Raw genomic sequence first — 72,089 nt, 5'->3', positions numbered from 1 at the left:
CACCTAGAAGTCTTTGTCCACAATTGCAAAATCCGGCGAGTCCTGATAGATGGCAGAGCAGGTCTCAATATCTGCACCTTAAGAGTGGTCATTGGCCTCGGATATTCAGAAAATGACATAGATGCTTCCAAAAGGATAACAATCAAAGCCTATGATGATGTTGAACGCCCATCCAAAGGGATAATTGTCTTGCCCATCAGAGTTGGTCCAGTGATGGAAAACACTTTCCTACAAGTCCTAGACCTTGATCTCCCTTATAATATGATCCTTGGCCGCCCATGGATCCATGCCATGAAAGCAGTTCCATCCACTTATCATTAATGTCTCAAATATCCTTACAACGGAACTGAGATAACCATTCCAGGAGATCCTAATCCGTTCCAATTCTGTGCTACCCTAAAAGATACTCCTCAGCGGCAAATACTAGTCAATACAAAAGCCAAATCAGACAGTTATGTGGATCCCAATGCATTGTTGGATGCTGTCAAAGGAAAACTGAAGATACAAGACCAAGGGTGTGGAGAATATTCAATGGACCAAACATTTCTCATTGGGAATTTGCCGATGTCTCCAAAGTCATATGGAAAACCGCATTTATTGCAAAAGGAACCCAAGGTCGTTATTCAATATCAGCCTCCCACTACATTTGCAAGATGGGGAGAACTTGACAAAGAAACTATAAATGATGATGCCATAGATTGGCTCTATAAGGATCCAACTGAAACTCCACCTGTCAAGTTGCCAGTGGAATTATATGGCAAAGGATTTACTATGCTGCAGAAGAAAGGATATGATGGCTGCAGTGGCTTAGGCTTGAAAAACAATGGAAGGCTAGAACCCATTATACCTGAGAGGCGACCCCCAACTTTAGGGTTAGGCTTTGTACCATTACGAATTGGATCCACATCTACCAAAAGGTCCACGTGTCGAAAAGGGCATGATTCTGATGATGAAATAACACCTGAGGTTACCCAACCCGAGACTGATTCTAATGACTAGGAGTGGAGTTCTTTTTCTTCCAGCTCCTATGCCCTCAACAATATCTTCATTGACCCTGATCACTTGCCTATGGAGGATAAACATGAAATAACTCCTCTTCCTAAAATCTGTCCTCATGCTTGGATCGAGTCATTTTGGGATCCCAGCTCCGAATCTGACACAAGCAGTTCGGATAGTGACACCATAGACATTCATATTTTTACCATATCAGCCCATTCTATCCTTACAATCGATCATGACATGCCCCTTATATATCCCCAACTTATCCAATATGACCAACAAGAATCGCTCACGTTGGACTGTTTTCAGAATGACGAAGCAATTGCAGAGTTCCTGGGACTACGGGAAGGTATACCACAAGGCGACCATAAGGCAGGCTTTGCTATTGATCTGGATTCAACGGCATATTTTGGGGAGTCAACTCCCTCTTCCAGTCATGAAAAAGAAAAAGAAAAGGAAAAAAATCAAAAGAATAGATCTTTGAGTGAAAACCGTAAGGCGCTCTCTGATCGTACAAAAGTAAAAATAAAAGACGTACCTGCGGGTGAAAACCTTTCTGAGGCACCCAAAGGTGGAAGAGTGGACATACCCCTATCAACTCAGGACAAATCCACATTGTTGGTAGAGCTGACTGAGGAAATCAATTTGGGTACACCTGATAACCCTAAGGTCATTCACTTTGCAGCCTCCTTGTCAAAACAAGAGAAGATTGATTTCATTAATTTCTTTCTGGAGAAGAAGATCAGCTTTGCGTGGTCTTATGCAGATATGCCTGGCCTCGATCTAGAATTAGTCCTTCATCATTTACCACTGAAACCAGGTGCTAAACCTGTTAAACAAAAACTTAGAAAAATGCATCCTCAAGTGGCTCTTTTGGTCAAAATGGAATTAAAAAAATTGCTAGATGTGGGCTTCATTAGACCCATTGATTACGCAGACTGGATTTCAAATCTAGTACCAGTTAGCAAAGTAACTGGGGGCATCCGCATCTGCACAGATTTTAGGGACCTGAATAAAGCATGCCCTAAGGATGATTTTCCGCTGCCAAACATAGACATTATAGTGGACATGACGGCTGGTTATGAGATGCTTTCGCTAATGGATGGTTTCTCCGGCTACAACCAAATCCGTATTGCACCTGAGGATCAGCATAAGACAGCATTCACCTATGCTTGGGGCACTTATTGCTGGAATGTGATGCCCTTCGGTCTCAAAAATGCCGGTGCGACATATCAAAGAGCAATGACGACAATCTTCCATGATTTCATGCATACCTTGATGGAGGATTATGTTGATGACTTGTTGTGCAAATCTGTCACCAGAGATAGTCATCTAGCCATTTTGGGCCCAATCTTTGACAGAATGGAGACCTACAAACTCAGGCTTAATCCAAAAAAGTGTGTCTTTGGTGTTACGGCTGGAAAATTGCTCGGATACATTGTTTCTCACCGAGGCTTTGAGGTCGATCCCGCCAAAGTCAAAGCAATCATGGATATGCCTCCACCTTCCAACCTCCGGCAATTAAGAAGTCTGCAAGGAAAGCTCCAGTCAATTCATCGCTTTATAGCTCAGTTGGCCGACAAATGTCATCCATTTCAGCATCTATTGCACAAAGGTGTCACTTTTAAATGGACTGAGCAATGCCAATCAGCCTTTCAAGCTCTTAAAGACTATTTGCTGTCGCCACCTATCCTAATGCCTCCTATTGAAGGAAAGCCATTTCTACTGTATATCTCTGCAACTGAAACAGCATTGGGAGTTCTTTTGGCTCAACAAGATGGAAATGGCAAAGAAAGAGCTATTTACTATATCAGCCGGACACTAGTCGGCTATGAGCTAAATTATTCCACTATTGAAAGGGCATGCTTAGCAGTGGTATTTGCAACACAAAAGCTTCGACATTATATGCTAAGCCATCAAACATTGCTGATTGCCAAAATTGATCCTTTAAAATATTTGCTCAGTCGAGCAGCTTTGACAGGTCGCCTAGCAAAATGGGTCATGATTCTCAGTGAATTTGACATTGAGTATATGGAGCGAAAAGCAATAAAAGGGCAAGTCATAGCAGACCAACTGGCAGATGCTCCTATTTCAGACGATCATCCCATGTTAATTGATTTCCCAGATGAATCAGTTTTTTGCTCTCACATCGTCCAATGAATGGAAGTTGTACTTTGATGGGTCCCACACCAAGTTCGGATCCGGCGCAGGCATTTTGTTTGTCACCCCTCAAGGTGATGCTATTCCAAAGTCATACAGAATCACTTTCCAATGTACCAATAACATTGCAGAATACGAAGCATTGGTTACAGGACTTCGAGTGGCAGTTCACTGGAACATCAAGCATTTGCAAGTCTATGGAGATTCTCAATTAGTCATCCGACAAGTCAATGATGACTATGAGACAAAGGATGAAAAGCTTATTCCTTATAAGCACATGGTAGACTTCTTCAAGACTAAATTCACAGCTATCCATTTCAGTCAAGTGCCAAGAATACAAAATAAGTCGGCAGATGCGATGGCTACAATTGCTGCTATGATAAATATGCCTCATAATATGGACAAGTGTGAATTCCTGGTCGAACAATTGCTAGTCCCCTCTTTTGACATTCCGACTGCTGATGTGATGTGCATTCTTGTTGGTCCCAATTCCCCTTGGTACAATGATATATATCAGTATTTGAAATCCCAGACTTTACCACCTAACCTTTCCGCTAACCAACGCCGAGCCTTTATTCGACAAACATCCAAATATGTCATCATCGCCGACACCCTTTACCGTCGTTCTTTTGACCATACCCTCCTCAGGTGTTTGGATTCTGACGAAGCACAAATGGCTTTACACAAGGTTCACGATGGTATATGTGGGGGCCATTTCAATGGTCTTAGCCTAGCCAAAAAGTTGATTCGTGCTGGGTATTACTGGCCCACTTTGGAAAAAGATGTTCATGAATTTGTTAAAAAGTGCTACAAGTGCCAGATTCATGGAGATTATATTCATGCACTGGCTCAAGAGCTTCATTCTGTCATATCTCCATGGCCCTTTTCTCAGTGGGGTTTGGATCTTATCGGCAAGATTCAGCCAACATCTGCAAATGGACACAAGTTTATTATTACAGCTACAGAATATTTTACAAAATGGATTGAAGCCATCCCCATGACATATATCACGGGTGTCCAAATTTCAAAATTCTTGCTAAATTATATCATATGCAGATATGGGGTTCCCCTTGCCATAGTCACAGATAATGGTCGACCCTTCAAGAATAAAGATGTTAAAGAGCTTTGTGAAAAATTTCATATTCAACACCGTTTTTCTACCCCATACTATCCACAGGGTAACGGTCAAGCTGAAGCATCAAATAAAACCATTATCAAGATCCTGAAGAAAGTTGTCAATGATGCTGGCCGAGATTGGCACGTACAGTTAAATCCAGCACTGTGGGCCTATCGCACTTCTATCCGCACACCTACTGCTGCAACACCTTATTCCTTGGTGTATGGTGCGGAAGCCATCTTACCTTTGGAAGTCGAGATTCCATCCTTGAGAGTTTCCTTGCAACACCTGATTGATGATGAGACACACAGAGTCTCTCGGCTGCATCAGCTTGAGATGTTAGATGAAAAACGTCAGACAGCTCTGACACATTTGCAAGCATACCAAAACCGTCTCCGTCGCTCTTATAATAAGAAGGTCAAAGGGCGACACTTCGAAGTGGGAGACCTGGTTTTAAAGGCAAATCCCAAGAATACACAGTCTACTGACATCATCAAGGGCAAGTTTGAACCCAATTGGGTTGGGCCTTTCATAGTAACTGCAGCCTATGGCTCGGGGGCATATCAGCTTGCGACTCTCGAAGGTGAACCTTTGTCTGATCCTATCAATAGTATGCATCTTCGCAAATACTGGGCATAGTTTTCTGTCAGATATTTCTTCAAATATGATCCTAAAAAAATACAAAAAAATGAAAAAAGAAAAAAATACAAAAAAATGAAAAAAGCAAAAAATACAAAAAAATGAAAAAAGCAAAAAATACAAAAAAATGAAGAAAGCAAAAAAAAGCAAAAAAATAAATGATTCGCCCTCTTGTGAAAACCTGGCAAACAGGCGCTTTGGGCAAGTACCATGGTGAAAACCTGGCAATCAGGCGCCATGAGTAATGAGATTATTGCTCCGTCATTTATCATGATTTCTTGCCATGCTTTCTCTCGGCCAGTTATCATGCTTATCGTTCACTCAACCCAATGTTTTATTCCAAGCCTGTTATTGGTCAACATCACTGTCTTGCTTATTCCAGTATCTTGTACATATGTTTTGGTCCTGGTGTATGTGTTTTTCAAGTGCAAAATGGGTGCTTTTTCCCTCGTCATGATCAATCACTAGAGCATAAAAAAAAAAAATCTTAAAAAGTCCTGAAAAAATTCCAAAAAAATCTTAAAAAGTCCTGAAAAAATTCCAAAAAAATCTTAAAAAGTCCTGAAAAAATTCCAAAAAAATCTTAAAATGTCCTAAAAAAAATTCATAAAAATTGAATAATGTCCTGAAAAAATCTTTAAAAAATTGAAAAATGTCATCAACAAAATTCATAAAAATCATATAAAGTCCTGAAAAAATTGAAAACACAAAAAAATTGTAAAACTTCAAAAACAAAACAAACATTCTGCAATAAATTATTCCCTTTGTGCATCGACAGCTCACTGAGCATTCCTCCAACAATTTGCAATCAAACATTGTGCTTTAACTGAAATCACGCATTAACAGATGAACTTTTTCAACTCAAACCAAGCATTCAAACTGATCCAAATTGTCTTATCAATCGAATATCAGCATCAAAATCATTTGTCTTTGTCACATTATCATGGGTCTTATACAGGGTGTGGTATACTCGAAACCAGACTGTGTCCTGTCTTAGATGGGGTACCACATTTCCTGAAACCAGACAGCATGATCGTCCTATCAGCACGTTCAACTTTTGACAATAAAGATCAAGATGTTTGTTTGATTTGCTTGAATTTGTGAGTCTTATCTTCTTATTGATTTATCTTTGGCTTCGATCATGTTCCTATGTTTCTCGATGAGGTCACTGAGTGATTTAGAGTGACCGGGATGGCTCATGGTCTCTTTCTTTGATTGTGATTGTCGTTTGTTTATGCTGTGTCTGTCTTTCGCAAATCGGGTTGCATTTCAGCTCTGGCCTTCAATGCCATGATGCTACGCATTCGTTTTGCTACATAAAAATAAAGGTTCTCACCTACAAAGTGCATTACTGAAAGCAAATTTTCATCATCTCTAATTGTCCTCTGTCTTATTTCTTCTTACTAACACTTCTTCCGTCCGGTCGGATAGTCAGTTCGGTCTAGTGCTCCGATATCCAAAACCATATTGTGTCCTGCATACATTTGGTTAGTACATTTGCATTCCATTACATATTACATCACGCATTTTATACATTTCATATTATAAATGCATCAAAAATACATAAAAATACATCCATACATGTCCATACACAATGCATAAGTCATCCATTCATGAAAAATAACATAAGTCATCACATATTGCATCCCATCATATCGATGCATATCATATCACATATCATAATAATGTCAGAGTACAAAATCGGACTGTTTGTCCTAAGTATGGCCCGCAGGCTGACTACATAATGTCAAGCTACATAATGTCCACTGTCTGTCATACGGAGCACGTGCCTCTGTCACTGGGTGCTCCCTCTGTCCTCCTCATCCCTGCCATGTCTCGCAGATGATGTACCTGGTCCTGGTCCTGGCTGTGGTGGTCTCATCGGTCCACTCCCTCCTATGCTGCTCAATGATCTCCGAGAGCGTGACCTGCTCTCTGTCCTCGATCGTGCCCGATATGAAGGTGCTCTCCGCTCCGGTGGAACTGCACCCTCATATAGTGTCCTCCAGTACAGTCTCTCCTCGCCGGCCTCTACCAGCATTTGTGCCATCTCCCGTGCACTGGCATCCCTAATCGACCCAATGAACTCAGTGACTCTCTGTCCCTCTCGCTGTGCCTGAGCTATGGCTGTATCCCGAGCCTCTGTGAGTCTGGCTATCTCCGCTCTGAACTGCTCATGCTGTCTCTCCAATGTTGCAATATAATCCTGCTGGCTCGCTATGGTAGCCCTGTACATGTCTATCTCCTCTGTCCTAGCTATCTCTGGCTCTATGGGAATATCCTGCAAAGTCTCCTGATCCGCTGCATCTGGTTCCTCATCATCCTCCCCACCATCATCTCCCTCATCCTTCTCATCACCTCCATCAACTCCATCCTCATCTCCATCACCCTCATCCTCATCATCCTCATCCTCATCATCTCCCTCCTCTCCTGTGAGTGGGAAGTCCTCCTGTCTCCTCGGTACTGGAATATCCGGATCAGTCAAAGGCACTGGCCGTTGCTGTGCGAACCATGTCTCATACTCCTCTGTAGTCCCAGCATCTACCACATCTGACATCCAATCCCACTGTCTCTGCTGTAACTGTGCAAAGTCGGCATATGCTATACGTGGCTGAATCATACTACCCCACTGACTCGTCTCTCGGTGAGATCGGGCAAAGCATGCAGTCCTCCAAGGAATGTCCTGTGTCTCTCCAAATTGTCGTCTGACCCTCTTTGGCAGGTACAACTCAATCACTCTCTGACGGTTTACTTGTCGCCCAATCAGGTACCTCTCCTATCTGCAGTATGGTAACTCCTCATGATCATCTGACCATCCGGGGCAATCTCGATATGGCCTCCATATAAACTCTCTCAGTCTGTCTAGCTCATGTCGCCAGTATAATATGTATCCAAAAGGACCCTGTCTCAGTGCTCCACCATAGCTGTACACATATGGTCGGTGTGGTACAACCTGTCTATCTGTGATCGGTTGACATATGGCAATATGCTCAAATGCCCATACCTGAAGCAATGTGACTCCACAACTCAGTGTCTGCACTCCTTGATATGCTATCTGATGTAGCTGGAAATATAACATCGCCAACACACATGGTCCCCATGCGTACACTGTCCCCTCTGTCACCATCTGCACTAATACTCTTCCCCAACCAATAGGGAATCCATGTCCTCGTCTATCACTTGCCAGAAGACATGCTATCACCACTGCTATCACCACACATCGCTGCTCATACTCGGCTGCCATCGTCTCCCAGCGAATCTCCCTCTCGACAATGTCTAGATCCTCCGCGTCACACTCAAACAGTCTGCATAACGCGTCTCTCCTTGTCACTGGGTCGTACTCTATCATCTCCCCATGTATCGGAATGCGGAGGATGCGCCATACATCCTCTAATGTCACTGTCGCCTCACCAGTCGCCAAATGGAATGAGGAAGTCTCTGAATGCCATCGCTCTGCCAATGCGGTAAGCAATCCTGTGTTTGCCCTAATCTCAGGCATATATGTGATGTAATACAATCCCAGTCCAGCTAATGTGTCTCTTTCTGTACTCCTGAGTCTATGTCGAAGCATGAAACAGTCCGGTCGATTCTCCCGTGCGATCAATGGATATTGTCGACTCTGTATCACAATCAGGGCATCATTTTGTCAGTTTTCAGGTTTGTTCCTACGGGTTGAATGTCCTCATTTTCATGTCCAAATCGGGGTGTTTTTCATCTACATTGGCCTATCCTACCCTTCCCCCCCCCTGTCAGGTCATTTGCATGCCATTTCCAATCAATAGTGAGTCATTTTTCAACTCTTGCGCTTGTGTAAGATAAATTGCGCTTGTGTCAGGTGAATTGCGCTTGTGTCTTCCTACACAAGCGCAAAACTCCTTACACAAGCGCAGGTTTAGATGACACAAGCGCAGATGTCCATTTTGGTATCTTCTGTGGGCCCCGCAATGTCCCGTAAGCCATCAAAATTCATGAAATCAAAAACATGGGTTTTCGAGATACATACCGCTGCTCCTGTGTCCTCCGATCATCTGAATGTGCGTACACATTCTCCAAGGTGATCCGCCATTGGAATGTTCACCATCTATGTGCACGTGTCCTTGTCCAGAGCAACAAATCCTCCTCTTTAGCTAGTGCAAATGAGTCATTTTCACCCTCTTGGTCTCATTTATAGCTCTTTGTCATTGCATAGATGGACGTGTGTCCTCTCCATCTTATGTTGGTCGCGGTCTTGTGCACCTTACATTGCTTGTCTGTCATGCATCCGATCTCCGCTTGTCAGTCCGTTCGATCCTGTCATTTTTATCGATCAATTGGCCTCTTTTCTGCATGTTTCCGGCCAATTCCTCGAGGGGACATGCATATGTCATTGTTATTGTCTGGGGCATTTTCATATGTCATTATTATTGTCTGGGGCATTTCGTTATTGTTCTTTGAAACAACGCTTAAAATCGCATTGTCTCAAAGAGGGGCAAAATGTAGACACCCAAAAATGGTCAACGCTTGCAAGGTCATACTTTAACATTTGCGCATTGCCTCATTTTAGGTTTTTGCATCACATTAACATTTCTCCTATGTCACGCACTTGGTCTTTATCATTTGCGAACATCGAGTCATTCTTCTATATTCTTCAATCATCTCATCCTTGAGTTTGGTCTTGTCGACAACAATATTCAGTCATGATTTTGATCGATTTTACCCTGTCGCATCAATGTGCGTATTCATTTGTCATCATTTTGGACATCGTCAATCCTAATTAGGGTTTTGTCCTCCTATCAATCTTATCATTTTGGACATCGTCAATCCTAATTAGGGTTTTGTCCTGTTTTCAATCTTATCATTTGGCGATCGGTTTATCAATCTTGTCGATTTATCATCAATCCTTCAATCTTGTCATTTTGGGATCGATTTGTCATCGATCATGGTCATGTCTAATCTTGTCATCTTGCAATCTATTTTGTCAATTTTGTCATTTTTCAACCGATTTGTCATCGATCGTTATTTGTCTCAATTGTGTCAATTTGGATCAATTTGTCATTGTTCCTCGTCAATTGGCGCATCTATCAATCAAATCATTTTGTCGCATTGGTCATTTATCAAATCAAAACATGATCAAGTCAATTATAGACCTAATTATCATCCTCACATTTCTAATTCATCTTCTAGGGTTTCATGATTCAATCATTTAACCTAATTTGTCATTTCTTCCTTTAGGATTAAATAAATTACTTATTTATCCTAAGTTTCCTTATTACAATTAAATCTTCATTTAATTGTCTAATTATTCCTCTTTGTGAATTGATTAATAAATGAAAAATTATTAATTAATTCACTAAATCCTAATTTCTAATTTCTTTCAATTTCTAATTTCCTATTTTCATTATTTTCTAATTTCCTAATTTCTTAATTCTTAAATTCAATTTTCTCCTATTTCTTTCCTAAATTTATGGCAATGACATAGAAATTTGTCATAAAATGTCATAAATTGTCATAAAATTCTTGACATAGAAATGTGTCATAGAATTTGTCATGAATTTGTCATAAAATGTCATAAATTCTTGACATAGAAATTTGTCATGAATTGTCATAAGCCTTGCATAGCAATTTGTCATGGATATGTCATAATTTTGCTATTATTGATTTGAATTTCTATTCAAATCTCTTTCATACTAATTTGCTCATTTATCCAATTCTTCTATAAATTGGATGTTTTCTTCAATCAAATCCTTCATGAATCTCGAATTTTTACCGAACCTTCGTTTCTAGTACTCTTGAGCCTTTTTTCTTTCAATTGTGTGAGCACTCGTAGGTGAGATCCACAAACCCATTGAAGAGGAAAGAACAACAATGGAGCCGCATGGAAGAAGCATATGGTTTGCATGATATTTTCTTTTAAATGTTTTGTTTCCATACCTCTATTGAATGTGCTTTGGAATTAGGTTCATTTCATGAGTATTCCTTTGATTATGTTATCATGTCTTGTGTTTTTAATTGATCTACTTATGTTTTGATGAATCCTAATTTCTATGCTACACATATATATACATATATATACATATATATATATATACATATATATATATATACAAGTAAATATGTGTATGGGCACATATACAAGTACATATATATACACAGATACCTCCATATACATATAAATATAGATTGGTAACTCACTGAATCCCTCAAGTGGTCAACTATATCAAGGCAAAAACCAAATATTCTTACAAAGGCCACACAACCACAACAATACATTGAAAAAATGCAAAAGATAGAACTACCTCGCCCCTTCGACAACACATTTTTATTGCAGCCTTTTGGCCCTAAACCAATATGTGGATAGAGAACCAAGATATACCTTTCCCAAACTAGACCATGGAAGACAAACTGGGACACACAATGAAAATAAACACAATGAAATCTCTTGAATTAATCAAGTGGCAGAGATCTTGAGACATAGAATGAAAACACAGACAATGAAAACCCTAAATTAATCGACACACTAATTGAAACACGCAATGAAAATGATATCTATGTGAATATATATATTTGTATGTATATATAGGCATAGAGATATATATATATAACTCTCTCTCTCTCTATTGTTGGCATTATAACAGACAAGGAGAGATTGTTGGCATTTCAATAAGGATATTGAGAAGGTTGTTGATGATTATGGATATAACTGATTAAGGATGTTTTACTGTCTTAATATTATTATTTTGTCATTGATGTCAAGAAATTGATGTTCTAATTCAGTATGATGTTGCCATATCTTGAGAAGTATGATTTGATGAGTATAAATATGTCGGTAAAAGACACAGAAAGAATATGATGAATAAGGGGAGAAATAAGTTATTCAATGGGCAATTATTACCGAGTTAGACAATGATGAGATCATGATGTTTAGATTGTTTTGATATCTTACATATGTTATTGATTGTAAGGTTAATACTATACTATGTTACCGAGCAAAGAACCTAGTCAGTAAACCTTAAGGAACCTAGTCGGTAAATCCTAAGGTTATCGCTATCGGTTAATGAAGGCGGAATGTCTACTGAGTGAAGTTCAGTATTTACCGAGTTGTAACCGAGTAATAACAGAATGCATTAAATGATTACATGCATTATTTCATGAAGCAAGCTGATGAGCTGGCTATGATTAAATGATTGGTATGCCGTAAATGAAGTTTGTTAAAGAATCTATGGCAAAGGAAAATTGGCAGGAAGATCTACAACTTAGATTGAACCACAATACCCTAGCACAAGTTCCAAGAAATGTATGCAAGTTCCAAGGTGGGGTAAAACATTTTCAGATCGGAGGATACATTGAACCTAGACAAAGTTTCAAGATCTGATGTCTATGAATGATCATGGGAAATGTGATCAAGGAGATTAAGCGGTTAGCTATTGTTTATAAATAATGAACTGTTGATAAACAATGTATGCGGGCAAGTGTATGCACAAGGATGCTACATAGTGATTACCGAGCACTGAAGCTTGAAGACTTGTTTTGAATAATAGAGTATAGAGCCCAGTAGATGGACAAGATTAGTTCTATGTCTATATTGTATTGAGCAAATAAGAATCTGCTTTAGCATTTTAGATGTGAAGTTGTAGATAGATTTTTCTTACTGTTATTTTGTAAAGTGATAGAAAATCTCTTAACCGAGTGGACTTAACAGTCTTATTTGTAAAACCATCTAGTAAGGTAACATTCTGATTGAGTGTTTGAAATCCTTTAACTAGGTCACTTCTAAGGAGGTGAAGATCCTAACAGATCTGAGGGAAATCCCTTAGCCGGGTCACATCTAGCAATGTGTTTGTAATCTTTAACAAGATTTTCTTTTAACCGGGCATACTCTAGAAGAGTATATTTCTTAGTGGGTTTGAAATCCCATTGTGGTTTTTCCCTATTTGGGTTTCCATGTTAAATCTGGTGTTATGAGTGTTATGATGTTTATATGCTTTTGAGTTTACATGTTTAGCAGTTTTGATTATAGTACTGAAGTATATGTTACCAAGGTTGAATCTGATGTTTTTATGGAAGATTAAGTTTGTATGATTCACCCCCCCCTCTCTCATCTTATTGGCTTGGCATCTGTACTAATCTTTAAGTATCAGAACTATCAATTGGTATCAAAGCTTTGGACTCCAAAAAAAAAAGTTTAAAAGTACTTGAGGCAAAAGATCCAAAGATGTATAAGAGGGATGCACTGAAGCTGAACAAGTCAAGTTTCTCTACATGGCAGAAAAGGATGAAGTTGCACCTATCAGGAGTTGGAGAATATGTTGTATATTATCTGGAGAATGATTTCATCACACCGAAAACCTATCCATTGACAATGGAAGAGATAAAGGCAAAGCAAGAACATATCCAAGCATTGATTGAAATAACATCTGCATTGACTTATTCAGAGTTTAATGATCTAGAAGGCTACAATGATGCAAAGGCTATGTGGGACAAGCTCATATCTGTGTATGGAATAGATGAACATGTTCAAAGAGAAAAAGTGGATAGTCTAAGAGGACAACTTGAATCTATGAGGATGAATGAAGGTGAGAACATAACCCAGTACAGTACAAGACTAAAGGAGATTGTCAATCAAATCAAAGGAGCAAGTGGAACTATTGAAGAAAAGGATATAACAAGTAAGTTGTTAGGAACCCTTCTACCAACTTATGCAATCCGAGTCTCTGCAATCAATGAATTAAGGTCTATACCCAATATGCCAGTTTCTTTAGATGCTACTATTGGTAAGCTACATGCACTTGAGTTGAGTAACTTTGATAACAATGGGTCTTTAGTAAATAAAGTTGAATCTGCATTTAGTTCTTTTCATCTTAATGAATCAAATGATTACAATGAAAGAAAGTATAAGTACTCTAGAGGAGATCATAGTGGAGCAAGTGAAAGATTTCACAAGAATATAGAGGAAGTACACAAACAGTATGAGGAAATCAGAAAGCAAGAAGAGTTTGAAGCACTATTAGCCAGAAGGTTACTGAGAGGTAAAGGTAAGTATAAAGAAAAACTTCCTTTGAAATGTTTCAATTGTGATAAGATAGGACATATGGCTTCCAATTGTCTCGACAAAGATTCTACTGAAAAGAGAGATTACCGAGATGACAGACAAAAGATAATCATTAAAGAGGACATCGAGACTTTAGAAGAAGAGATAAAAAGACATGCTTAATAGCCGATGAGGAATCCAATGATGATAAATCAGATGAAACTGATACAGAGGAAGTAGTTTATGTGGCTATCAAAGATGGATCAGATGAAGAAAGGTATGAAGAAAAAGCCCTAATATCTCACATAAATACTAATGAATCTTGGATCATAGATAGTGGATGCTCACATAACATGACAGGTGATAAACACAAGTTTGTTATGTTAGAAGACTATGATGGAGGCTATGCAAGATTTAGTAATCATGCCCCATGTTCGGTAAAAGGTAAAGGATCCATAACACTTCTTGACAATGCAAAGTGCAATGATGTTTATTGAGTTGAAGGTTTGCAATACAATTTGTTGAGTGTAGCATAGCTAAACAATACAGGATATCGAATAGAATTTCAGAAAGGAATTGTCAAAGTTTATGACAAGCATGGAAAGTTAGTTGCTACCGGGACACAAACAAAAGGTAATACATTTCACCTTGATTCAACTCGGAACAAATGTCTATATGCAAAGATAGATGATACCTGGTTATGGCATAAAAGGTTTTGTCATGTAAATTTTGATAATCTAATCAAAATAAGCAAGAAGCACCAAGTAAGAGGTCTACCGAGTTTGGAAAAACTTGAGAATGCTATGTGCCAAGGATGCCATATGGGTAAAATAACAAGATCGAGCTTTACAAGTAAGTCTTACACTTCTAAGAGAATTTTAGATCTTGTGCACACTGATCTTTGTGGTCCTATGATAGTTCAAAGTTATTATGGTGATAAATATTTCATATTATTTATGGATGATTACTCAAGGATGATGTCAGTAATGTTTGTAAAAGAAAAATCAGAAGCTTTTCAAATGTTTAAATGGTACAAGGCAAGAGTTGAAAATGAAACAGGAAGACAACTAAAATGTCTTAGATTAGATAGAGGAGGAGAGTTCACATTTGATGAGTTCAACTTATTCTGCAATGATCATGGTATTAAAAGACAAGTCTCTACACTAAGAACTCCACAACAAAATGGAATTGCTGAGAGAAGAAATAGATCTATTGTGGATTGTGCCAAAACCCTGATGATTGAAAAGAAAGCGCCACAAACATTTTGGAGAGAATAACAAGCACAACAATTTACACCCTGAACCGAGTATAACTGAAGAAAGGAACTTTGAAGACACCATATGAAATCTGGTATGACAAGAAACCTAATATAAGTTATTTCAAAATCTTTGGAAGTAGATGCTATGTACACAAGGATGATAGAAATAGAAAATTTGATAAGAAAAGTGAAGAAGGAACATTTCTTGGTTATTCTTCCAGAAGTAAAGCATTTAAATGTCTGATCAAATCATCTAATAAAATAGTAGAAAGTGTAAATGTGAAAATTGATGAATTTGTAGAAAGAAATTATGAAGGAAACTCCAAAGAACCAGAAGATTATGATGAATTTGTCTATGTTCAACTGACAAGTCTTACCGAGAAAACTGTAGAAGGAAATGAAGAGAATATTCAGTTACCGAGTGATGAAGAAGATCATACAGAGCCTACCGAACCTGTATTAGCCAAGTATGTCAGAAGACATCATGCATCAAGTCAAATAATAGGAGATAAGGATGATCTAGTGATGACAAGGAACAAACTAAGATAGAACACATGTCTAATATCTGAATTTGAACCGAGAATAGTGAAAGAGGGATTCAAAAGTGAAGATTGGATAAATGCTATGACATAAGAGATTGATCAAATCAAGAAGAATGACACATGGACACTGATCCCAAGACTGAAGGACAAAAATGTCATCGGTATAAAGTGGATTTTTAGAAACAAGTTGAATGAAAAAGGAGAGGTCATTCAAAATAAGGCTAGACTAGTTTGCAAAAGGAGGAATTGATTATGGTGAAACTTTTACACCTGTGGATAGACTAGGAGTAAGAACATTGTTGGCATATGCTGCTTACAAGAATTTCAAGGTATATCAAATGGATGTCAAATCTGCATTTCTTAATGGTATATTAGAAGAAGAAGTTTTTATTGAACAACCTGAAGGATTTGTTGAGAACAAGAATGAAGATCAGGTATGTAAATTGAACAAAGCTTTATATGGTTTGAAACAAGCACCTAGAGCATGGTATGAAAGATTGCACTCTTATTTAATCAAGATTGGTTTTATAAGAACAAGTGAAAACAGTAACATGTACATGAAGAATGATGAAAATAGAATACTGATCTTAGCCATATTTGTTGATGATATTATATTTTGTGGAAATGACTCTCTATGTAAGAACTTTGGAAATGAAATGAGCAAAGAATTTGAGATGTCATTAATCGGTGAGATAAAGTATTTTTTAGGTTTACAAATATGGCAAATGAAAAATGAGATTTTTATTACTCAATCCAAGTACATAAAGGAAATCTTGAAGAAATTTGGAATGGAGGATTCAAAACCAGTAAGTACTCCTATGACTACCAACTGTAAATTATCAAAGAATGATGAATCTGCATCTATTGATGAGACACTTTACCGATCCATGATTGGAAAGTTACAATATGTTGTTCATAGCAGACCAAACTTAACACATGTAGTAGGTATAGTTGGAAGATTCTCTGTAGATCCTAAGGAAACACACATGACAACAATCAAGAGAATTTTCAGATACTTGAAAGGAACTGAGGATTATGGCTTAGTATATAAAAAAGGAAATGATTTTGATTTAGAAGTTTATACTGATGCTGATTGGGCAGGCAACATTGATGACAGGAAAAGCACAAGTGGAGGAGATTTCTTTTTAGGAGAAAGACTAGTGAGTTGGCTTAGCAAGAAACAAGGATGTGTTTCACAATCAACAACATAAGCTAAATACGTTGTTGCAGGATTGAATTGTACCAACATAGCATGGATCAAACAACTGTTGGAAGGTATAAATGAGAAAGTTACTGAGCCAATAACTATATTCTGTGACAATACTAGTGCCATTAACATTTCAAAGAATCTTGTTATGCACTCTAAGACAAAGCACATCTCTATCAAATATCATTATCTTAGAGAAGAAGCTCAGAAGAAGAAAGTGGTGTTGGAGTATGTTAGCACAAAGGAACAAATAGTAAATATCTTCACCAAGCCACTGCCAAGGGACACTTTTGAGTATCTAAGAAGTAAGCTAGGGGTCCTACCCCTATCTTCTACTCACTGACCGAGTTTGGTGAAGGCATCAATTAGATGACTCTATAGAATATCTTTTAGGAGTTGATGTTGATTTACACACTTTAGGAGGTTATCTAAAGGTGTGCAGGAAACAAATGCAAGGAACAGGAATTGAAGACATAAATGCTCTGACCAAGACTAAGTTGACACATAACAATAGGAATTCACTTCTCAGCGGAAGAAATTATGTTTTAGTTCTTAACTTTTTGGCATTGTTGTCAAAGGAGGAGAAGATTGAAGAAAAGAAAGATTGAAGAGAAAAGAAGAGAAAACTAATGTATAGGGGATAATTCTGATGACAAAAGGAGAGCATTTCAGCATTTGAGAATCTTACAGCAATCCGAATCAATTAGGTCAAATCAATTGGTTTTGCCATCAATGCCAAAGGGGGAGATTGTTGGCATTATAATAGACAAGGAGAGATTGTTGGCATTTCAATAAGGATATTGAGAAGGTTGTTGATGATTATGGATATAACTGATTAAGGATGTTTTACTGTCTTAATATTATTATTTTGTCATTGATGTCAAGAAATTGATTTTCTAATTTAGTATGATGTTGGCATATCTTGAGAAGTATGATTTGATGAGTATAAAGATGTCGGTAAAAGACACAGAAAGAATATGATGAATAAGGGGAGAAATAAGTTATTCAATGGGCAATTATTACCAATTTAGACAATGATGAGATCATGATGTTTAGATTGTTTTGATATCTTACATATGTTATTGATTGTAAGGTTAATACTATACTATGTTACCGAGCAAAGAACCTAGTCGGTAAACCCTAAGCTTATCGCTATCGGTTAATGAAGGTGGAATGTCTATCGAGTGAAGTTCAGTATTTACCAAGTTGCAACCGAGTAATAATAGAATGCATTAAATGATTACATGCATTATTTAATGAAGGAAGTTGATGAGCTAGCTATGATTAAATGATTGGTATGCCATAAATGAAGTTTGTTAAAGAATCTATGGCAAAGGAAAATCAACAAGAAGATCTACAGCTCACATTGAAGCACAATACCCTAGCACAAGTTCCAAGAAATGTATGCAAGTTCCAAGGCAGGGTAAAACATTTTTAGATCAAATGATACATTGAACCTGGACAAAGTTTGGAGATCTGTTGGCTATGATTGATCATGGGAAATGTGATCAAGGAGATTAAGCGGTTAGCCATTGTTTATAAATAATGAACTGTTGATAAACAATGTATGCGGGCAAGTGTATGCACAAGGATGCTACATAGTGATTACCGAGCACTGAAGCTTGAAGACCTATTTTCAATAAAGAGTACAGAGCCCAGTAGATGGACAAGATTAGTTCTATGTCTATATTGTATTGAGCAAATAAGAATCTGCTTTAGCATTTTAGATGTGAAGTTGCAGATATATTTTAATTACTATTATTTTGTAAAGTGACAGAAAATCTCTTAACCGTGTGGACTTAACAGTCTTATTTGTAAAACCCTCTAGCAAGGTGACATTCTGATTGAGTGTTTGAAATCCTTTAACAAGGTCACTTGTAACAAGGTGAAGATCCTAATAGATCTGAGGGAAATCCCTTAACCGGGTCACATCTAGCAATGTGTTTGTAATCTTTAATAGGATTTGCTTTTAACCGAGCATACTCTAGAAGAGTATATCTTAGTGGGTCCAAAATCCCATAGTGGTTTTTCCCTATTTGGGTTTCCACATTAAATCTGGTGTTATGAGTGTTATGATGTTTATATGCTTTTGAGTTTACATGTTTAGCAGTTTTGGTTATAGTACTGAAGTATATGTTACCGAGGTTGAATCTGATGTTTTTCTGGAAGATTAAGTTTGTATGATTCACCCCCCCCCTCTCATCTTATTGGCTTGGCATCTGTACTTATCTTTAATTATCAGAACTATCATCTATATATATACATCTATATTTTTTTGCATATTTATTCATATACACATGAAGATCAATATATCTCTATGGATATATGTCTACCTTTGTGTCTGCATATGTATATACAAGTATGTCTATGTCTATATGTGCTTGTACATGTTTTGATGATTTCATTTTTGCAAAAGCTAAAGTTGTATACATATACATATAGATTGTGTGCATGTCTATTCATACACACATGAACATCTATCAATATTTATCAATATATGTATATATATACTTGTGTGTATATATAGATACACAAGTATGTGTATGTATATATGGGCTTCTCTATGTTCTCATTTTTTCATGAATGAAAAAGTGATAGAAACACAAACTATAGTGATAGGTATGAAATGAGTTTACCAACATATGTAAATACCTACATGTAATGTCCACCAAAATACCCTAGAGAAATACAGTAACTAACATACAAAAATAGAGATAACAATTTATTTTTTTAAATATTATATAAAATAATATAACATTTATAATCAACTACTCACATGCTTTCAACATTAATTAACTTGATACACAACTACTCATCACAAATATATTCACCAATCATGTTACAGAAGCAGAAATGAAATACAATACATCAATAATAATCTAACTTCCCTAGGGTAAATCAACACCACTAACTAACTATGCCCTTAACAATTCCTAATTATGATATCATTTAACTTCCATAATCCATGTGCAATCTAACTTGCTATCATTAATTCCTTTCACATAATCATATATGATTAATTACTTAATCCTAAAATGATTGTATCTATTTATGAATACTCAACCATCCCATGAGGTTCATTTTAAGCACCAATACCAAATGTTCCTAATCCGAACCATTCTTTTCTTTAACATCAATTAACAATTTCAATACCAATTACTACATTATTAAACCATAACAATATGAACTAATTGTATCATCACACACATAACACTAAGCACCCATCCATAAATTCAATATCCACTAATCTCGTTATTAAACAATCTCAAGATACACATGATACATCTTTTAAGTTCTCCTAATAACATCTACAAGATACATGAATACAAAGTCTTTTACATCAATGAGTATAACCCTCTAAATATAGTTACATCAAGGATAATACCAATACATATGTCAAATGAATCATATTAGAATAAACTACTTCAAGTATGTCGGACACAAGATGCCTCTAGTACCCCTGCCCTAATCATATTCTAATCTTGGGTTGACCTGGGTTAGTTTACCATGTTATAATGTTATAGTTAGATGTTATGATTATTGTGCATACCTGTTAATGTGCTTTCACATCGATTCTTATGTAAGTATAATTGTTCTCCTGATTCATGTTATTAATCTCAGGCTAACCCTTTCATTATATATATATATATATATATATATATATATATATATATATATATATATATATATATATATATATATATATACATATATATACATATACATATATAGATATATACATACATATATAGATATATACGTACATATATATATATATATATCTATATATGTAGATATGTATATATATATGTATATGTATATGTAAGTATATGTATGTGTATGTGTATGTAAATGTATATGTATATATACATATACATATACATATACATACACATACACATACATACACATACATATACATACATATACATATATATACATGTGACTCATGGTTGGAGGAGATTATAGGTACAGTACCACATAGGTACGAGGTTCATCCCCACCTGGATACGTAGGTTTGAGTGTTCCTCATTGGTCCTTAGAGATTGGATTAGGTGGTCGTAAGACCCTTGTTTTACTCGAGTCATGCTCAAGTGAGCATCGTTAGTCATCCGTCAGTCTCCCTTTGTTTGGGTATGCGGGTCGTGTATCTGGTTGGCTTTCTTGGGTTGCATGCTTTGCGTGTGGTAAAATTGAGTATTTAATCCTTAGTATTTAATTTGATTAAATGTGTGTTTATGCATTAGTAATTAAGGGACTAAATTAAATAGGTCCCCTTTGTGCGATTAATCATTAATTAGAATTGCTCTATTCATGTTTGTAGCAAGTTTGATTAAATGGTTAATTTTAAATGATGAATTTATTCAGTTTATGTATTTTGAAAGGAAAGATTAAATTTTATTCAAAATATAAATATTTACCCTCTTTGGGATTTTGGAAATAGAAAGGTTAATTTAAATTAATTGAGAAAATCAATTTTTTAAAAGAAAAGCAAGTTTCGTATAGTTAAATTGTTTGAAAAGAATGATTTTTGATTTTATTTAAAAGAAAGTATTTTAAATCCAAAAATATGAATTTTGGTCAAACTTTTTCCATTTAACCTAGGTTTGGAAAATATTTTTAGAGGATTATTTTTGGAGAGTTATTTTTGGATGGAGAAAATTTTTGGGCATTTGGGGGAAGAAGGATTTCTTGAGCTTGCAGGTTGGGGCTCTCCATCAAATCTTTCCAGGATTGTTGAATAAGGTAGGCTTCTAGTTCATCTCTTTGGTTTCTTTGCTAAATAGAGATTTTTATGGATTTTGAAGGTTTTTTGTTGTGTTTGTGATAATATCATATATTTGGGGAAAAATGGAAGAGTTGTAGTTTAATTTCTAAATTTAAACCCTCCTTGCTTCCTTTCCAAACCTCCAGATTACATTTTTGGTTGTTCAAATTAATTTTGAAAATAAAAAAAAATTGGGTTTGGTTGTTCTCTATGAAATTTTGTTTAAATCTCCATCGAATGTTCCAAGGTTAAGTTTCATATTGGAAATTAGTTTGAAGTTTGGTAGATTGGTAGAATAGATTTGTGAAAAATGATGCTTTTTGCCCAAATATGGTTTTGGTTGGAAAAATTTGCCTATTTTACTCTCATTATTCAACAAATTGTAATATTTGATAACCATGGACATTCTGGAAATTTGTTAGAGTCTCTGTTTGAGACTGTGACTAAAATAAAAATTGGGATTGTTCCTTTTTAATAGTTTGTTTAAAAAAAAATGTATTTAAAAAGTAAATTTTTGGGCAAATTGAGTTTTGGAGGGCGGAGGAGCAGAGGCTCAACCTGCACCCCCCTCCTATGGCTCGCAGCCTTGGAGGTTTGTGACCACAGTGTGGCCACAGAGGCCTATGACCCCACTATGGCCATAGAGACCTGCGTCCACATTCTGGTCGCACAGTCCCACGTCCACAGTGTGGATGTCACGGGTTTGCGTCCACACTGGTGGCCACAGCCTCTGCGACTAGGGCACAACCTTCACTCGCATGGATGGGAGGTGGGCCCCGCGGATTCACCTTTTATTTTTTTTATTTAAAAAAAATGCATCGCAGTTTCAAATTTGGTTTATTTAAAAAGTTTTTGATATATTTTATTAAAAAATTTAAATAGTATTTTTTAAAATATTAATTATTATTCAGTATATATTTTATTAATTGTGGATTAATATATATAATAATTAATATTTAATTTGTAATTTTATTATTAATTATTAATTAGTATATATTTTATTAATTATGGATATATATATATATATATATTAATTAATATTTAATTTGTATTTTAATATATGTATGCAAGGAAGTATCATTTTATTTGGGAAATGATCATCAATTTTAATTTCCTTTTAAATGTATATTTCCATATTTGGAAAGTGAATATTTGTGTTGCAAGAGATGAGATTAGATTGTTGTTTTCAACCAAGTATGAGAATGATGTTTTATTTTGAAGAATAAATATCATATTTTTAGCATATTAATGAATATTTGATTTTATACCATTGTGTGTACTGCATATATTATAATTATATTCATGTGATTTTGGTTTGGAAACTCATGATCAAGTATTTAAATTATTGTATGACGCAAAACGAACTATAGTGAGTTCATAAACCATGAGCGACATGTACCTAGATAAGGTAGACAAATTGCAATCAAATTTAGATCAATTAGACAACTGGATCATTTTTAATGTTTAAACAATATGGGAAAAGATTGTCATTTACGATTTATGCCTATGCATGTTTAATTTTTTGTATTTGCATTCGCTTAAGAAATGGCAAGTCCTTGATTGCGATTGTTGGATATTGTCATATGTTGATTTGGGTACCTGCTTATGTCCTTGATCTTGAGTTTTGAATTATTTTCATGTGATGGTTTTGTATCCGGTCATGTCCTTTATGCGAGTGTTGAAATGTTGGTATGTGGTTGACCATAGCTGGTCAAGTATCTAGTCAGAGTATCGCCAGTCAGTGCACCTCGTAAGAAGTCTTGTTTGACCAAGTGGGTATTCCTACCGTATTGAACTCCGTAATCTTTTCCTGGTGTATTCCTTGGTTTAGGAATTTCGTTGGATTATGGTCTAGTGTCATATGAGAAAGTGGCTTTTGAGTGAGGGTTGTACCCAAAGTAGTTGTTGGGTAACCTATCGAAAGTGTGTCTAAATAAGTGATAACCTAATAGCATATTAGAGAGTTTAGTTATTGAAAACACTAAGAAGATAATTGTGCCTCACGCATAGGATGAGTGCTAGTACAAACTCGGCATGTAGTGAGAAGGCCTGAAATGGAAAACCAACAAACTTGTCTTCATGAAAGGATGTGTTGGGTCCACATGAGACTTGGATAGGCCGGAGGTTCAGAATAGGTTGCCAGGGTAACCTAGTAGATGGGGCTAGAACCTATGGAGGCCTTCCATGGCAGCCATACCAAGTTATGTGATGACACTTGTCCCTTATGTTCACTAGTGTGTTGTTGTGTTGTCTTTGATAGGAGCACTATTATGGAGTCATCTTATTATTTATGCCCTTGTTAGAACCTCATATTCAGGTTAGACCATGGGTTGCTTATGATAGGTTGTGAAGACTTAGTTTCGTGGGTGTTCCAGTTGATCTTTGTATTTGCTTCTTATCATGTTTAGTTGAATCCTATCCTATTCAAGGATCATTCATGTATTTATTGGACTGATATGGTCGTATGTATTATTGGTTATGTACGCCTTGATGGTAGGATGTAAATGATGTGAACCTTATGTATTATTCACCATATTATTTTATTAGAGGGGGTCTTGCAGTTGAGCAGATCCGGAGATGTAGCCTACTAGGGGTGAACTCCAATATCATTTCGGTGTTATGTGGTGTTTATGTTCTTATGTTTCCTTTTTAATTTAGCTTGTATGGATGATATTATGGTTAAAATGTATAATGTGGATTAGATGAAGTTAATCTTAAATGCATGTATTTAGTCATCTTATTAAATGCAGTAATTTGGATCATGAAGAATGTAGATTTGAATAATGGAATGTATTCAATTATTGATGATGCAATTAAAGTATGTTATGAAATTAGATGCATGACTTATATTTGAATGGAAGTTTGAACGTAATGTTTGGTTAAATTATAATGGATGAACTTAATCATGTTATCTATAGTTTCAACTTACCGAATGAATTTATCCTTATTTAAAGTATTATCATGTCATTAACTTAATCAACCTAATTGGATTAATTAGTGTGAGTTGAGTTAGTGTTGAATTAAGTAATCACGTTGGGAAACTCTTTAGGTGTTATTTTAGTCTTCCGCTGTGTTATCTGAGCTTATGATAACTCATTGTATCATTATGTTGTGTTTAATTTTAAAAAAATAAAAAATATTTGCACTCTATTCTTGTGTTTTAGCTTTATCCCTTTGGGGTTTCCTGGCGGGGCATTACATTTGGTATCAGAGCTAGGTTACAAACACTAGGATCTCTAGTGTCACTTGTGCCCTGAGTTGGTGTGGGGTGCATAGACCTTATGTTGTATGCTTGTCCTTCTATTGAATGCATGTAATTGAGGCATAGGATCTTGAAGATCTTAAGGACCCGTGCTCTATTCTTTTGCATATTCTTTTGAGAAAACCTTGATTGTTTGTAACATCTGTGTTCACACCTTGCTTTCGCCTTCTTGATGTTGGTGTTGTTGTTCATCAAAACTGATTAACCCAAGTACACCTGCAATTGATCTATGAAGTAGCCAATTAAACCTATGAAGAACCTCAGGGCTTGGACAACATGACAAGGATATGAATCCTCCTACTCTTCAGGCTCTGCAAAACCTAGGTGGGTGTACCTTTGATGCTTAAAATTAAATCAATTACACACTTATGATAGCATCACCAGAAGCAGATAGATCTCACAAAAGGTTCAAACACAAGGAGGGTACTGCAGATAGGCTAAATCTGCATTGATAACTCAACATGTTTGAACATGAGATAGGTGGAATGTTGGTATTTTGGTATGATTTTGTCATTGATATCAACACCTACTGAAAACAAGCACTTTGGAGGTCCAGCAACATTCACCAGCAAGCAAGTAACTATTGCATAGTTACTGATATATGGTTCACTGATAGGATATAATGTTCTCCGGTACCAGGAATGATATGGAAGACACTTGGTAATGTCGAAGACATTGTGTGGACACTTTCTTTTCAAGAATTGATCAATGGTATATTCATATTTGCATATTTTCTTTTACCGGCAAATAGGTCCAGGGTTATCTAGGGTTACATCGACATGTTTATCTTTTTCAGATCAGCATGGCACGCTATGGAGATGATTTATTATTGATGTAAATGTATTAAGCCGACATGTTTAATCGGTTAATTGCATCGTATATTATATTGTATGTAAAATGTTTATTGTAATATCTTGTAGAGGCGACCTACTAAAATTGGTCTTATGTTATGGTATAAATGTAAGATCTTATTTGTAAGATCAAGTGTGGAATGCGAAAAAAAGAATTGAGTGAAGGTATATGCGAGATTAAGCAGGGTTATACATGAAGACATCATTTGAAGGTGAAGCTAGGTTTTTGTATAAGCATATCAGCATTACACCAGTACTGAATTTAGCATATGAAGATGCTATTTTGTGCAGTACATTCTTATTGGATTTAACCATCCAACTGTAGTCAGTGTGACTCCCATTTTGTGATTGAGCAGTGAGCTCTAGTCTGTTGGCCTTTCTGCATGTGCAAACTCCATTTATGTACACTTACTATCTGTAGTAGTATCATCTGATTGTGGGTAAGGTTTCCCACCGTGGTTTTTCCCCTTACAGGGTTTCCACATACAAACATTGGTGTTATGTGTTGTGGATGACTTTATGTTTATGTTTCATGCATTAATCCTTACCGGTATAGAAATTTACTGTTAACACTATCTACCGACATACTTAACTAGTTTATCGGTATTAAGCATCAAGTTGGTTAATTGGTTTTCGGTTTAAATTTATTTGACAATTGATTCACCCCCCCTCTCAGTTGTCTCTGGGACCTAACAATTGGTATCAGAGCCTAGTCCTCTTTTGCAGAAGTTTAACAACTTGAGGATATCCAATGTCTACTAACTACTTCAGGAAGGATAGTCCTAAACTTGATGGAACCAACTATGGGATATGGAAGATCAGGATGGAGACACATCTGAATTGCATTGGTAAAGACATCTGGGAAGTTACAAAGAATGGTTATACTGTTGTTGTAGCTGGTCAGACTGCTCCAACTACCTTAGCTAAAGATGAAGAGAATGATTGCAAAGCAAGAGAAGCACTTTTGAGCGCATTATCAGATCAACAAATCATGGGATTGTCAGATAGGTCTACTGCTAAAGCTATTTGGGATCATTTGGAAACACTAAATGAAGGATATTCCATAGTCAAGATTGCAAAACTTGAAAGCTTTCAAGTCAGGTATGAAGATCTGAAAATGGAAGAAGATGAAAGGATTTCTGCTTTTATGGAAAGAGTAAATGAAATTGTTTTGGGTATTAAATGTTGTGGAGGAACTCTGAGTGAGGATGAAATTGTTTCAAAAATATTAAGAGGATTACCACCAGCATACAAAATGAAGGTTACTGCTATAAATGAGTTAAGAAAAATGCCTAATACATCAGTAACTAGGGATACATTGATTGGAAAACTTTCAGCCTTTGAAATAGAGGAATTTGGTCCTGTTGCTACTATAAAAACTAATTTGGCCTTTAAAGCATCAACATCATCTACTCCATCATTTGACAAATCAGACTGGAGAGCCTTTTATGCAAGAGAACTTGAAGAAACCAGGAAGGAGAATGAAGAGCTTGAAGAACTTGAAGCACTATTTGCAAGAAAAATGCCAAAAGGTCCAGTTGGAAGTAAGTATGAAGGTAAAGCACCCTTTAAATGTTTTAACTACAATAAGATTGGTCATATGGCTTCAAGATGCCCTGATAGACATGCTAGACTAAGAGAAGAAGCTAGAAGAACATACAAGTCTAATCCTGAATATCAAAAATATAAATTTAAGAAGAATAAAGACAAATCCTGTTACATTGCTGATGAAGGTGTGACTGATGATTCTGATGAGGATCCAACAGACAATGGATGGGTTTTTGTTGCTATAATAGAGGATCAACTGGCACCTACTACTCAACCGGTAGAACAAGCCCTAGCAGCTAAAGTTGAAACAAAGGATGAATGGATCATTGACTCAAGATGCTCACATCACATGACTGGAGACAAAGGTAAATTCTTGAACTTTCAAGAATACAATGGAGGTTTAGTAAGATTTGGAGATGACAAATTCTGTTCAATCAAAGATAAGGGTTCAATATCTCTTGATGGTAAGCATAACACTGACAATGTCTACTATGTTGAAGGATTAAAGCATAATCTTTTAAGTGTTGGTCAATTAGTTGAGAAAGGATTTCAGTTACAATTTAAAAATGGAAAATACAAAATCATGAATAGAGCTGGTTTGGAAGTTGCAACCGGTAATCAGACTAGAGGTAATATCTTTCATTTGAATAACAGTGAAAAGGCATGCTTAATTGCACATATAGATGAAAGTTGGCTATGGCATAAGAGACTATGTCATGTAAACTTTGATTGCATGGTAAAGATCAGTACTTCTAAGGCAGTTAGAGATCTACCTAAAATTGTGAAGCCTCAGAATACAATTTGTAAGGAATGTCAATTTAGAAAACAAGTTAGAGCTAGTTTCAAAAGTATTCCAGAAAAATCCAATAATGCTCTTGATTTAATTCACATTGATTTATGTGGTCCAGCTAGAACTAAAATCTTACAAGGTGATAGATATTTCATGCTAATTATTGATGATTATTCTAGAATGTGTTGGGTTACTTTTCTCAGAGAAAAATCAGAAGCACTTGGGAAGTTCAAATCATGTGTTTAAGATCAAATCAAGGAGGAGAATTCACATCTAAGGACTTTAATACATTATGTGAAGTGAATGGAATTAGAAGACAGTTATCAGCACCCCGGACACCACAACAGAATGGAGTTGTTGAAAAGCAAAATAGAACTATCTTGGATGTAGCAAGAAGTATGTTATCAGAAGCAAATCTACCACATGTGTATTGGAGAGAGGCAGTTAGCACTATTGTCTATACATTCAACAAAGTTCACATCAAAGTTGAAACCGGTAAGACCCCTCATGAACTATGGTTTGGTAATACTCCTACTCTTAAGTATTTCAGAATTTTTGGAAGTAAATGTTATATTAGAAGAGATGAGTATATTGGCAAATTTGATCCTAGAAGTGATGAAGTAATATTTCTTGGTTATTCATCTAAGAGAAAGGCATATAGATGTCTCAATAAGAGATTGCAGAAAATTGTTGAGAGTACAAATGTAAAGATTGATGAACAATTCAGAGGAACTTCAAGGTATATAGACTCTGAACCGGCAACAGAAATTATGACAAATGAATCTACATTGAATCCACCGATATAGAATGAAGATCCAGTTACCCCGATATCATCAGAGGATTCCATAATAATTGAAGAACAATAGCAAACTAAGACACTCTGGTATGTAAGATTGAATCATTCTAAAGATCAGATAATTGGAAACAAATTTAAAGGAGTTATGACAAGAGGAAGATTGGCAAATGAAGTGGTATGTCTTATTTCTCAAATTGAACCATCATCTATCAATGAGGCATGTGAAGATAAATTTTGGATTAAAGCTATGGAAGAAGAATTAGGACAAATTGAGAAAAACAATACTTGGACATTAGTTCCTTGGCCTAAAGATAAAAATGTAATTGGAACCAAATGGGTATTTAGAAACAAACTTAATGAAGATGGTAAAGTTGTCAAAAATAAAGCAAGACTAGTGTGTAAGGGATATTCTCAGAAAGAAGGAGTTGATTACAATGAAACCTTTGCACCGGTAGCCAGAATTGAGGCAGTTAGATTATTCTTGGCTTTTGCAGCTCACAAGGACTACAAAGTTTATCAAATAGATATTAAATGTTCATTTTTGAATGGAGATATTGAAGAGGAAGTATATATTGAACAACCTGATGGATTTTCTTTGACAGATGACAATGATATGGTTTGCAGGTTAAGAAAAGCTTTGTATGGATTGAAACAAGCCCCAAGAGCTTGGTATGCAAGATTGGATAAGTATCTTTTAAGTATTGGTTTTACTAAAGGAAATGCAGATAGCAATTTATATTACAAAATAACTAATGATGACATCTTGATTATTGAAGTATTTGTTGATGATATAATCTTTGGAGGAGAAGATGGATTATGTAAGGAATTTTCTATTAAAATGCAACAAGAATTTGAAATGTCTATGATTAGAGAAATAAAATTCTTTTTAGGATTGCAGATTTCACAGACTGATAAAGGTACCATTTTGAGTCAATCCAAGTACTTGAAAGAATTACTAAAGAAATTTGGGATGGAGAACTCTAAACCGGTAAGCACACCTATGACTACAAATGACAAATTATCTCAAAGGGATGAATCTACACCTGTTAATCCAACTAGATAAAAATCTATGATAGGAGGTTTACTGTATTTGACACAAACCAGACCTGATATTATGAATGCAATATGTATTGTTTCTATATTTTAAAGTAATCCTAAGGAAAATCATGAATCAACAGTAAAAAGGATTTTCTAGTACTTACAAGGCACAACAAATCTTGGATAATGGTATCCTAGAGATGAAAATTTTGATCTATGTGCATACACAGATGCAAATTGGGAAGGAGATGTGGATGATAGAAAAAGCACCACTGGAGGAGAATTCTTTCTTGGAAAGAGATTAGTTTCTTGGTTGAGTAAGAAACAGAGTTGTACATCTTTATCAATAGCAGAATCAGAATATGTTGCAGTAGCAACTAACTGTACACAGGTACTATGACTTAAGAAAATGTTGAAAGACATAAAAGTAAAATGCAAGGAACCCATTACTATATATTGTGATAACACTGTAGCAATTGATATATCTAAAAATCCGGTATTACATTCTAAAACAAAACATGTTTCTATCAAACTTAATTTTCTAAGGGAAAAAGTTGAAGAAAAAGAGATAAAACTGGTTTATGTGAATATTGAAGAATAGCTTGCAGATATTTTCACAAAACCTTTACCTAAGGAGACTTTTGAATATCTCAAAGATCAGCTTGGAGTCATACCACCACCGGTAGAGACTTAGACAGTTGATGATTGTCATCAACCGGCAGAATTAAAAGACAAATCTTTTATTCTAGTCTTTGATGAGGAAGCTACTTCTCAGGGGGAGTAGTTCGTATTTTGTATGAACTTTTTTACTTTGGCATTTGATGTCAAAGGGGGAGAGATATCTATGGAAAATTTTTTTATCTTTTTCAGGAGAGATTGGTATTGAAAATAAATCTTTGGATAAACTCATGTTGCTCCGAGGGGGAGAAATTGAGATTGTTGGTTTTTGGTATTTGGCATTTCTGTTTTGGCACTTTGATGGTTTTTCCATCTTGTGTTGCCATCAATGCCAGAGGGGGAGATTGTTGGTATTTTGGTGTGGTTTTGTCATTGATGTCAACACCTACTAAAAACAAGCACTTTGGAGGTCCAGCAACATTCACCAGTAAGCAAGTAACTATTGCACAGTTACTGATATATGGTTCACCGACAGGATATAATGTTCACCGATACCTGGAATGATATGGAAGACACTTGGTAATGTTGAAGACATTGTGTGGACACTTTGTTTTGAATAATTGATCATTGGTATATTCATATTTGCATATTTTCTTTTACCGACAAATAGGTCCAGGGTTATCTAGGGTTACATCGGCAGGTTTATCTTTTTCAGATCAGCATGGCACGCTATGGAGATGATTTATTATTGATGTAAATGCATTAAGCCGACATGTTTAATCGGTTAATTGCATCAGATATTATATTGCATGTAAAATGTTTATTGTAATATCTTGTAGAGCCGACCTACTAAAATTGGTCTTAGGTTATGGTATAAATGTAAGATCTTATTTGTAAGATCAAGTGTGGAATGTGAAAAAAAGAATTGAGTGAAGGTATATGTGAGATTAAGTAGAGGTATACACGAAGACATCATTTGAAGGTGAAGCTAGGTTTTTGTATAAGCATATCAGCATTACATTGGTACTGAATCCAGCATATGAAGATGCTATTTTGTGCATTACATTCTTATTGGATTTAACCATCCAACTGTAGTCAGTGTGACTCCCATTTTGTGATTGAGCAGTGGGCTCTAGGCTATTGGCCTTTCTGCATGTGCAAACTCCATTTATGTACACTTACTATCTGCAGTAGTATCATCTAATTGTGGGTAAGGTTTCCCACCGTGGTTTTTCCCCTTACAGGGTTTCCACGTACAAACATTGGTGTTATGTGTTGTGGATGACTTTATGTTTATGTTTCATGCATTAATCCTTACCGGTATAGCAATTTACTGTTAACACTATCTACCAACATACTTAACTGGTTTACTGGTATTAAGCATCAAGTTAGTTAATTGGTTTTTGGTTTAAATTTATTTGACAACTGATTCACCTCCCCCCTCTCAGTTGTCTCCGGGACCTAACATGGAACACTTCCACACAACATAAAACATAAAAAGATATTCTGATTTGATTTTTTATTTATGGTGTTTTGACAATCCTTTGATGTTACAAAAGACCAGTGCCTTATCCAGGCCACAAAGTCATGCATAAAACTGAAAGAGAGATCTCAATTACAAGCTATTTTCCATATTAAATTCTCATGTATTAATGCCTTGCATTAACACAATCCTCTACTCTGTCATAAAACTATACTCATATATATCCAATATACACACTCAAAATCACTAATGCTAGATTTTAGGATTTAAATCCTTCCTTGAAGAATACCCAAAAGACAAACATTACACTCTCAGAGAAGATTGAAAGAAACAAATCCAAATTACCCTTGATAAAATGAAATTGTATAAATTTTAATGGTATTTTGGAGACAATTTTGTGGGAACTCACACATGCCTTGCATATGTGTAAACCTACAAACTGAAACAAAACTTACAGTAAGGACAACACTGAAAATCCAGAAGAAAACACACTGTTATTTGCAAAACTGAGAAAATGCCAGAACTAGAAACCAAGAAAATTTGGAGCCTTTCTCTCAAAATTCTGGAACCCTTACAATGAGAAGAAAATTGGAATAAGAAGGGGAGGGAAAGATCAGATCTCATCAGAACAAGCCAAGTGTCCCCTTTCTCCAACTGAAATTCATTGTCTTCTTCTTTCCCATGGAAACTTCTCCCAAAATATCCCACATTTGTTGAAACTAACTCCATAACGGTCTTCTTCATCTCTAGAGCTTTCTGACAATATATAATACTTAGTATTTTGACCAAAAATAGACCTCTGGGTGAATTAATCATTCATGTGGCTCTGTCAGTTAAATTTTTTTAAATTTGTTGTATAGTTTTGACTATACATTTAATTTTAATTTTTCACCTATTTTACATACCCTACATTCTGCAACATGGTGACCTGTGATTCGTTGATGGGACCCACTGGGCACCACCTAGGATGACACATCATCTTTCGCCATGTGTCCACCTGATCATCGCCACTGGACTGCTTGATGGACGGCCACATCATCACCATGTGTCTGCTACCTATGTGCCACCTCAGCACCACCTCAGCACCACTGGACAGGACCCACGAGCTAGACCGTCATGTCATCCTGCCGCCCGTTTTTTGCCATTTCCCAATGGCTAACCGGTGTGCATCTTCAACTTATGAAATCATGCGCATCGTTGATCTTCATCAAACTTGCATGCTCTTTAACACTTCATTTCGCTTCATTTTTGGCTTGAGCTTTTCGCCATTTTGTGATAGCTAACCTTCAAGCATCTTCAGCTTGCAAAATCATGCCAACCATTGATCTTCTCTGAACCTGCTCACTGGTTAAGTTGTCTGTTTCCTGCAAAACACATCTGTCTCAGGATCTATGCCTACGTGGGGTCCACCTAATCACCACTTGTCAGCCTCCTTGGTTGCCTCAAGAAGCACGCCCATGTGTGTGGGGTCTACTTGGGCACCCATCAGCACCTCGCGTCAAAAGCCCTTAAGGCTTTCACACTATGAATGTGTGAAGCCTTACTTATAAATACCAAAAAAGTTCATTTTTCAGCCAATGTGTGATTAAGTGTTTTGCCTGAGACTGTGTTCTTTTTGAAAGTTTTCGATGATTTTGATGGTGCCTGATTGCATTTGCTTTAAAATTTTAATGGTGCTGCATTCGCCTGAAAGTTTATGAGTATTTACCTCATAGGGGAAGCTCACCTTACATCTGCTAATTGCATTTGTTTAAGTTTCCATGATTTCCCAGCCAATTGCCACATGTTGACAAAATTTTTGGATACTAAATTTAACACTTACTAGTTTCATTTGTATTGAAAACTTTTAATGGTTTAACCTTCAACACATAGAGGATGCTAGCAAATCAATTTCATTTTGCTGAAGTTTTTTTTTAAACCTTTTACATGCCACAACCTGCGTGAAGGGAGGATGTTGTTACACCATGGCAATGAACTTGCATTTGCTTGAAGTTTAATTCAAACCTTTACCATACTAATTGCATTGGAGATTTTTTATTGCCTTCACCACCATGCATGCAAACTGTATTTTGTGTATTTTGCTTAAGGTTTTTGGCTGTTTGCATTTGCTGAAACTATTAAACCTCCCTTTACTTCTCCCACGCTATACATCTGCAAGGAGGATGGGTAAAGATTGTAAAGTTTGGGTTTTACACTTGCCAATGGCATTTTCTTGAAGCTTCTGCTGCCTTCTTTACCATTTTGTTGAAGGTTCTAATCCATTTAATTGGATTTGTTGAGAGTTTTCAATGGCTGCCTATGTGCATTTATAGAAAATTTTATTGGTGAAGGTTTATGCTTCAATCTTCACTTGCTAAAAAAATTTCATGTTCTTCTCCTTCTCCAAACGCTGCACAGGGGGGTTCACTTGTCCATTGTAATGATTCAATTTCAAATGTGGCCCTTTACTACTCCATACTACGCATAGGGAAAACATCGAATTACGTTTTGTTGCATTGGCTGAAGTTTAATGCCTCCCCATCTCAAGAAAGGAAAAACACAACTATTCACTTCACAAACCATTCATCATCACATCTTTATAACTTTTCATTGTCCCATCAGTGAATTGCAGTCGAGCCGGTATGTATATTGCCAGGAAAAAAGAACATTTCGCCATTAAAATTAATGCATGGGCATGAGCCAGGTCGGGCCCCAAAGTGGGTCTGACTAAAAAAAAAATTGTTTTCATGCAACTGACCTTAGAAATGCCTCAAGAACCTAAAAAATACCTTTGGAATTGATCGACACCATTTTCGGATCATTAAATTGAGTTTTGCAACTTTCAGGCACCTGCGCCACATTTTCGCATTTAATCGCGAAGACGTAATTTTCAAACTAGTCAAAACACCTTTTTGGACCTTGCCATCTGATAGGAATGTACTCTGATATACAAGCATGAATTCTACCAAACAATTTCTCAAGATGAGTCCTGAGCGAAGAGATATTAATCGTCAAAAATGACCAACTGGCTTTGTCGACACTATGGACCTGGTGAAGTCAATGTTCTAGCAACACATGATGCCTTTCTCAATGTTATTGCGTCATTTATTCCTCATGACAAGAGCAATTCATCCTATAAAAATTCCATTCAGAGTCCTTGTCTTTCTTGTAACACCTCGGTTCAAGCCCTTAGTACGTTTACAAATAGTCTTTCAATAAAAAATGTCGAGTTTTAGTAATTAGTTGAACTCTGTGAACATGTTGAACCATCTTGAACTGGGTTCAACAGGTTCATTTAGGTTCCGTAGGTTCTTAGGTGTTTAGGGAGGTTTTCATACTAAAATTTTCTTTAAGTGTCTTGCAGCGGCTCTTTAAAGGTTTCTTGTTCGGTAAAGGGTTACATCATCTCTTTCCGGGTGTTGAACTCATTGAACCAAGTTCAAGAGGTTCAAACGTGTTCAACATGTTCAACATAACACAAATGGTCAGCAGCTTGGCATAATTAATATTCTCGGCAAAGATTTTCCATGAGCGCGACATACACCTTGAACTACTTGAACTCTAATGAAGTTTGTTTAGGATGTTCACATGTGTACAAAGTTGGTGGGTCCCGCGGGTTAAATGATTTGATGGTGCATTCATTGCCAAATATAAGGAAGGTGAACCATGTCTTAAGTGACGTCAATCCTTGGCTTTTTGAAAGTAAGTAATCATTTCGGGAACTAGAGGTTACTTCAAAAATGCCGCCATGCATTCAATACATGCGCGCGATGTCCAATCCACAAACTTAACACACTCAGACTCACAATTGGAATTATTGCATTTAATGGTTCTGTATCATTGCCCTCACTATAAGGTATGAAGGATTATTAGTGCTCTGCCTCTTGTTCCTCACTGTTGTGGTTTTGTTTTTCCTAGATAGGAGTCTTGTTTGCTGCTAGTCATCATTTGGTTGTTCAACTGTGAAGGTGAGTCCTTTTCTTGTTCTCTCTAGTAGTTTTTACTTGAATTTTCTCTCTCATAGAAAGGTTTGCTGCAACTAATTAAGGCTTATTTCTTTGAATTATGAAGCTCACACTGCATTTGTTCGGGAATGTTTTTAGCCTTGCATGTACTGAACCCATAGTTAGCGATACCAAACTAAAAGGGGAAAATCTTGAGGTTTTAAAAGAGAGGATGTTCAAGGGAATTGACAAATCTTTTGGTGTGGAGATTTTGAGTAGCGGTCTCATAGAAGTGGCAGCTTTTCCCCCAGCCATTCCCTGCCCAGAATTGATTCAGGAATGTATCGCTAGATACGACCCAGTTTCTGAGACCATTAGGAGAGACAATGGTGAAACCCTTCTTTCCATAAATCATGAAGTAATTTCCTCTGTCTTCAAGATAATTAATTACCAGTTCTCGAACTTTTCCCCTGCTCAGTCAATCACCAAGTTCAATGCGGACAGAACTAAACACCATAAAAATGTAGCAAAATTCTAATTGAAGGTTCCTCAAAGAGGTGGTTCTAGATTACCGAAGAATCCTAATCAGAATCACATGTTCCCTCACATTCATGATGTTGTGCTTTTGTTGCACCGGGCGAGATGGTCTGCTGAAGCTTACAACTTTGATGACTGGATTTATTGCTATGTGCAACTGGTTTTAGAAGGGAAGCAGTATCTTGATTGGGCTGAGTTGATTGCTAATTCAATGAGGGAACAATTGAGTATGGCTAAACAGTTCAAACATAACTTCTTTATGTCTTCATATCTCTTGTATTGTTTGGCGTGTGTTAAGGAGTTAGTTGGAATACCAAAATAGCTCACTGAGGAGGATGTTCCTGTATATGAGTTCTATCCCATGCTGCAAAAGGATAAGGCCTTGCAGGATTTCAGAAGGGTGCACAATGCTTTTCTAGGTGACTTGTGCCATGAATTGAAGAATATGAAAGCCAAAAGAATCTTCGAGGATACACACACATTGATAAAGATGTTTGGCAGTTTCTATATCCAATTTCCACACTTCTGTTATATAAGGATAGGCGGCTTTGAAGAGGAGCCCTTCAAGCTCCCTCACTTTTATTTAGATTGCTTTGTTCTGGTGGAGATATGTAGGCAGCTGACCTCTGTAATAAAAAAGGCACAACCTAGGATAAATGGGAGGGTCATTTTCCCATCCAATTGGGTGTGTTGTTCTGTAGTTCGATGTTCAACGCTTTGAGTATTGGAGCAAATCTCAGGAATTTCAATTTTTCCCTGTATCCTGAAAGGAAAGGTTTTGATAATAAGGGTTTTTCTCGAAGTCTTGGTCTAATGCCATACCTCCTAGTGCCGCAATTAGAAGACTTCTGGGAAGATTGTAGCGATGAGCTCAAGGTTTTTAAAAAGGGAAATATGAGGATGGTGTTAGAACAAGTCATTTCGTTACAGGTAAAGCTGGACATTAAAGGGCTTGAAGAGGACTATCTAGAGCTATTCAAACCAGGATACTTAGCCTGTGCAAAAACTAAAATGCCTCCAATTGACAGGGATGAGGAGGAGAAAGATGATATATAGTTAAGGACCAAAGGAGTTTTGGAAAGGACCACGGCGTGGGTTGCTAGGAAGAAAGCAGTGAAATTAGGTGTTAAGTCTAATTCTATGAGAAGTAATGAGGTCCCTCTACATTCACCAAAGCGTCTTTCTAACAATACTTCTATGCATGTTCATGCACGTAAAGATAAAAAGCTGCCCAAGCTTAGACATAGGTCTAATTCAGCTTTGGATTTCTGTACCCCAAGACATACCTGATCCTGAAGTGCTACTCAAAGAAAGATAGATCAAGCAAAGGATACAGGGCTGAAGATACGATTCTTGATGCCCAAATATTTGAAGTTGAGGACCTAGATAGCGATGTTGCTAATGCCCTAGATTCTCATATGGTGACTGTGGCTATGACACCACCTTCTAAAGTGATCGAAGGAACAATCAGTTCTAGTGCAACTCCTAAGTGGTTGACCACTTTAGTGAACAAAAAGCAGAATTTTCTTCCCATGACTATTCCAATTCTAGAAATGGTCATTAAGTACACAAAAAAGGGCCCCAAGCCAAAAAGGTTCAAAACCGTCGCCCACCTAGAAAATGATGAAGAAACTAGAAAATGGGTCGCTGGAAGCTAACCCTGATGATTTTGAGATCACAAAGGTGGAGCTGGGAAATATGAGTAGGGACTCAGACGATCATTTCTTCCAGGTATTAGCAAAGAAAATGCTCACTAGATCAGAGAAGGATGGGCGGGAAAAGAGAGAGCTAAAACGACACATAAATATTTTTCCCAGTTCATCGACAACATCGGTTGCTATGGGGCACTCCCTATATCTCGTGCTACAGAGAACTTCGACCCAAATTCACTAGAAAATAAAAAGTTAATGAGCCAAGTTCAACGGGCCAAGAGTATTGTAGAAGCCATGGAGAAATGGATTGAGGGAATAGTCAAGGACGGCGAGAAGTATATCACCAACTCCTAGAAGTTGTGTGATGAGATATAGAGTCTCATCGCCAAAGTTTAAAATCAGCTTGTGCCATGGGAGAAAGAGGAACACAAATGGCAGAATATTTTGCCTTTGTTCGCCAAAATAGAAGAATATGGGGTTACCAGGTTTCTAACGGAACACTCAATCAAACTGGTAGTGAATGAATTTCAGCTCTTTCTACTGAAGAAAACCATAATGTGGTGAGTGCTTACCTTCAAGTATGTGATCTCTGATGCTAAGACCTCTGTTTATGAGCTTCAAGATCTCCAGTGTAGTATAGTTAATGACAACAAGGTGGTTAACCCTAACCATGATTGGCAATTAGGAATTTGCAGGTTGAACACACAGGATGCAATTAGGGCTTTCTAGATAAACATGGAGAAAATCAAAGCCAAGGGTAATTTCACTCCGGAAGATATAACAAGGGTGGCTAGGATTGAGTCTATGACCTTCATTGGAAATGATCAGTTACTGAAACATGCTGAAAAGATGGTGAAGAACCAGTGGAATAAGGAAGCAGCGAAGGAAAAGCTCAATGCGATGAAGGTTGCGAACGAATCTATTATCCAGGAGCTCACAACCGCCCACGATGCCCATGAAAGTGGAGAGGATGATGGTGATGGGAAAGCAACATAATGTATTGATCCAAGCCTAGTTTCCTTTATTTATGTGATTTCTCATGTTTATGCAAAGACTTTGGGACATCTATCCCAAAATACATCTTGTTGGTTTCATAACTATTTTGGGGGAGGTCAAGTTTTTAGGGAGACCTCCCCTATTCTAAAAACTATAAATTAAGGAAAGATAGATAGAATAGGGGTTATATTTGGTGACAAATTTTGTTTAGTTTTTGTTTTCCCTCTATCTCATAAAGTTTTTGTTTTTGTAGAAGGAAGAATCAGACTTTTAAATCTGGAATGGAAAGGGATTTATAGATGTATTATCATGCCTTTGTCACATGAGAATATATATATACAAAGATCATACTATTTTTGGGAGGAGGAAAATCTGTGGGTTTTGAATCTGTGTAGACACATATCTTTGCATATGCTTATCTAATCAAATAACAGTAATGACCTTTCTATTGCAGAAAATTATTATTTTTCTGGTGCTCCTTCCTTTGAGTGTTTGTTTTTAAGAAAAGATTTGTTTTTTGAGAATAGATTCGGTTTCTCTTATTTGTTCGTTTCTTATTGGAATTGTGGGAATGGTATTCTGAACTTTGATTCAGTTACTTCCATCTCTTGCATTGAAAAGATTGGAAAGATAGTTTTTCTCAGAAATACGTGTGAAATATTGGCCTCTCATCCAAGAATGAAGTAGGCAGCCTTACATGCTTTCAAGTTAAAAGCTACTACTCAAATAAAATTAATTAGATTATTCCTTGAATAATTGAAATAGGGAGCTGCACCTATGGAAAATTCAGAGGGAAGTGGTTTATATAATACTTACCCAACTATTTAGTTGAACACTTGTCTTTAAAAGAAGGCGACAGAGTTTAAAATTGATCATTTTAAGAAAGGACAAATCTGTTCACTAACAGATTTTTGGTGACTCTGCTGGGGATAAAATGACAAAACAAGTAGAACATTGAATAGACCAGCATGCTTTGAGTTTGAAAGAGTTGTATTAAAAAATAACAAACAATACTCATAGGCCTGCCTTGTCTAAAATAGATTCCCAAGGTATAGGAATATTTTTGGGTTTAAAGGAGTTGTTGAAGACCTAAGAACCCAAGGGGTAACAGCACTGGATTCTCATCCTCTTATACCAGATCATAGAGGAGGGAGGGAATAATTGATAATTGTTTTGAAGAATTGCAAGGGTTGTCATTTGCCACAAACTTTACTCCCAAAAGAAATGCTAAAAGTAGGCCTTCCTCTCCTGTCAAAATTACTCCTATACCTTCTTCTTCAAACCCTTGGCAAGCACTAATGCTTACTGGAGTTCAAGTTCCTCCTTTAGTAACCATTTATCCTGTGTTCATTATGGCCCAACCTTGGGGTGCTGTTGTCGGACCTCTTTCTCTTGGAGCTCATAATTTGCTTCCAAAAGGGGTGAGGGCCTTCCTCTCCTGTCAAAATTACTCCTATACCTTCTTCTTCAAACCCTTGGCAAGCACTAATGCTTACTGGAGTTCAAGTTCCTCCTTTAGTAACCATTTATCCTGTGTTCATTATGGCCCAACCTTGGGGTGCTGTTGTTGGACCTCTTTCTCTTGGAGCTCATAATCTGCTTCCAAAAGGGGTGAGGGATGTCCTACCTAAATATAATGGAGACAGAAAAGTCTCAGTCGAAGAGCACTTGAATTCTTTTAATGTAGCCTCTGGGATTCTGGCAGTCCAATATGAAGATGTGGTTGTTAGGCTTTTTGCTCAAACTCTTACTGAGGGGGTAGTAGATTGGTTTAGTCATCTGCGAGCAAGATCCATAACCGAATGGCAAACAATGAAAACCGCTTTTGAGAAAAGGTTAAAAAGTGTTGATGATGAACATTCATTACTGGCTTAGCTCACACAAATGAAAAAAGAAATTCATGAGCCAATGAGGGACTATGTGGCCAGGTATAATAAGATTATCCATGAAATTCCTCAGGGCAAAAGACCAACTGTTGATAATCAACAATGTTTCTTCATAAATTCCATGCCTCCTAATGTAGGTTTTCACCTTAGAAGAAATAGGCCAGCCGATCTTTAGACTGCACAAAATGAAGCTATACAACTTGAAGATGATCTAATAACAGCCAGGAAATGAAGAAAAGATGTACAAACTCCTCAAGGTCAACCTCAGGCATCTACCTCTTCCACTGACCCAGTTGTTCAATGGCTTGCCAATGATATGATTGCTTTGAAGAGGTAGATACCAAAGCTTGGAAATTCCTATCCACAGCCTTATCGGGATATAAGCAGGAAAACTCCAAATCAGTATAACTATGGACGATCGTTGCAATTGCCTGCTTCTCCACAAAGATTGCAAATAGAGGCACCTCCTGACAAGGGTGTCATGTGTTCATTCCATCATACCACAGATCACGATGGGGGTTCTTGTCCTGATATGATAAGACATGTTCAAATGCAAAACACAAAGGATGAATTAGGTGAGTTCACTAAAGCAGAGAAAATTCAAGAGGTAGCTGGCGACTCTGGATCATTCTACCTCGAATATGAGTTGGATTCGAAAAGAGGTAATAATATTTTGGCAATCCTTGAAGGCCCTGCATGTGCGATCCTAACAAGGAATCAATGAACTTCCTAGTCTAATCCTTTTGTGAACCCTTCTAGAGGTAATTTCAAAGGTAAAGATCTCCCAAATAATAGCTTTTCCTCTCATTCAAAGACTCCTGAGGTTAGGATTTTGCAAAGGAATCATGAAGATAACAATAGTTCTTCTTCTTCTTCCTCCTTTGACATCATTGAATTTTGTAAAGCTTCTACTATTCAACTTTCCACTACTGAGTATTTGAAACTGAACCCAAAAGAACTAGATAAGCTGGTCAAATATGTTAAAGGAGACTCTTCTTCGGAGTCCTTGGTGCACGGATGTGTGGAGAATAGTGATTTGATTGCTACTGAAAAATCTTCATCTATCCCGTGCCCATTAACTAACTTGGTTGATCCTTGTTCTTTTCATGATGCTAAAAATGGGATTGAGGTTGAGGTTTTGAAACCTGAACCTTTCTACATATCCCTTCTCCTGAATGGTTAAAAGCTTAGCAATTGCATAATAGATTTAGGGGCATCAGACAACATAATGCCTTCACTTGTTGCTAGGTCTTTAGGTTTAACTCTCACGAAAACATTTGGGAGATGCTTTTTGATGGATGGGAAGTAGGTTCCTCTTATTGGACAGGTAAAAGATGTCCAGGCAATGCTAGCAGCATGCCCTGATAAAAGAGTAAAATTGACTATCTTGGTTGTTGATATTCCTGCAAGTTACGGGATGCTCTTGAGTAGAACTTTTTGTAAGGACCTTGGAGGTGAAATCAAGATGGACTAGTCTGAAGCTATTATTCCTCTTGGAAAATAGAAAATCAAGCTTGAACCTGAGCTGGAAAATAAGTACACTATTTTTCCTTCGAATAACCCTAAAGCCTAGATTTTGTTTCAAGAGTGCAAGTTTGGAAACTATCTCATCCTTGCACTTGGCAAAAGGGAACCTGAAGAAGCAGTTGATGAACTTGGTGGGTTGTGGCAGATGGAATTCGATGGAAGTTGCGCCAACTCTAGCTCTGGAGTAGGGGTAGTTTTGCAATCACCCAATGGTAATATTTGTCCTTTTTCTTTCAAGTTGGATTTTAAGAATACTAATAATACTGCAGAGTATGAGGCATTATTATTAGGATTAAATGAGGCCAGATGTAAAGGTTTCAAATTGCTCCAAGTTAAAGGTGATGCAAAGTTGATTGTCAGACAGGTGAGAAATGTCTATACGGTTAAGAATGACAAATTGAGACATTATAGAAATAGGGTTTGGGATGAGTTAGAATTATTTGATGCTTTCTCGATTGAAACCATCCCAAGGGATCAAAACAGTAGGGTGGATTCATTGCTCGTTTCAGCTTCACTTTTGTTACCACATCCAGACTTTAAGGATAATTAATATAGGATTGAAATGATTTATAGGCCTAGTGTCCCTGATAATGTAAATCATTGACAAGTATTTGATGCAGATGCTTTGATCAAAGATTTTCTGGAATGTGTTCAGTCATTCTCCCAATCATATTTTGAAGGTTCTGAAAATAACTGCAAGGAGTTTAGTCTAGACCCAGATGTTGATCCCACAAATAGTTTTATTCAGCTCAAAGGCAACAAAATTCCAAAAGGGCTAGTGACTCTAGAGAGGTTTTTCACCAGAGATGATGTGTTCATAGGCAAGAAAGTCCCCAAGGATGATGGGAAAGGAAGTTGCGAGAAAAATAAATCTGGGCAATGATTCCAACCCAAGAGAAGTAACAATTGGCAAGTGTTGTTCTTCGGAGGAAAATCAAATACATGGCATGCTACTGAAACAATATGTTGATGTTTTTGCTTGGTCCTACGATGATCTGAAGGAGTTTAGAGATGGGCATTTTCAGCATCAGATTCTGTTGAAGCCAGGCGTCTCTCCTTTCAGACAAAAATTGAGAAATTTCAACCCCATAATGGCGGATGCAATTTTTAAAGAGGTTGATAAAATGCTTAAGGCCAGAATCATATATCCAATTCATCACTCTACCTGGGTAGCCAACATTGTGCCTGTAAGGAAGAAGAATGGGGAGATTCATATTTGTGTGGATTTCCGTAATTTGAATCAGGCAAGTCTGAAGGACAACTACGCTTTACCCAATATGGATCACATTCTGCAGATGGTATTTGGGTCAGAGATGATGTCGATGTTAGACAGTTTTTCTGGTTACAATAAAATTAGTGTTGCAAAGCATGAACAACACAAGATGACATTCATCACTCCATGGGGAACATTCGCATATAACTGTATGCCTTTCAGTTTAATAAATGTCGGAGCCACCTTTCAAAGAGCTATGGATTGCTCTTTTAAGGATTTTCGGGATAGAATTATTGTTGTTTACCTGGATGACCTGATGGTATTTTCTAAAGAGAGGAAGAACCATCTCAAGGATCTGAGGGTAGTTTTGCAGCGTTGTCGAGAGCATGGAATCTCCCTGAACCCAAAGAAATTAGTCTTCTGTGTCATAGAGGGCAAATTGCTAGGACATATTGTTTCAAAGGAAGTAGTCAAGATTGATCCTGAGAGAGTTAATGCAATTCAACGTCTCAGTTTACCCTTCAAACCAGACTGGAGTAAGGTCTTTCTTTGGCCAAGTGATTTTCTTAAGGAGATTCGTTCTGGAGTTTGCAGAAACTACAAAACACATCATCAGCTTGTTGAGTGAATAACATCCTTTCAAATGGACTGAAAGGCCAAAGAAGCTTTTGAAAGATTCAAGGGTTCAGTTGCAAATGCACCTACTCTCATTAACCCGAATTTCACAAAGGACTTCATTTTGTATTACTATGCATCAGAACATACGATGTCTGGAATACTGTTATAGATAGATGAATCTAGGGCTGAAGCACCTATAGCCTTCGTGAGTATTCTACTCAAGAAGCATGAGCTTAAGTACTCACTCTTCGAGAAACATGCCTTTGTTGTAGTCAAGGCTATGAAACAGTTTCGGTATTACATTCTGCACTCTCACTCTTTGGTTTTTGTTCCAGACTCCACGGTGAAAAGCATTTTAACTCAGCAAGAGGTTGGACTAAATAAAAGAGCAACTTGGGTAATGAAAATTCAAGAATATGATTTAGATATTCACCCTACAAAGATAGTCAAAGGACAAGGCTTATGCAGGTTAATAGTAGAAAATGAGATGGAAACAGAAGCAGAATTACCATTAACTCTTTTTGTTGGATTGCAGGATACCTGGTTCTATGATGTGGCCTATTATTTGACTTATGGCAGCTGCCCAAGTTATTTTTCAGCAAAAGAACAAAGGAATCTTAAGTTAAAGGTTGCTAAGTATGTAATTTGGTGGGATGTTTTGTAGAAGAAAGGTTTGGATGGAACATACTTAAGGTGTGTAGATAAACCTCAACAACAAAAAATTCTAGAGATTTACCATGGTGAAGCCTGCGAGGGGTACTTCTCATCGTCCATCACTGCTTTCAAAATTTTGAGGAATTGTTTTTATTGGCTAGGCATGTTTAAGGATGCATATATTTATGTTAAGGAGTGTGAGAAATGCCAACTCTTTTCCAGGAAGCCACATTTAGCGGCCCTACCTTTAAGGCCTATGATAGTAGATGAACCTTTCAAATAGTGGGGCATTGATTTAATTGGGCTGATTAACCCTCATTCCAGTGCTGGTCATATGCACATTTTGATAGCAACTGACTACTTTACCAAGTGGGTGGAAGCCATTCCCACTAAAAAGGCAAACTCAGAGGTTGTGTGTAACTTTCTCAAAGATTACATCCTAGTTCATTTCGGGGTTCCTCAAAAGATTGTTGCAGATAATGCATCATATTTCTCTTCTGAGGAGTTAACTATGTTTTGCTATGAGCATCAGATTACTCTCTCGCATTCCTCTTATTACTTTTCACAGGGTAATGGACTAACAAAAACCTGATAGCTATCATTAAAAAGTTGGTTGATGAAAATGCTTGAAATTGGCATAAGAAGGTATATGAAGCTTTGTGGGTAGACAGAACCATGCCCAAGAGGGTCGTTAAAATGGCACCTTTTGAGCTTGTGTATGGGGTCGGTGCAAAACTTTCTTTACCTCTGGAATTATCAGCAACCAAGCTGCAAACAGTAGTGGAAGACTCTTTCTTTCAGAATTCTTTGGAGAAAAGAGTTATGTACCTGATGAAGTTGGAAGAAGAGAGGGAGATGCTGGTGGACATGAGAGCTCGGCCAAGAGGTTTCCTAATAGGAGATGAAGTGCTATAATGGGATAAAAGGAAAGAGCCAAAGGGAGCTCACGACAAGTTTGATTCATTATGGAAAGGCCCTTTCAAGATCTGTGAAGTGGTGGGACAAAATGATTTTAGACTCAACTACTCTGATGGAATGGTTATGCCCTATACCTACAATGGGAACGATCTCAAACTCTACAAATTGTAAGTCTTGTGGTCAAGAGTTTCTGTATATAGTAGCTTAGGTGTTTGTTTAGTTGTGGGTCTCCTTTTCCTTTCCCCTATTTTTTTTTTTTTGGGTCATGTGAAACCAGATATAAGGAGTTCTTTGCATTTTGCTTCACAAAATACAATCCCCAGTCAGAGCCGATGTTACTGTGTCATTTATTCCTCATGACAAGAGTGAGTCATCCTATTAAAATTCCATTCAAAGTCCTTGTCTTTCTTGTAACACCTCGGTTCAAGCCCTTAGTGCATTTGCAAATCGTCTTTCAATAAAAAATGTTGAGTTTTAGTAATTGGTTGAACTCTGTGAACATGTTGAACCATCTTGAACCAGGTTCAACAAGTTCATTTAGGTTCCACGGGTTCCTAGGTGTTCAGGGAGGTTTTCATACTAACATTTTCTTTAAGTGTCTTGTAGCGGCTCTTTAAAGGTTTCTTGTTCGGTAATGGGTTACATCATCTCTTTCTGGGCGTTGAACTCATTGAACCAAGTTCAAGAGGTTCAAACGTGTTCAACATGTTCAACATAGCACAAATGGTCAGCAGCTTGGCATAATTAATATTCTCGAAAAAACTTTTCCCTAAGCGCGGCATACACCTTGAACTACTTGAACTTTAATGAAGTTTGTTCAGGATGTTCACATGTGTACGAAGTTGGTGGGTCCCGCAGGTTAAATAATTTGATGGTGCATTCATTGCCAAATATGAAGAAGGTGAACCATGTCTTAAATGACGTCAATCCTCGGCTTTTCGAAAGTAAGTAATAATTTCAAGAATTGGAGGTTACTTCAAAAATGTCGCCATGCATTCAACGCATGCGCGCGATGTCCAATCCACAAACTTAACACACTCAGACTGACAATTGGAATTATTGCATTTAACGGTTCCATATCATTGCCCTCACAATAAGGTATGAAGGATTATTAGTGCTCTGCATCTTGTTCCTCACTGCTACGGTTTTGTTTTTCTTGGATAGGAGACTTGTTTGCTACTAGTCGTCGTCTAGTTGTTCAACTATGAAGGTGAGTCCTTTTCTTGTTCTCTCCAATAGTTTTTACTTGCATTTTCTCTCTCGTAGAAAGGTTTGTTGCAAACCAATTAAGGCTTATTGCTTTGAATTATGAAGTCCACGCTGCATTTGTTCGGGAATGTTTTTAGCCTTGCATGTACTGAACCCATAGTTAGCGATACCGACCTAAAAGGGGAAAATTTTGAGGTTTTAAAAGAGAGGGTGTTCAAGGGAATTGAAAAATCTTTTGGTGTGCAAATTTTGAGTAGCGGTCTCATACAAGCGATAGCTTTTCCCCCAGCCATTCCTTGCCTAGAATTGATTTGGGGATGTATCGCTAGATACGACCCAGTCTCTAAGACCATTAGGAGAGACAATTGTGAAACCCTTCTTGCAATTAAATTGTGAAGTTGTCATGCCCAAACTTTTGCGCAAAACACAACCGACAATTTTTTATTTTTTATTTTTAAGCACTTAATTACATGCATTCATTTACTTAAATAGTTGTGATAACTTAACAGTTTGTTCTAAATGAAATCTTAATTGATATTAAATACTAACATAACAATTATGATAACTTCTATTATCAAGCAGAGCAAATAATTTTCATGAGGGTGTTATTAAGTTCTCTCGAAAGTTCCTTTCATTTCAGTTGCGCTTTTTAGTACTTATTTGGATCCATTTCTACTAAACAGACATTAATACAATGACCGGATTTGATATCAATTATTTACTAAATGTTAACACTATTGCTATTTCATTTCATTAATATTGCCTAATTGAGTAGATACAATTAAGGTGCCAAACATCATTAAGTTAATTAAATTGTCTGATGAAAGACTCCACTTGGGATAATAAGGTACGCCTGACTTAGTCCCTTAATTTTTTTATAGAGAAACTTTATTACAATATCCTCTTAAATTATTTATTTTACTATATTGAATCATTCCATTTAATTATAAAAATAAAACCATTTTGATCTCTAAAATGAATTAGAATAATTTAAATCAAGTTTATATATTACTTTTTCCAACATCAACTATTTAATATTTTGCTTCTATTAATCCCATTACCCCTTGCTTTAATTTCAACCGATTGAACTTCTAAACTATGTTTATCCAAATATGATAATAATAATGTTGTAGAATATTTCATTATATTTTCCATTAAAAATCCTCTAAAAGGTTAACCTCCAAAATTAATTAGAATTTTAAGCATTTATTTATTTATTTTTAAATATGCCCTCTTGACTATTTAAACATTTATAAAATATAAACACCTAATAAAATAATTAACTCTTCAATTTGTCCTATGCATTATATATAAATGGACATTTAACATTGATAAAAAGGAATTAAGGTTGGTAAATAAACTAATTAAATTCAGGACAATTTTTTTTTTTTTTTTTCACTTCCATAATTTTAAACTATATATATATATATATATATATATATATATAATACACATATGATTACATATATATCTATCTAATATACACTTATATATTTAAAGTGAGGTTTATCCCCCTTTTAGTTAAACATACCTAAATTTACCATGATACCCATAAACCCCAATTCTGTTTTAATCATTACAAAAAGCCTCTTTTATTTATTTATTTATTTTTTTATAGATTTGTTTTTTTTAAAAAGATCTTGTTTTGTAATAATTTTTTTTTTTTATAAAATAAAGTTTTAAATAGTATTTTTTTTTTTTTTTTTGCTTTATTTAAAAAGTGCAATTATATATTTTGATATATGAATATGTTGGTTTAAGTTTATATATATATATATTTCAAACAAATAAGTTTATTATTAAGTAATGAATTCATTTAAACATTTAATATATATATAGATATATTGGACAATAAATTTATTTCTGTTTATATCTGAGAAATGAATTTTTTAAATATTCCATATAGGCATGAAAAGTTGTTTATATATATGTGGTGTCTAGGACAAAAGCTTTCTATGAAAAAGCTTTCTGTGAAAAATATAAAATCTGAAACATATTTAGCAGATTGGATAATTTCTACAGATTTGAATCATTGAATTTATTTCCTTTTTATCAAAATCCTAGTTGCTAAAAGAAATAGATAGGTTATTTAAATATTGATTTAGTATCGACATAATATAGTAAAAAGCAGAATTAAATCAGTTAGAATAGCAACTTTAGAATTTCTATTTATTTCATTTAATTTGTTTAACTATAGATTTTATTCTCTGTAACTAAACAAATGACAGTATTTAATAATTTTAACAGCAACTATATAAATGACCAATTTAATAAATTTAAGAGCAACTAGATAAATCTAAACTAAAATAAAACTTTAGAAATGACTATAATAAATCTATTTTTTTATTTTATTTTTTGCAATAAACAAAATGACAGATTTAAATAAAACTAAATATGACATTTCCATGTATAGATCTAAATTTTAGATTTTATTTTATTTTCCAACCTACTACATGCAGGTAGATCTATTCCATTTCTTTTCTAATATCTTGATTTTAAATGCATAAAGGGAATCAATACATTTCTTTCTTTTTAAAGCATCCTATACACAACAAATATTTATTTCAAAACTAAAAACTAGAAATAATCATTTCTTTTCTACAATATAACATAAATAAATATCACATATCTTTAAAACATATTCCCAAGTCTTTATTGTCATTTTAAAAATAGGTCTCTCATTTCAAATAGATGAGGACTTTCAAAGAATATTAATTACATTTACAAAAATTTTCTACAACAATTAACTCTAGCCATATCTACATGTCCTGATATTTTCTTCTAACAACCTGCAAATAAAACAAAAAGATGACCATGGAGTGCTCACCTCTCAGCCTAGGCTAACTAGTAGCCACCCCTGAGCTCGGAGAACCAAGCCCTAGACAGGTAACAAGCATGCAACACAGAAGACAGAATACTCACAAACTCAAAACACACTCCCAACCTGGGCTACACTACACCACATATTTGTGATGTCCTTACAAGGGTGGTAGTGGACCAAGTACCCTGAGGAGACTGCAAGTATGGCAAAATAAATAGCCACCTCATGGCAAACTAAAGCATATAGCCACCTCATGGCAACCAAAATACATCAAGTATAACATAATCAGCCCTTTATTCCTTATGCCCCCCAAGGCATTCATGCCTTATTTCCCTAATTATGACCTCCAATGCATAAACAAGCCATGCAGCAAGGGTCACACAAATTCCCTTGTGATCGCTCTCATAATGAGAGTCTCTCACTCGAGGGCTGTCACTTCTACCACCCACAAGATCCTCCTCTCTCCCAAGAGTAGGAGATCTTGATTACTCCCAAACACACATAAAATGTATAAAACAATTTACCAAATAAATTTCCAAGAGAGCATGCACGAAAACAAATCTTTTTCACAAACATTACTTACAAACACATGCAATAAGAAATCCATTATATGATAATTATGACCAACCTTAATCTGCCCAAAAGGTAGTATAGTTTGGTTGAGGATGAGCAGCCCAATTCCACGGTTCTTCTCTTTCTACCCTTAGCTAAAATTCTCCAACCAAAAATCCTATCTTTTTTTTTTCTTTACAAAATTCTTTTGTCTCCAAAAATGGAGAGTGGGTGATTACCCTCAAATTTTCAAATTCTTGCTTAAGAAGCTCATTCTTTGAGTTCTCACAAGTTTCTAAAAACCAAAAAGGAAAGTAAGACAGAATAGGAAAAAGACTCTCATTCGAATAGGAAAGTTTTCAATTAGAACAAACTTCTAATTTCAATTTTCGCACAACTCAGAAAAGCCAATTTTTAAAGTGTCAAAAAGGTCACTTAAAAGTAGAAACTTGCCTAAAATTACCCCTAACCCCTAGGTATACCTTACGGGCTTTAGGAAACCCTATTAAACTACCCCTAGGTGTTCATTTAACCCATTTTAAACCCCTCTGAAGTTTATTTTCGGGTCAAACATATGTTGACCTCTCCAAAGATTCTTTTCCCAAGGTATTTATGACAACACGTTATATTATTTGAAAAAGCTATAGTTGAACACTTTCCCACCAAGAGACAAAAATAAAACATTTAAACTTAAATCCACACGTGTCAAGTGACACAAATAAAACACTTTTACAATTTAAAACATGAAATCGTCTCTTGTGGGTTTTACACATTAAATTTAAATGACACTTAACACTCATGCAGCATACACTGTTACGAATAAAATAAAACACAAATGGGGTGTTGTCTCTCCAAATAGACAACCCCTGGCTTACGAACATACATAAGTCTAGGTTTGGTTCTCCGTAATATTTCCATGGTCACATGGATAATTCCTGCGCAACTCAATTCACACATTAGTACTTCCAAGTAATCTCATATAATATAAAACACATGAATAATAATGCACTACAACACTTTGCATAGAACATACATTTATCAATCAATACATCTTTCATCCAAATAACTCCTCATAACAATTATCATCATTCACATAATTTTGATCCATACATTAAAACATGCATTCCTATTTCTATCATCATAGTAAAGTCCTACAAATCTAATAATGACATACTTCCTCTCAAATTTATCCTATTCTAGAATCATATAGAGTTTTGTATTTATAAAGCATATAAATGAAGCATCCACATTCATCAATGTTACCCAATCATAGAATCATATAAGTTCTACATCCAGACATAGCTGACATACGTTAAATCAAGGTTATCCAATCAATGGGTCTTTTAGCATTTCAACTTCATAACACATCAAAAGTACACCACTAGGTGCGATAACTCTATAACTTGGTTCAATTATTTTTCTCACAAACCTATCTGCCTAACACAGTCCATTCTATTGAATTATAAAGCATTTATTAATAGGTCAAACATGGTCAACTAAGTAAATCAAAGCTTGGTTTGGGGAAGGCCTTACAAAAATAATTTCCTCCGTCTTCAAGATACCTAATTACCAGTTCTTCAACTTTTCCCCTGCTCAGTCAATCACCAAGTTCAACGCGGACAGAATCGGACACCATAACAATGTAGCAAAATTCTGGTTGAAGGTTCCTCAAAGAGGTGGTTCCAGATTACCCAAGAATCCTAATAAGAATCAAATGTTGCCTCACATTCATGATGTTATGCTTTTGTTGCACCGCGCCAGAGGGTCTGCTGAAGCTTACAACTTTGATGACTGGATTTATTGCTACATGCTGCTGGTTTTAGAAGGGAAGCAATATCTTGATTGGGCTGAGTTGATTGTTGATTCAATGAGAGAACAATTGAGTATGGCTAAACAGTTCAAACAGGGACTTCTTTATGTCTTCATATCTCTTGTATTGTTTGGTGTTAAGGAGTTAGTTGAAATACCAAAATAGCTCACTGAGGAGGATGTTCCCGTATATGAGTTCTATCCCATGCTGCAAAAGGATAAGGCCTTGCAGGATTTTAGAAGGGTACACAATGCTTTTCTCGGTGACTTGTGCCATGAATTGAAGAATATGAAATCCAAAAGAATCTTCGAAGATGGACAGACGTTGATAAAGAGGTTTGGCAATTTGTATATCCAATTTCCACGCTTCTGTTATATAAGGATGGGCGGCTTTGAAGAGGAGCCCTTCAAGCTCCCTCACTTTTATTCAGATTGCTTTGTTCTGGTGGAGATATGTAGGTAGCTGACTTCTATAATAAAAAAGGCACAACCTTGGGATAAATGGGAGGGTCATTTTCCCATCCAATTGGGCATGTTGTCTTGCAGTGCGATGTCCAACACTTTGAGTATTGCAGTAGATCTCAAGAATTTTAATTTTTCCTTGTATCCTGAAAGGAAAGGTTTTGATAATAAGGGTTTTTCCCGAAGTCTTGGTCTAATGCCATACCTCCCAATGCTGTAATTAGAAGACTTCTAGGAAGATTGTAGCAATGAGCTTGAGGTTTTTAAAAAGGGAAATATGAGGATGGTGTTAGAACAAGTCATTTCATTACAGGTAAAGATGGACATGAAAGGGCTCGAAGAGGACTATCTAGAGCTATTCGAACTAGGATACTTAGCCCGTGCAGAAACTGAAATGCCTCCAATCGATTGGGATGAGGAGGAGAAAGATGATATATAGTTAAGGACCAAAGGAGTTTTGGAAAGGACCGTGGCGTGGGTTGCCAGGAAGAAAGTAGCGAAATTAGGCATTAAGTCTAATTCTACAAGAAGTAATGAGGTCCCTATATGTTCACCAAAGCGTCTTTCTAACAATGCTTCTATGCCTATTCATGCAAGTAAAGATAAAAAGCCACCCCAGCTTAGACATAGGTCTAATTCAGTTTGGATTTTTGTACCCCTCGACATACCCGGTCCTGAAGTGCTGCTCAAAGAAAGATGGATCAACCAAAGGATATAGGGTTGAAAGATACGATTCTTGATGCCCAAATATTTGAAGTTGAGGACCTAGATAGCGATGTTGCTAGTGCCTTGGATTCTCATTTGGTGACTATGGCTATGACACCACCTTCTAAAGTGATCAAAGGAACAACCAGTTCTAGTGCAACTCCTAAGTGGTTGACCACTTCAGTGAATAGAAAGTGGAATTTTCTTCTCGTGACTATTCCAATTCAAGAAATGGTCGTCAAGTACACAGAGAAGGGCCCCAAGTGAAAAAGGTTCAAAACCACCACCCGCCTGGACAATGATGAAGGAACTGGAAAATGGGTCGTTGAAATCACCTCATACAAACCCAAGGTTGAAAATAAGGAAGCTAGCCCTGATGATTTTGAGATCACAAAGGTGGAGTTGGGAAATATGAGTAGGGACTCAGACAATCATTTCTTCCAGGTATCGGCAAAGAAAATGCTCACCAGATCAGAGAAGGATGGGTGGAAAAAGAGAGAGCTAAAGCAGCACATAAATATTCTTGCCCAGTTCGTCAACAACATCGGTTGCTTTAGGGAGCTCCCTATATCTCGTGCTACAGAGAACTTCGACCCAACTTCACCAGAAAATAAAAAGTTAATGAGCCAAGTTCAACAGGCCAAGAGTATTGCAGAAGCTGTGGAGAAATGGATTGAGAGAATAGTCAAGGATGGGGAGAAGTATATCACCGACTCCCAGAAGTTGTGTGACGAGATACAGAGTCTCATCGCCGAAGTTCAAAATCAGCTTGTGTCGTGGGAGAAAGACGGAACACTCAATCAAACTGGTAGCGGATGAATGTCAGCTCTTTGTGCTGAAGAAAACCATAAAGTGGCGAGTGCTTTCCTTCAAGTCTGTGATCTCTGAGACTAAGACCTCTGTTTATGAGCTCCAGGATCTCCAGTGCAGTATAGTTAATGAAAACAAGGTAGTTAACCCTGACCATGATTGGCAATTGGGAATTTGCGGGTTGAACACACAGGATGCAATCAGGGATTTCTAGATAAATATGGAGAAAATCAAATCCAAGGGTAATTTCACTCCAGAAGATATAACAAGGGTGGCTAGGATTGAGTCTATGACCTTCATTGGAAATGATCAGTTACCGAAACATGCTGAAAAGATGGTGAAGCACTAGTGGAATAAGGAAGCGGCAAAGACAAAGCTCAATGCGATGAAGGTTCCGAACCAATCTATTATCCAGGAGCTCACAACCGCCCACGACGCCCGCAAAAGCGGAGAGGATGATGGTGATGGGAAAGTGACATAATGCATTGATCCAGGCCCGGTTTCCTTTATTTATGTGATTTCTCATGTTTATGCAAAGACTTTGGGACATCTATCCCAAAATACATCTTGTTAGTTTCATAACTGTTTTGGGGGAGGTCGAGTTTTCAGGGAGACCTCCCCTGTTCTAAAAATATAAATTAAAGAAAGATAGATAGAATAGGGGTTAGATTTGGTGACAAATTTTGGTTAGTTTTTGTTTTCCCTCTGTATCGTAAAGTTTATGTTTTTGTAGAAGGAAGAATCAGACTTTTAAATCTGGAATGGAAAAGGATTTATAGATGTATTATCGTGCCTTTGTTGCATGAGAATATATATATACAAAGATCATACTGTTTTTGGGAGAAGGAAAATCTGTGGGTTTTGAATCTGTGTAGACACATATCTTTGCATATGCTTATCTAATCAAATAACAGTAATGAACTTTCTATTGCAGAAAATTATTATTTTTCTGGTGCTCCTTCCTTTGAGTGCTTGTTTTTAAGAAAAGATTTGTTTTTTGAGAACAGATTCGGTTTCTCTTATTTGTTTGTTTCTTATTGGAATTGTGGGAATGGTATTCTAAACTTTGATTCAGTTACTTCCATCTCTTGCATTGAAAAGATTGGAAAGATAGTTTTTCTCAGAAATACGTGTGAAATATTGGCCTCTCATCCAAGAATGAAGTAGGCAGTCTTACATGCTTTCAGGTTAAAAGCTACTACTCAAATAAAATTAATTAGATTATTTCTTGAATAACTGAAATAGGGAGCTGTACCTATGGAAAATTTAGAGGGAAGTGGTTTATATAATACTTACCCAACTGTTTAGTTGAACACTTGTCTTTAAAAGAAGGTGACAGAGTTTAAAATTGATCATTTTAAGAAAGGACAAATTTGTTCACTAACACTCAAAAATACCAAATGAACTCCGTAGACCCTCAAATTTGAAACATGAGTACTTTGAAGTACATATTAAATCTTTGAATTCTCAGTTTGATCAAAAGTCTAAATGGGTGCAAATAGCATGCTCATGAAAATTGCAACTTTAACTGATACAACAATGAAAGTACGGATCCCTGAAATAGATGGCTCAATAAACCCTTTTGAAAATTGATCAAACGGATTGGTAGAGGCTTGAAATTTGAAACATGACTCATAATTTATACCAAAAATAGCCTAGAACAAACATTCTGGCATAACACTCACTGAGGCAATGTTTACACTTATGCGAAATAGGGCTCTAACTAGGTTCTGAAACAGGGACTTGTCAAAACATTCAAACTGCAAACAGTTCGATCTTGGTAAACTGAGCAAATGGATTCATGAAGACTTGAAATTTTTCAATCTAACTCATATTTATGCATAAAATTCAATCCATTTTGAAATTCTTCATGAAAATTAACAAGGCAAAATGTGTAAACATCCAAACTAGGCTACTTAGTAAAATCTGCATTTGCACCTAAAATGCACTTTCAGCTCACCCCTTGGAATGGGTACCTAATAAACCTATCCAAATTGAATTCTGAAAGTTGCACATCACTGAATAGGCCAAATGAAAGGTGTAGGACATGTTTCCCGATCCTTACCCTTTGAAAATCAACTAGCTACATTTTACCCTCTCTCAAACTAGGCCATTCAAACTGACTTATTTGGGAATGCAGAGCAAAATTTTGAAATGGGCCTCTAAAATTGACTCAATTTTAATGAGTCCCAATAGGTGCTTATGAGTGAATATATGTGATTTATTTCTTATTATATATCTTGGTCTATGATTACTGTTATTCAGAGAGAGAGTCATATGTACCTCCCTTTTTGATTGTTGTACTCTTTAGACTAATCCATTGGGTTGGTCAACGCTTGTTTTGAATCTAAAAGTATGAAATGTGCTTGTATTAAGGTTATGAGCTAGCTTGGTGTTGTTAATTTTAAGGACATATATGGTAGATATTTAATGCTTATGATGTAGGGAATTGAATGATTATCATCCTTCCTCCTCTTTCTCTATAGATATTAAAATGTTTGTTATATATGTATTTATCACTTTTGTAAGTTTCTAATTGCGAGAGAAAGGTTGTGACTTCTTGAACCCTTGTGTGAGCCTAATGATTCTTTTGCGTATTTATATTATAAGAGGGCTATGGGTTTAAAAGATCATGATGGTCATTGGGAGGAAATTGTATGTTTTTCATAAAAGAATTCACCATGTGTATTGTAGGAGTAACATAATGGAATTTCTACCTTAGGTAATGTGCATTAATGTGTGAATAACAGTTATGTGAAATTGTCTTGTTTGTAAAAGATGTATAAAAAGGGAACATGTTATAGTGGCTAAGAGTGTGTTGATGTGTTCCATGAAAGATTGTTTTATGTGTTTCATAATAATTACTCAATTGAGGACCTATTTTAACAATGCTACATTGAACTTTCTTGTGGATATATATAATGGACTTAACATCAATAGAAAGTGCCAATGAAAAGCTTGTTTGATGTGCATGCATAAATATGTGTTATTTAGTTGATAGTTCCTCATTTACCTTCTTATCGTATTTTGATTTTCGATCAAAAGTTGTAGATTCTGATATGTTTCGTATTAATTAAGAGTAGTGAGTGTTCGCAAGAGGTCTTGCATGAATGAAAGATTTTTTTTCTTGATTTCTTGTCTTGGAAAAATTAAGACATTTTGTTGCAACCATAATATTTGGAAATGTCATGATTAGGCCAATTGCTATTCTTCTAAATGGTAGTGAAATGAAAACTGTTCAATTAAGATGATAGGCTTATAGTGAGAAATTTTAGCATGTTGTGTGATCTTGTTAATTTTGTTCTTAAGTATGAAATGGGTTGACTATCAAACTCTCTTTCCCTTCTCCCTACCTAGATTATAGGATTTTTAGAAATGCTACTAGAGAATGCATTGATTTAAATAGAATGTTTATAAAGAATGTGAAATTGTATTTTTGCATTTTGGCTTCATATTGAAAGATGGAAGTCTTACGCTTTGGAAATAAATTTGCATGGTTAGTAATGTGATTATGAATGCTGAGTGGTATTAGTGAAAGATATAGGAATGACGTTACTTCCTTATGTAATTTTGAATTGTAAAGAATTTTAGTACTTGTATCTAGAATAAATTTTATTCAGTTATTCATGTGGGAAGCATAATTAAGACCTTCCTTGAGTAGATGATAGTGTTATTGAAAAGTACTCCCCATAAATGTGTATAAACTAGTACTAGTGCGCTCGTTGTGTATTGTGAAAAAAAATTAGTGCTTGCTATATGTGCCCATGGGATGGTGAAGCAATCAACCATGGAGGATATGTTTCCTTATGAGTATGGGAAACCGTATTGTTTATGTGATGTTGATTATTTGTTACCCTACCGAGTACCAAACCTTGGGTTGTTGGTAATTCAGTATGTTAAGGGGTAGTATTAGAAGTCAATGTTCCTTGAGTAGTATGGATCCACGTATGAGTAATGTCGGTGCAAAGCGACTTTATATTCTCTATATTGAGGAAAAATATGGTTATCTAATGAAACTGTATTAATGGTGTACTCAATAATTTCCCTTTTGATGAACCAAGTTATAAGGTTTATGGTTGTCAGCCTATTCCTCTCTTTTATTTGAGCATTTTGATGGCAGTTCTTGAGCATAGTGATGGTCTATCTTGGAGGATCATTTCGCCTTGTCTTCATGAAAGGTACATTTTGTCCACATGAGCTTCCAAATAGTATGTGTTGGTAGACATGTGGGTGGATCTTAGCCATATATACCTCTGGCTTACGCGAGTATCCTGAGAGGTACGTCACTATGCGGGAGGTCACCTGCGGGTACCTTTTTCCACGAGGTACACTACCATGCAGGATACATCCATTGTGTGTCTTCTCTGCTTGAAGTATTGCTATGCTGCGTGATGACATGATGGGGGGTGATATCCAGGTGCACACTGCCATGTCATGTGGATGTGTGACTAGGCCGCACCACATGGTGAGCTACTACGATAGCTAGATGATTGTTCCTTCCTTCCTCATTGGTGGCTAGATGCTAGTCACATAGTGATGTTATGTGAAATTATGATATTCTTATTTATTTCTTTGTGGACCAACAATTTATTCTATTTTGACTTTGAAGGTTTAGCCATGATCTTGTGATCTTTTGCTTACTTGATTTGGTGTTGCAAATCCCAGATTATTTTCTTACCTTACTATTGGAATTGATGATTTATTATCGTTATTCGTCTGTATTTTGGTGGCTAAACTGGTTTATCCTTAATGTTTTTGTATGTTGGTCTTGTGTTGAACTGTGAATTCCTCTCCAAGGATGTATGAGATGGTATTGGTTGAGTGTATATGAGGAAGTAGACGTAGTGAACCTTGAGGATGGAGGTATGTATGGTGACTATCTCTTGGAGGCTATCCACCTTACGCAACAAGGGATGTTCATGAGGGTCTTGTATGGAAGGTAGCACCACTATGGTGTGCCCTAGCACCATCAAGCCCTTGAGTGAGATGTTAGATATTTATGATCATGTTATTGTTTTGAGATCAGGCATAGAGATGTTGATCGTGCATGCTATCTATGACCGGACATTTGACATGCTCACATGTGGCCTTTTGAGTTGTACATTCCAATCAAATCTTTCTAGGATTTTTGAATAAGGTAGGCTTCTAGTTCATCTCTTTGGTTTCTTTACTAAATAGAGATTTTTATGGATTTTGAAGGTTTCTGATTGTGTTTGTGATAATCTCATATATTTTGGGAAAAAAGGAAGAGTTGTAGTTTAATTTTTGAATTTAAACCCTCCTTGCTTCCTTTCCAAACCTCCAGATTACATTTTTGTTTGTTCAAATTAATTTTCAAAATAAAAAGAAATTGGGTTTGGTTGTTCTCCATGAAATTTTGTTTGAATCTCCATTGAATGTTCCCAGATTATGTTTCATATTGGAAATTAGTTTGGAGTTTGGCAGATTGGTTGAATAAATTTGTGAAAAATGATTCTTTTTGCCCAAATATGGTTTTGGTTGGAAAAAATTGCCTATTTTAGTCTGGTTATTCAACAAATTGTAATATTTGATAACCATGGACATTTTGGAAATTTGTTAAAGTCTCTATTTGAGACTATGAATAAAATAAAAACTAGGGTTGTTCCTTTTTAATAGTTTATTTTTAAAAAAATGTATTTAAAAAGTAAATTTTTGGGTGGATTGGGTTTTGGAGGGTCGAGGAGCCGAGGCTCAACCTGCGCTCGCCTCCCATGGCTTGTAGCCTTGGTGGTCTGCAACCACAATGTGGCCGCAGAGCTTTGCGACCCCACTGTGGCCGTAGAGCCCTGCGATGCCCACTGTGGCCGCAGAGACTTGCACCCACATTGTGGTTGCAGAGTCATGCGTCCACAGTGTAGATGCCACGGGTCTGCATCCACATTGGTGGCTGCAGCCTCCATGGCTATGGCACAACCTCCACTCTCATGGATGGGAGGTGGGCCCTACAGATTTGCCTTTTGTTTTTTTATTTAAAATAAAAAAAATGCATCACAGTTTCAAATTTGGTTTATTTAAAAAGTTTTTTATATATTTTATTAAAAGTTTTAAATAGTATTTTTTTAATTATTCATTATTAATTAGTATATATTGTATTAATTGTGAATTAATATATATATATTAATTAATATTTAATTTATAATTTTAATTACAAATTAAATATTAATTAGAATATATTTTATTAATTGTGGATTAATATATATATTTGTATTTTTATATATGTATGCAAGGAAGTATCATTTTATTTGGGAAATGATCATCGATTTTAATTTCCTTTTTAAATGTATATTTCTATATTTGGAAAGTGAATATTTGTGTTGCAAGAGATGAGATTAGATTGTTATTTTCAACCAAGTATGAGAATGATGTTTTATTTTGAAGAATAAATATCATATTTTTAGCATATTAATGAATATTTGATTTTATATCATTGTGTGTGCTGCATATATTATAATTATATTCATGTGATTTTGGTTTGGAAACTCATGATGAAGTATTTAAATTATTGTATGACGCAAAATGAACTATAGTGAGTTCATAAACCATGAGCGACATGTACCTAGATAAGGTAGACAAATTGCAATCAAATTTAGATCAATTAGACAACTAGATCGTTTTTAATGTTTAAACAATATGGAAAAAGACTGTCATTTCCGATTATGCCTATGCATGTTTCATTTTTTGTATTTGCATTCACTTAAGAAATGGCAAGTCCTTGATTGGGATTGTTGGATATTGTCGTATGTTGATTTGGGTACCTTCTTATGTTGTTGATCTTGAGTTTTGAACTATTTTCATGTGATGGTTTTGTATCTGGTCATGTCCTTTATGCGAGTGTTGAAATGTTGGTATGTGGTTGACCATAGCTAGTCAGGTATCTAGTCAGAGTACCACCAGGTCAGTGCACCTCGTAAGAAGTCTTGTTTGACCAAGTGGGTATTCCTATCGTATTGAACTCCGTAATCTTGTCCTGGTGTATTCCTTGGTTTAGGAATTTTGTTGGATTATCATCTAGTGTCATATAGGAAAGTGGTTTTCGAGTGGGGGTCATGCCTAAAGTGGTTGCTAGGTAATCCATCGAAAGTGTGTCTAAATAAGTGATAACCTAATAGCATATTAGAGAGTTTAGTTATTGAAAAAACTAAGAATATAATTGTGCCTCACGCATGGGATGAGTGCTAGTATAAACTTGGCATGCAGTGAGAAGGTCTGAAATGGCAAACCAACAACCTTATCTTGACGAAAGGATGTGTTGGGTCCACATGAGACTTGGATAGGCCGGAGGTTTTGAATAGGTTGCCAGGGTAACCCAATAGATGGGGTCAGAGCCTATGGAGGCCTACCATGGTAGCCATACCAAGTTATGTGATGACGTTTGTCCCTTATGTTCGCTAGTGTGTTAGTGTGTTGTCTTTGACAGGAGCACTATTGTGGAGTTGTCTTGTTGTTTATGCCCTTGTGAGAATCTGATATTCTTTTTAGACCATCGGTTGGTTATGATGGGTTGCAAAGACTTATTTTCATGAGTGTTCCACTTGATCTTTGTATTTGCTTCTTATCATGTTCAGTTGGATCCTATCCTATTCAGGGATCATTCATGTATTTATTGGACCGATGTGGTCATTTGTATTATTGGTTATATATGCCTTGATGGAAGGATGTAAATGATGTGAACCTTATGTATTCTTCACCATATTATTTTATTAGAGGGGGTCTTGCAATTGAGAAGACACAGAGATGTAGCCCACTAGAGGTGAACTCCGATATCATTTCGGTGTTATGTGGTATTTATGTTCTTATATTTCCTTTTTAATTTAGCTTGTATGGATGACATTATGGTTAAAATGTATAATGTGGATTAGATGGAGTTAATCTTAAATGCATGTATGTAGTTATCTTATTAAATGTAGTAATTTGGATCATGCAGAATGTAGATTTGAATAATGGAATGTATTCAGTTGTTGATGATACAATTAAAGTATGTTATGAAATTACATGCATGACTTATGTTTTAATAGATGTTTGAATGTAATGTTTGGTTAAATTGTAATGGATGAACTTAATCATGTTATCTATAATTTAAACTTACCGAATGAATTTATCCTTGTTTAAAGTATTATCATGTCATTAAGTTAATCAACTTAATTGGATTAATTAGCATGAGTTGAGTTAGTGTGAAATTAAGTAATCGTGTTGGGAAACTCTTTAGGTGTTATTTTAGTCTTCCAATGTGTTGTCTAAGCTTATGATAACTCATTGTATCATTATGTTGTGTTTAATTTTAAAAAATTAAAAAAAATTGCACTCTATTCTTATGTTTTAGCTTTATCCCTTTGGGGTTTCCTGGCGGGGCATTGCAATGCCACTAAGAGTGGGGGTGAATTAGTGGTTTCCAAATTTTTACCCTTGCTAACACTAAGGATGATTGGTTAATAGTCTAAAGCTAAGTTAACCTACAAGTAGGATAAAGAGAGATTACACAATGCAATCATACACAAGGGCACATCACATAACACCAATATATATGAGGAAAACCCAAGATGGACAAAACCTCGGTGTGAAATGTTGCTAGAGTCTACTACTCCAATCTAGCCTCACAATGAAAATATGATTACAATGTCTAGAGCACCAACCCCTGATTTAGGGCACCAACCTCTGGATCGAGCTCCAACTTAGTGATCTTCAATGAATATAATAAATTACAAAAGTAATAGTCTTGAAACAAATGAACTTTGTAACTCTTCTGCAAATCTCTTCACCGGACCTTCTATCCAATTCACTATCAGTTATTAGCTTACTGGTTCTCTTCTGTTTCTCACTATGCTCTTCTCTTTTCCAAAATTTTCTTTTCCTCCTCTGTCAGTTTAGTCACCACTAGTATACTCCTCTCTTAGACTCAATGGCAGACTACCGGTTGCCACACTATTGTCGGTTGAACTCTTCAACCCTGTTCTCTCTTACACTTAGTCTCTTCTTCTTCTTCTTCTCATTGAGCACTTGACTAATTTTACTTCTTCACCAGCAACACCACTCTATTATTTACCAACAACACCTCTCATCAATTTAGACTTGCATATTTATAAACAAGTCTTCCAACCAAAAACCAATTCAAACTTCAGGCGATTAGGGTTTCTTCATTGACCTCGAGGAAAACTAAATCCAATTAGATCTCATCAGATATGATCAACTTAATTAATGATCTGCACCACATCAATCAACACCACCATTGTCATGCCTTCCAAAACATGCCTTCCATATTTGGCAATCTGCTTTTAATCTGTCTTCTGATCTCTTGGTCAATCACCATGAATGGTTTGGCGGATTCCTTCACCTACCTCGATATGGTCAAAGAGTCTGTCTTGAATCTTTGTTGTGCATTTGACCTCAAGCTACAAACCTTCTGCTACACATCCTATGAATCACGCAATTGACATAAATGTCAACTTGCCACCAATCTCCTTCCTTAGCTTCCTCTGTCTTGTCTTGGAGAATTATGATACACCCATTGCATAAAAGGAGATAATTTCCACTTATTGGTGGGAGTGTATCCTTGTCATCTACATCCTGCAGTGCACCAATGTGGTTTCCCTGTTTGAGCAACATATCTTCAAACAGGAACATGTGATCCGGTTTGGGAACTCTAACTATCAGTCTTCCTTGCATCTGGTGGGAGTCCTATTGTTTGACATCCACACACCATACTAGTGACCTACACATACTTCACCTCTAGTGTTGATGTGATTTAGATAAGATTCCCCCTCTTCATGACAATCAACCAACCAACATCTTTCTCTCTTACAGATGCCATCATTTACCAGTTGTTATATCATAATGGTGTCCTGTCCATTTCTTCAACACAAGTCAAACATTGACTTGTGTACCGGTGACTCCAATGGCCATTGTGTTGAATGACATTCTCTCCCTTAATGGTGGCCTGCTAAGCAAGGTGACATCAAAGACATTACATCTAGTATGCATCAATGATACTACTGCACATACATCTCCCATACCAGTTGCCATCCTATACTGATTGACATCAATGACAACACAATGCCAATAATATCCCCCTTTGGCATTGATGTCAACACATGTAGTATCTGGCATACTACATAATCTGTCTCCCCCTTTGACAACAATGGCAAAGGGCATTGTCAGGATGTTTCCTCCTCCTTGTGTCTGTCAAGTACTGACATAGTTTTCTCTCTACCTTTTTCTCTACCGGATGCTTCTCCTCCTTTGACCATCACACATTGCATCCTCTCAATTAACAAGACAATTTGAAACAGAGGAATCATACATCAGCTACCAATCAAATTGCAACACTCCCATTTGATGTCGATTGTTCTTAAGAATCAAATTTGACTATACTATGAATGCTACCAATTGGGAAAGTGGATACTCGTAATCATGAAATTCTCTTGGGTATTCTTATAGTAATTTCCTTCTTGTATAGTTGATGTTGTCATTACACCCATAAGTTTAAGCATGCTAGTTTTGCATCATAAGCACTTGAAGTCCCCCTAAGTCATACATCTCAAGTCCTCATTGCCTATCAGGTTCAAAACCAAAGCTCCAATGTTTACCTTATATCGATTGAGTTGTGCATATGTGATCAATCTAATGATCTATCAGATCTATTATATCTACCACAACCTATGACATGATCTTGGAAGTACACAATGCCAAACAATATCATCATCATGCCATAAATCAAACCAGTTAGCCCACAAAGGATGTGTACATATAAGATCAACAATCAGGCCAACATATGTCATTCAGATCATTTCCAATACCACCTGAGACATAAAATTCTCATTCCATGCTATCGGGACTAATGCAATGATCTAAAACCTCATTGTCTTACATAACTTGCAAGTACCTGTTAGTATTCATACCGATAACATCCTGCACATACCGGTTTCTTGTACCAATCCATCATCAATACTGGAACACCTTTCTATAACTCCTAACTTCCAGTGTCAATTTGTATCTGATTTGAATTGCAAATTTCCCATCCATTGACACATGCAGTAGTGATCCATCTTTCATATGTAGGTGTGTAGACAAAGTATCTACTACACACACTTGCCATCTCATTTTCTTCTTTCTTACTAGCAACATCTCATTCTTCCATGTATCCTCTTCTACTAAGGGGGTTAATGACAAGGTTAGTGTACTACTCCCGTAAGGTCCTACATCTCCTTTAAGCCTTAGGAGATACCACTCGTGCTTTGAATGCACAGTGTCGGTCTATGGTCCTACACTCTTCCTTCTTCTTCCATACCTGCTTGGTCTCATTCTTCTTCCCATTTTCAATCCTAGGAGAATGTCTTACCTTCTTTTTCTGATTGGTCCTTTCTCTACCGGAATCTTCCTTATGATTGGAATCATTGTTGTAGAAGAAAACTATGTTCATGCCAAATGCATGATTGGAAGGCCTTCTATCAAACTGATTTGACCATCTTCTTCCGATCATGCTATTGTAACTAGCTACTAGAACTGGTGGTCCTCTTGATCTTGGAGGGATATTTCTCCTTTGGTTCCATGCATCATTTTTTCTCAAAATTCCATATGTTATATATCTATTTCTATGTTGAGCATAGCTGCTATACTAGTTGTCATATGACTGCAAGTTCATCCTTCTACAGTTTTGACTTATATGGCTAAAGCCATTACACCTCTGACATACAACAGTATTGTCTCTAGGAAGAGAAAATTGTCTATTTCTAGACTTCACTCTACATTCATCTTCTCTATGGACATATTCCTTGCATGCAAAACAATAACCAGAGAAAGAAAGCTTGTGACCTACAAATTTGTTTTGCCAAGCATGAGAAGATATTACTAGTTTAGTATCTCCATTTCTACTTCTCCAAGAATGGATCCTAGATTGTCCATGTTCTGCAGCTCTTCCATCTGATCACTTGTTTTCCCACACTTGCTTTGTCTTGTTGGTGGTAACATTTCCTTGTCCTCTACCAGTAGAAGGTCTTATTTGTCATCTTCTCATGTTCTTGCTACCGATGAAGCTACCTTTTCCCATCTTCCCTTTTTCTTTGGGATCTATATTGTTGCTCCTTATTGCAATACTAATCTTCATCCTTGACTCCATGTCTTCATTGGTTGTGGTTAGATCTACCTTCTTCCAGGGAGCATCTCTAACTATGAAGGTTTGTCACTTGTTATCTCCATTTGAGGAGACAAACATAATATCATTGTGGGGGACATTTTTGCTAGTGGAGCATTCACTGGCACCACTTCCTAATCCATAGGTATCCATGACATGCTTTTGTTTTTTTAACATTTTGTCCAAGGCATCACTACTGCCATCAAACCAGATTCTTACCTTGAGCTCATCTTGATATTTCTCAAGGTCATTTCAAAGAATCTCCATTTCTCCTACTAGTTGCTGATATTATTTATCCTTGAGTTCTAGCTCAGATGCTAGATCATTACATCAAGACACCTTGGTGTCTTCTTGTTGAGTTTTTAATTCTGAGACACATTTCTTAGATTCTTCAAGGCATCTGATCAACCGGTTCTACTCCATAATTGCAACATTCTTGAATAACTCGTACTCATTCCTCACTCTACTAATTTCTTTGAGTGCACTTACAAGTTCTCCTTAAAGATCAACTTCTACTTCTTCTTCTTCTTCTTCACCTTCACTATCACTACCAAACACATCTTGCTAGTGGGAATGATCTGCATGATCATTCTCAGATGTGTCTCTCTCATCTTCTAATTCTTGTGTCATGAGGAGGTGAGTTTCTTCTTCATAATTGTTACAACTGCTAACAGCTATGTCTTCATCATCTACAAATACATGAGATGCATTTCTCATCCTATCTTCACAAGTCAATTATGTAGTAGTAGGCTCATTTCCATAGAGCTTCTTCAATCTATCCCAAAATATTTTTGTTGATCTTCATCTATCCACTTGTGAGGAGACATCATTTGATAACCCATAGAGTATAGCATTCATTTCTACATAATTACACTAGTTTCTTCTTTATGCATCTGAATTGGTGAGAGGACTGACTTTACTAGGGCAGCCATTTACAATAGACATCAAAATATCATACCCTAATGAGGACAGGTAGACTTCCATTCTACAACTCCAAATGGAATAGTTTGAAACATCAAATACCGGAGCTAGGATTCACACTAAATAGACCATTTTATCCTTAAGCTAGAATCTACCCAAGTTGGATAAATCTTATCAACCAGGAACCTATGCTCTGGTACCAATTGTTGGACACATGATGCCACTAAGAGGGGGGTTGAATCAATGGTTTCCAAATTTTTACCCTTGCTAACACTAAGGATGATTACCAATTAACAGTCTAAAGGTAATTTAATCTACAAGTAGGATAAAGAGAGATTACACAATGCAATCATACACAAGGGTACATCACATAACACCAGTATATACAAGGAAAACCCAAGATGGGAAAAACCTCGGTGAGAAATATTGTTGGAGTCCACTGCTCCAATCCAGCCTCATAATGAAAATCTGATTATAATGTTTAGGGCACCAACCCAAGGAGCACCAACCCCTGCACTGAGCTCCAACTCATTGATCTTTAATGAATATAATCAATTATAAAAGCAATAGCCTTGTTACAAATGAACTTTGTAACTCTTCTACAAATATATTAACCAAACCTTCTATCCAATTCACTATTGGTTCTTAGCTTACCTATTCTCTTTTTTTATCACTGTGCTCTTCTCTTTTCTGCAATTCTCTTTGCCTTTTCTCTGTCGATTTAGTCACCACCAGTATACTCCTCTCAAACTCAATGGCAACTACTGGCTACCACACTATTGCCAGTTGAACTCTTCAACCCTATTCTCTCTCACACTCAGTCTCTTCTTCTTCTTGAGTATTTGACTTATTTCACTTCTTCACCAGTAGCAGCACTCTATTATTTAGCAGTGACACCTCTCATTGATTTAGACTTGCATATTTATAAACACGTCTTCCTGCCAATAACCAATTCAAACTTCAGGTGGTTAGGGTTTCTTCATCGACCTCGAGGCAAACTAAATCCAATCAGATCTCATCAAATCTGACTACCTTGATTGATGATCTGCACCACATCAATCAACACCGCCATTGTCTTGCCTTCCAGAACATGCCTTCCATTTGCTTTTAATTTATCGGTCGATCTCTTGGTTGATCACCAAGAATGGTTTGGCAGACTCTTTCACCTACCTCAATCTGGTCAAATAGTCTATCCTAGATCTTTGTTGTCTATTTGACCTCGAGCTGCAAACCTTCTACTACACATCCCATGAATCACGCAGTTGACATAAATTTTGACTTGCCACCATCTGCCTTGCCAACAAATACTTCACCAACACACCACATTGACTTGTGCATGCATTCTTTCCACTTCAACTCCACATGGCCACTTTGTCAGCATCCACCTTTGCTAGGTCATTTGTGTTGGTCTAGATAGGATCACCAACCAACCCCAAAATTGAGTTCATCTACCGGTTCACAAACCCTTCCAGTTATACCCTAATTGGCATGTCATCATCCTTGCACCTTTCTTCTCTTCTAGTGGAACACCTTTGGCGGTCATCACTCTTCCCAAAACACCTCATGTACTTTGTCAGATTTATCGGTGGACATACTTACCGATAACCATCTTGATGACACCATGTCATCAACCTTCAACAAACTCCATCTTTAATCTAGCAATGTCCTTTGTTTGTAGTTGTTCCAACTTTGCCTTCTTCATCTTTTGATCGGTCCTTCTCTTAATCGGTATGCCAAGATGGAAAACATATCCTTCCTTCTCTATATTGGCAACACAACATGTCTACCTTTGCAAATCTGGTACACATCTCTAATCTTAAGGTTAGAAGGCTTCCTCATCATTCACACTTGTCATCCAGTCTATACATTCAATCTCCTTCCTTAGCTTCCTCTATCTTGTGTTGGAGAACTATGATACACCCCTTGCATAAAAGGATATAAGCTCCACTTACTGATGGGAGTGGATCCTTGTCATCTGCATCTTATAATGCACCAATGTGGTTTCCCTATTTGAGAAACGTATCTTCAAACAGGCACATGTGATCCAGTTTGGGTACTCTCACTATCAGTCTTCCCTACATCTGGTGGGAGTCCTTTTGCTTGACATCCACACAGGACACCGATGACCTGCACATACTTTACCTCTGATGTTGATGTGATTTAGATAAAATTCCCCCTCTTCATCATAATCAACCGACCAACATCTTTCTCTCTTACATATGTCATCATTTACCAATTGTTATATCATACTGATCTCCTGTACATATCTTCAACATAAGTCAAACACTGACTTGTGTACCAGTGACTCCAATGGCCATTGTGCTAAATGATATTCTCTCCCTTAGTGGTGGCCTGTGAAGCAAGGTGACATCAAAGACATTACAACCAGTATGACTCAATGAAAGTACTGCACATACATCTCCCATACCGGTTTTCATCCTATACTGGTTGACATCAATGACAACACAATGCCAACAAAGTATTCATCCATGAGCTACAATGATAGAATCCAAATCCATGCATAAGAGAGAATCCAATGAAGAATATCCCAATGGAAGAAAGGCACCAACCACTCAACCATGTGGAAACAAAGGAACCACTCCCTTGTGCTAGGAGATGACACAAGATCCCACCCACACTCTAGGTCTAAGCTGACACCTATCAACCAAAGAGGAAAAAACTCTAACTCAACCAAGGAAAATTATACCAAACAACCAAGAGAACCTCCAGAGGCAACTCAACATCAAGACATAAGGAACTAAGATCAACATGTAGGGAAAGAGTGTCATCACATGCTACCACACAGGGTACACATGCAGAACCATCTCAACTTTTGAGGAAATCAAGGTAGTACGGTTTACCTAGTTACCAGATCTATCAACGCACTCTATTTTTTTGATCCATGAGATGGGTACCACAAACACATTTATCATCTTTCTTAGATGATTTAATCTACCCAACCCACCTAGTATTATTTATTATGTTATCACTTATCAATTACAATGGAAAACCTCCAATGAGCTATCCAAACAATCTAGACTCTAACTCTCTTACTCAAGAATCCTAGCAGTCTATTCTTCATGACCTCAATAGACTCATGGAATTCCACTCCCCCTACTTAACAAAAGGGATCACAAAAACAAAATCTGGCTAACCAAGATAGAACATCATAAATGCACAAGAATCAATATCGTATATCACATAGGTCACATAGATCACACAATATCATAGAGAAATGAATCCATAGAAAGGTATCACTCCTCTTGCAGAAAAACAAATGATCAAATAATGCATCAAAATCTTACTCCAAACATCCAAGAGTATTAGAAAATACATCACAACCTCTGAACAAACCCCTAGAAAAAACTGACAGTCAGAAATATCCAAACTAAATTCAGAACATTTGGAAAAAGATTCAAGATACAGAAGAAAAGCCAGAACAACACTTTTACTCTACAATTTAACGCTTATGATAAAAATTGATGAATACTAAGAGGGGGGGGGGGTGAATTAGTATGCCAAAAATCTTTGCACTTAAACACTTTACAAGACTAACAGCAAACCGGTAAAACAGTTTAACAGACAAACTGGTTAACACATATACAAACCAAATAGCAAATAATGCATTCACCCACAGAAGCACAAACACCATAACACAAGATATTTTTATGTGGAAACCCAAATGGGAAAAACCATGGTGAGATGGAACTCACAAGTAACTATCTACAGAATAGAAACCAGATCAGTTAAGGTCTTACAATGTTCTTTACCAGAACAGATCCTGTTAGGAATCTCAATCTCTATTAGGAGATAAGTCTGATTAAGGACTACCTTGCTAGAGGATTTTAGATCCACATATGTGAACCACCTTGTTAGAGGATTTACAAAAGGCTTTTGGGCCTACCCGGTTAAGGGCTACAGACCTGTCAAAGATGTGAGTAATCAACAAGTGTTTGATCTAGCTAATAGCACAGATTGCTTGGTTAGATCCTTGATAGCTCGATCTTAATACATTACAACATTACTTTAGTCTTCTACACATTCATACTCTCTCCAACTCCTTAATCACCTTAAACCCAAGCAACAACATAAACTTTCTCTATATCCATATCAACAACCTAAAACCCTAGACATGATGTCCTTATAAAGGAATCTGATTTCATGTCGGTCCAATAGGACTACATTACAATTTCCTAGGTTCAATGAACCTGGACATACTTGGTACCATGACACAAAAAGAACCGTTAACATGTCGGCACCATCAAACAATCGGTGGATGGTAACTCATCACAAAATGCCAGTTGGTAACTCATCATAGAGTATTACCAGTTCATACAATATGCCGGTTCAAGCAAAATGCTGGTTGTCGGTTGACAAAAATGAAGACTGGTAAAAATGTGTTATGCCACTTTAATCCCTTGTACCGCTTGGGATCAACATGCCGCTTCAGACCAATAAACATTTTCTGCAAAATACCAATAGTCTAAAGACTATAATACAACATACCGGTTGGAACATATTTCAGTTGAGCTCTAACTCATACATATAAAGGAGATCTCAATGCAAGTGTGTGTCCATCAATGACAATCACAACATAAACATCAAAAATGCCAACAATCTCCCCCTTTGGCATTGATGGCAACACTTA

Source organism: Cryptomeria japonica, chromosome 8 (assembly GCF_030272615.1).
Source record: "Cryptomeria japonica chromosome 8, Sugi_1.0, whole genome shotgun sequence".
Taxonomy (NCBI): domain Eukaryota; kingdom Viridiplantae; phylum Streptophyta; class Pinopsida; order Cupressales; family Cupressaceae; genus Cryptomeria; species Cryptomeria japonica.
Note: the sequence above shows the minus strand (reverse complement) of the source record.